The sequence below is a fragment of the Anomaloglossus baeobatrachus genome, chromosome 9 (assembly GCF_048569485.1).
Source record: "Anomaloglossus baeobatrachus isolate aAnoBae1 chromosome 9, aAnoBae1.hap1, whole genome shotgun sequence".
In the NCBI taxonomy this organism is placed as follows: Eukaryota; Metazoa; Chordata; class Amphibia; order Anura; family Aromobatidae; genus Anomaloglossus; species Anomaloglossus baeobatrachus.
This window is the reverse complement of record NC_134361.1, coordinates 130735866-130807954: the sequence shown is the minus strand read 5'-3', so window position 1 is coordinate 130807954 and position 72089 is coordinate 130735866. Positions and strand designations below refer to the sequence as shown.

Below are 72089 nucleotides of genomic sequence, written 5' to 3'. Positions count from 1 at the left end.
TTTATAATATAGCATTAGGAATTCCCCTATAGAGATTTGCCATGACGGGGCAGGGGGGCTCAAATCATTGATCAATCATTTGCAAAAAATCTCATTGAATTGTTACAGTAGGAACGAATTTGTGAATATTACACTTTTTATTTCTTCATTGTTGCATGCCATTCATAAGCAGTGCTGGCTCCCCTCCTTTTTTCCATCCAGGACTGTATGCAGGAGTTTTTTGCCCACCAAAAAAATGACGTGGGCTTTGCCATATTTTTGTATACTAACCAGGTACAGCAGGCAGGTGTGGCTGCCCCCAACCCCCAGCTGCCTATTTGTACCCGGCTGGGAACTAAAAATATAGCGAAGCCTTTTATTTAATTATTTCATGAATTTCATGAAATAATTAAAAAAAAAAAAAAAACGACATGGGCTTCGCCCCATTTTTGTGTCTAGCTAGGTACAGCTAGGCAGCCGGGGATTGGAATCCGCAGCACAGGTTAGCCCGAGCTTTCTGGGCCCCTCTGCTATGAATTGCAGTCCACAGCCGCCCCATAAAATGGCGCTTTCATAGAAGCGCCATCATCTGGCACTGTATCCAACTCTACAGCAGCCCTGAAGCCGGGTGGCTTGCTGGGTAATAATGAGTTAATACTAACTTTGTTTTACTAGCTAGTATTAAGCCAGAGATTCTTAATGTCAGGCAAGTTTGACCCGGCCATTAAGAATCTCCAATAAAGGGTTAAAAAAAAAAGACACCACACAGAGAAAAAATACTTTAATAGAAATAAATACACAGACACACTTAGAAACTCCTTGTTTATTACTCCCTCTCATCCCTCCATGATCCTGGTCTTCAGTCTTCTTTCTCCTTTAACCCATGCAGTTCTGCTACATCAGACAGCACTGCATTGGAGGAAGACACTGCTGCTCCCGCGCAGTCTAATCACTCAGTGAGTGAGCAGAGGCTGCGGGTTGTAAGCGGTGACGTCACCGCTGCCACCGTTGCTAAAGTAATCTGACAGGCAGGTTACTATAGCAACGGTGCTCCGATCACGTGATTCCCGGTGCCGCAATTCACTGGCTGTGGCAGCCAGTCCCTGCATGTGGGCTGACTCTGTAAAGAGCGCCGACATGCAGGAACGGGGAAGCCGACCATGTGCCAGAGCATCTTGCCGGTACACGGAGATGCTGGAATGAGCACTGCATACCGGAGAGCTACACTGACAAGACCTAGCATGACGTCTAGCCATGTGACCAGTCTGTAGCCAATGAGATAATAGACACGTGACTGGTCACATGCTATGACGAGGTCACGGAAGGTCCTATCATCAGTGCTGGTTACCGGGAGGGCGCAGCGATGATCGGATGGAAAAGCGGCGGGAGACAGAGTGCAGGACGCGTCGTGGGGACCTGTAAGTGTAATCGCAATGTTTATTAACTGTATGTGTACATGTTTAATGTGTTTTTATGTGTTTGCCTACCATTGTTTTCAATGGGGTTCGAAGGTGTTTGTCGAATGTTTGTCGAACGTTTGCCGAACTGAGCTGTCGTTCGACGACCCGAACCGAACTCAAACACTGGGGGGTGGCTCAACACTAGTAAGCAGTGGTAGCCAGAGACAGCAGGACCTATGAAAAGAATGTCTCTGCACAGTGTGAAGCGTGACCAAGAAATTGAGTATTTGAGTAAATTTTTGCACCCAGACTGTCATGAAAGTAGCACAGCAACTGGGAACAGAGGCTCCTAAACTGGCTCTCAGGCTAGGGGGCCCTAATTATTCCTTATCCCAGAGGTACTTCTGAAGGTGAAGAGGTCTGCACCGCCAGCGTAACATTGACTACTGATCAGCCGTAGGTCTAATACCCCATCACACCAAAACCAGGAGAGGGCCAGGACTGGAGTGGTAAATCCCACACAGAAAAGAAAAGAAAGAAAAAGAAAGACATACTCAAACAACAGGAGTATTTCCACAACACACGAGAATAGCATACAGCAGTTCACCAGTAGCTGGATAACCATGCACATAGGAGTGAATCGCAAAAGCTATTATTGGCATGGAGGAGAAGATTACATCATCTTTTAAAGGGCAGAGGTGGCCCTGATAGGTCTTTAGAAGCCCATTACACTAGAAATAATTTACAGGCCAGCAGAAATTAAGTCCTGCTAGGCTGATCATTACTAATCACACAACAAGTCGATGCCCGACTCTCAGTGAGCAACTCAAAAGAACCAGATGGTGTGCCAGACTTTGTAATGTGAACAGTGTCAAAAGGCATCACGCAACCTGAGGAGTTTAGAGCTGAACACCTTGTTACACTACCCCTCCCTCTACGAGAGGACTCAGGACCCTCTGGCCCAGGTCTCTCCAGAAAATATTGATGGAAAGCCCCAACTAGGTGATCCAGATTGACATTTGAATCTGGCACCCAAGTCCTCTCCTCAGGAACATAAAAGCACCAGTTGTCAAGCTGCCACCAGGGGGAGCCAGAGCTCTGCAACAGAATAAACTACATAGAGCAACGAGAACCAGGAAGTAAATACACAGCATTCTCATACACCGCCTCAAAGCACAGCTGAGAAGCAGAGCTGCAGGGCATGCAAGGAATAGTCAGGCAGGCTGGCTTAAACACTGTACGGGCAGAAGCAGGACCAGAGGAACGAGCAGAAGCGGAGTCAAAGTCAGGCCAAGGTCAGTACCGGGAAAAGCAACCAAGTGGGGAAATAGGAGAGGGCACAGAGGACAGGAGGGATGACCAGGGGACGAAACACAAACAAGGGCACGGGGGCACAGGAACAGACAGATCAGGATATCACTCACGGGACCAGCAATCACAGGCAAAGCAGAGCTAAGCTTATAGCCGGTGCTGGTTCATTGGAAATGTCAGCTTTTAAGGCATCCAGGGTCCGGAAGTGAGGCCCTAGAGAAGGCTCTGCCCCCTAGCCATGTGGACGGGAAAGCGAACCATGACACCAGTGCAACTGATGCTGTAGAGAACAATTAACTACCCAGGAATCAGCAATTTTAGACACTTTGAATTTCAAAGAACCATCCACCAAAACTGGGGGTGGAGGGGCAGAAATAGAGGTTCCTCAACCCACAAAATACTGGGAGTGCAGAAGGCACCATTCCATGGCCCAGGAGCTGGGGGTGGAGGGAAACTGTCGAAAGGAGATGCACAGAAGAAAACACCGGCCTCGACCTAAGTATCCGGGATTGGCTGAAGCCTATCACAGTGTAGCTGGGTGCTCCAACGGCAGTGTGCTTCCAGTGAGTAAAGAACTTGAACTGCAGCCTCTGTGTCATCCCGTTACTGCCGGCGCTTCCAACATCATGCCCCTGCGCCATAGACAACCGCTACCACTACTATCATCCTCCCTGGGAACTGAGCTTTGCCTGTGGAGAGCTGTATCACCTGAGTTGCGTTATCATCCGCCCCAGAGAAGAAGTCCCACAGCAGCAGCTAATTATTGACCACACACCACAGGTGGAATCAGGAACAACTACCGCCATCGTCCCTATCCCCAGCTTTATTGACATTGCTGGGGTCAGGGAGCCGGGTAAGGCCACAGCGGCGATCCAGGAGAAGCACTGCGGACCAGTGACGGGTAACCCCAGACCCCGTGGGCACGTCAAGGCAAATGTCCACAGTTAGCCAGATGCTTATACCTAGAACCCATGCTAAGCAAATATTGATGAAACTTTCTCCAAGTAGATGATAATGCTGAGCCCAACTGGTCCTCTTAATGTACCCGAGGAGATTGACATTTGAGAACATACAGAAATGAGGATGTTGACCATAAACAAAAAAGGAGGGAGACACACCAGAGGACTTATGACGATGGTTATTAATAGCAAACTCAGCTAGAGAGAGGAATGAGAACCCCTTCACCTAGTTATCTGAGACAAAAAATGCTAATACTGCTCCAGGTTCTGATTTATGTGCTGTTTGCCTATTAGAATGTGTATGTGTCGCACCTAGGAATATGGGGAACTCGGTTCTGGGCAGTGCGTGTCTTGGGAATGTCATTGGGGTGGCCGTTGCCTGGTTCCGTGCCCTGGGCCCTTTTTATAATGGGGGTGTATTTACAGGGGATTACAGCAATGTTCATACGTGATGCCATTTGCGGTGTTGCGGCTATAGATTTGGAGGCGCCGCTGCAGAATGTCACTACTGGTGTTAATTGCAGCCTGGAAGGCAGACCCTCCGCAAGCAGGCCCGAACTACAGAGAATGGATGATGTGACAGGTGTCTGAAGAAGGTAGTCCACACAGAGGGTTTAGTGCAACTGGTTTTTACTCACTGCTGGTTGATGGTAACAGGTTACCCGAGGCCGGCTGGATTCACCTCCAGGTCCCCTTCATCCCAGTGCCAGTTTAGTACTCTGGTACTGTAATGCCTGAGTGTAGCCACAGTCTCAGACTGGCTGTAAGGAGAGTCTAGAGTAAGGCTGCTCACAAAGCAGGACCCCAAGAACTCTGCAACCCTTTATCCTCTATACAGGGATGTGGAATTACACAGAGCCGCAGAGATCACTACCTGTGGCAGGCTGTAGTCCGTGGTCATCAGGCAGGGTCAAAAACCAGGAGATGCAAAACAGGAACAGAATCGGCAGGCAATGGTGTAGTGAGGAGACAAAGCAGAAGTCAAATCCGGAACTGGCAGCAAGGTACAAAAACGACAGGAGGGTAGTTAACAACAAGCAAAGGTCAGCGCACAGGAATCACAATACAAACAGCACATGAGCCATGAGTACAGAACTATCTGTGGCAGTAGTCATGTGACAGAAGGGGAAATAAGAAGGGTGTGGTGTCTTCCCATTGGCTGCTGCAGGTGAATGTTGGCAGCATCAGCTGGAAGACACGCCACCTACAGTCAGCCAGTGGTACTGCAGGTTCCAGGGAAACCCAGCCTAGTGGATGAGCGGAGCCTGTGCTCCGCAGAGCCACAGGCACCGACTCCTCTCCCATCACCAGCACTATCCATGGTGGGAACATGGCGTTGTCTGGCGATCGGAGCAGAAGTCGCAGGAGCGGAATCTGGTGGGGACGTGACATGTACCTTCTTCCCCTGCACCTGTCTCTGGTAAATGGGTCCCTGTGGCGCATAGCAACTGGGGTCCCCGTCCGGTGGTTTGTGCACTTCTGTCTGCCTGACGGTAGCGTGAACCCTGTGGAGTTGGAGTCTCTGGTCCTGTCCCCGATTCTCCCTTTGCTACTGAATCTTTGGATTTTAGAGTCAGCGAGGTCCTTGATGGTCCCCTCGCTGTGCAGGTGTTAACAGGTCGGCTTGAAGCTCTTTCCTGTCCTAGGGTCCTGTACCCCGTCGGTGCGTAGTTCCGGGAGTACTCCACCGGCAACTACTCTCCTGGGTACCAGGTTACTGTTAACCTGAGTCAGCACGTTCCTTCACGTCCACCTTCACTTTCTTACTCCAGACTGATTATTCTCCACAGTCTGCCCCTCTCACTTGGTCAACTAGTGGACTGGACTGGCTCCACCTCTAGGCGGCTATCCATTGGTCCTTGTGGGGATGCAGAACCTTGTAGCACCCTGATGGGTTCAGGGGCACTACAGATGGAACGCCGATGAATGAGATAATTTAATCCGTAGGCGAGAGCAGAATGCCTTCCAGAAATTAGCAATGAATTAAGTACCCCTATCAGTGACAATGTCAGAATATACTCCATGGAGTCTGACAATCTCACACATAAACACGTGAGCTAGTTAATGTCTTAGCATTCGGTAGAGATAGCAAGGCCATACAGTTAGGTCCAGAAATATTTGGACAGTGACATAATTTTCGCGAGTTGGGCTCTGCATGCCACCACATTGGATTTGAAATGAAACCTCTACAACAGAATTCAAGTGCAGATTGTAACATTTAATTTGAAGGTTTGAACAAAAATATCTGATAGAAATTGTAGGAATTGTACACATTTCTTTACAAACACTCCACATTTTAGGAGGTCAAAAGTAATTGGACAAATAAACCAAACCCAAAAAAAATGTTTTTATTTTCAATATTTTGTTGCGAATCCTTTGGAGGCAATCACTGCCTTAAGTCTGGAACCCATGGACATCACCAAACGCTGGGTTTCCTCCTTCTTAATGCTTTGCCAGGCCTTTACAGCCGCAGCCTTCAGGTCTTGCTTGTTTGTGGGTCTTTCCGTCTTAAGTCTGGATTTGAGCAAGTGAAATGCATGCTCAATTGGGTTAAGATCTGGTGATTGACTTGGCCATTGCAGAATGTTCCACTTTTTTGCACTCATGAACTCCTGGGTAGCTTTGGCTGTATGCTTGGGGTCATTGTCCATCTGTACTATGAAGCGCCGTCCGATCAACTTTGCGGCATATGGCTGAATCTGGGCTGAAAGTATATCCCGGTACACTTCAGAATTCATCCGGCTACTCTTGTCTGCTGTTATGTCATCAATAAACACAAGTGACCCAGTGCCATTGAAAGCCATGCATGCCCATGCCATCACGTTGCCTCCACCATGTTTTACAGAGCATGTGGTGTGCCTTGGATCATGTGCCGTTCCCTTTCTTCTCCAAACTTTTTTCTTTCCATAATTCTGGTACAGGTTGATCTTTGTCTCATCTGTCCATAGAATACTTTTCCAGAACTGAGCTGGCTTCATGAGGTGTTTTTCAGCAAATTTAACTCTGGCCTGTCTATTTTTGGAATTGATGAATGGTTTGCATCTAGATGTGAACCCTTTGTATTTACTTTCATGGAGTCTTCTCTTTACTGTTGACTTAGAGACAGATACACCTACTTTACTGAGAGTGTTCTGGACTTCAGTTGATGTTGTGAACGGGTTCTTCTTCACCAAAGAAAGTATGCGGCGATCATCCACCACTGTTGTCATCCGTGGACGCCCAGGCCTTTTTGAGTTCCCAAGCTCACCAGTCAATTCCTTTTTTCTCAGAATGTACCCGACTGTTGATTTTGCTACTCCAAGCATGTCTGCTATCTCTCTGATGGATTTTTTGTTTTTTTTCAGGCTCAGGATGTTCTGCTTCACCTCAATTGAGAGTTCCTTAGACCGCATGTTGTCTGGTCACAGCAACAGCTTCCAAATGCAAAACCACACACCTGTAATCAACCCCAGACCTTTTAACTACTTCATTGATTACTCATCTAATAAGAACTTTGAGGCCCAGTCGTCTGATCTCAGGGACCGATTTCGTGAGAGGGGCTATAGTGGCAGAAGCATCCGGGCCGGCTACAATCGGGCCAAGAGGACCCCCCGGCTACAGCTGCTCACTAATACCCCAAAAAAGAAGGAAGAACATAATAATGCGGTGAGATTCATTGGCACATATAACCAGGAATGGGAAACCATGCGGAATATTCTAAAAAAACATTGGCCGGTTCTGATGACAGATCCGGTATTAGCTGAAACACTTGCCCCGAATCCTTTGATGGTTTCCAGGAGAGCTAGGAACTTGAGGGACTTTTTGGTCCAGAGTCACTACATCCCTCCCAGAGTGAATCCATTCGGGTCCCGTGGACCTCCACAGGGTTGTTTTCCCTGTGGCCATTGTGTGGCCTGCAGCAGTATCCTTCGAACCAACATGTTCCATTCTTCGGATGGGACTAGAAACTATAATATCAAGCACTACATCACGTGTGGCACAACACACGTGGTGTATTTCGCCACATGCACGTGCCCCTTGACCTACGTGGGACTCACATCACGTGAGCTCCGCATTAGGGTCAGGGAGCACGTGAGGGATATTGCTGCGGCCAAAACAGAAGTGGAGCCGTCAACACTCAAGACACTGCCCAGGCATTTCAGATTTCACCATTCCTGTGATCCCTCCAAATTAAAAATAAGAGGAATCGATGTGATAACAGGAGGAGTCAGGGGTGGTGATCTCAAGAAGCGCCTGGCGCAGTGCGAGACTAAGTGGATCGTGACCCTGGATACATTGGTCCCAAAAGGATTAAACGAATCAGTGAGCTATGCTCCATTTTTGTGAAATTGATTCATATTTGACTATATTTCCTTCTCTCCTGTGGTTCCATTAATGCCTAATGACATCCAGCCTTGATACTGTTGTTTATCAGTATTTTTCATCAGTGGATTTCACCATCCCTCTCTTTTACCTGCATCTGGTTTTATCTATTTTATCTTCTTTTTAATTATTTTTATGTTTTTTACATTCTCTCCTGTATCCAGGCTTTTATAATATGAATATGCCCTATGTTTTGTTTATAGGACATAGAAATTAGAATTCCAACATCAAAACATCTGTGCAGCAACATTTTCCCGATCTACACATGAGACCTGAGAATGGATCTCCGATATGATGTACTTCTGTGATAATGATGTGATATTGCGGGATTGTTATGCTGCCAATGCGTTATATATATTGTTGTAGCTTTTTTCATGCATAACGGTCGTCTCGGCGCGTGCGCGCCATACCCTGGGTGATTCGCTCGGAGCTGCCGCCGTCTGAGCGTCGCGCGCATGCGCGGGAGCCATGGTGACGCGTCCCCGCTCCCGCGCATGCGCGAGCACGGCGTGACGGCTGGCATCTCGCGCGACTTCCTAGGTCACATGGCGCGCGCGCCGACAACGGGACTTCCGGGTTCGGCACTTACCGTACCGCTACTTAAAGCCTGGTGTCAGGGGGGAATGGCAGGAGATGCCTCTTCCCTGACGAAGATTTAACCAAATCGAAACGTACGTAGGCTGGCTCTTCTGAGGCTCCTTTCCCACGGATCCCCCACTCTAACTATTCCACCACCTTAAGTGTATGGTTCTAGGATCGCTATCCACACTCGGCCTGCGCAGGGGTCCCCTTGGGACCGGGGGTAATGTGCTCTTATGCAATACGAGTTTGGCCATAATTTGGCCTCAGGTCATGCCGTTCTATAGCAATTTACATGTCATGTTTTTGATATCCAACCCTGTCCCTAATCTTAGGCATTGCATGCGTGTCTGTGCCAAATGCCATTTTACACTACAGTAGCTTATCTGTGCACTCAATATGGTTTGCCTGACACGCAGTCTTTGCTTTTTCTTCCGTGACCCGCAGTGCATGACTACATGATTATGAACCAACATGATTGAGGCTGTTTGATTATTTATTGATTATTTACTTTATTGGGATTGTCCGTGCACTATATTTTATTAACATGTTTTAATGATGTCCCGGATGTTCATCCTCACTGTGTGTTTGAATAAACTTTTGTATTTTTTTGCACCTAAAAAAACTCTTGTCCTCTTGAATTGTTCATTGATTACAGGTTAACGAGGGAGACGCCTTCAGAGATTAATTGCAGCCCTTAGAGTCCCTTGTCCAATTACTTTTGGTCCCTTGAAAAAGAGGAGGCTATGCATTACAGAGCTATGATTCCTAAACCCTTTCTCCGATTTGGATGTGAAAACTCTCATATTGCAGCTGGGAGTGTGCACTTTCAGCCCATATTATATATATAATTGTATTTCTGAACATGTTTTTGTAAACAGCTAAAATAACAAAACTTGTGTCACTGTCCAAATATTTCTGGACCTAACTGTATATTGTGACATTTTGGAAAACCTGTCAACTATAACAAAAATAAAAATACAGCCAGAATAAAAAAGGAGATCTGTGATGAAATCCATGGAAATATCTGTCCAAGGTTTGCTAGGTACACTTAATAGCAGCAGGCACCTGGACAGATTAGAATGTGATGACTTGAACTGCACACAAGTGGTACAAACAGAAACATATGAGACCACATCCCTCCGGATTTTGGGCCACCAATAATGAGGCAACAGGAGATCCAGTATGCCCTTCATGTGGCGCCCCTAAGGCTTCAGTCACCACAGAGGTACTGCACTTCATCCAGAGGTGTGCTATTCTGGGTATGGAGGAGATCATCCACTGTGTGATGGTGGGATATTGTGGGTCATGTACCATTTTGTGTGGTTTCATGTTTTGGGCGTGGTGGGCTTTCTATTTGATGTATTGTTTATCCTATCTGCAGGGTTATAGCTTCTTGAAGCGCTTCTGTCCCTACGTGTGGGGGAGGGGGCCTGGAACCAACCTAAATTCTCAGCTTACCTGGGAAATTAGTCATTCTGGGTGAGACTTACAAGAGAGAAGAAGCAGGATTGAACTTCAGAGGGAAAAGCTGCGGCTCCTCAGAGAGACCTGGACATTTATCGCATTACTGGACTATATTCATGTTTCTTTACTATGTTTACCCTCTGTATGGTGGATTATGTTATTGATGATTTGATTTGCTTGGAATAAATGCTCTTTGGATTGTACAGCCATCTCTTGCTCTGTTGATTGTGTGATATGGGAGAAGGGCGGGTTTACACAAAACACAACACTCTCACTTAGCAACACCTCATCAGACATGGCAAGGACATATAAAACCCGAAGCCAGGCCGGGGGTGGAGTCTTAGGAGTGAGTACACACAGAGTACTGGAGTGTGAAGAAAGTCAGAAGGGAGTGGAAAGGAGCAGTGGAGGAGGAAAGACCTGTGGTCTGGAGCTGGCGCCGCTCGACCAAGGCACAAGAAAAAAGGGGTCCTATAGACCACAGGAAGTGCAACATCCTCCCGTGGCCTTGTTCCACATACAAACTTTGGGTGGAACAACTCTTGGCCGCAAATCGGGGACTGGCCACTAGGCTAGAGGAGAAGAACCTACGTACTCCACTAGTAAAACCAGCGGCTGAGGTGATTGCAAGCACTGAGGCCAAAACTGCATGTGAGTTCGCTGGAAAGTGACCACAAGGGACCAAGATATAGAGCTTCACACCACCCAATAGGGTCCACGGGCACCGGCCAGGGCTCTGTGTGTGAGGGCGCAAAGCAGGAGGGAGAAGCAAGCACAGAAAGATGACCAGGAAAGATACACTAAGAAAGGTGCACTGGACTCGACCTCCGAACTATCCTGGATCGGCTGGAGCCCATCACAATGAAACCCCAGCACTCCAAAAGCAGTCACTGGCATGTCGTGTTACCTGAAAACCTGGGTCGTGGAACTGAGAATGAGACAACGCGTCATCCACCCCATTGTTGACCCCCGATACAAGCTTTGCCACCACATGAATGTTCAACTGCAGACATCTGAGCACAAATGCCGCAAGTATGCTACTACAGGCCCAGATTTAGCAGACAAACTGTTAATCGAGTGCACCACTCCCTGATTGTAACAATGAAAGCAAACTTTTTGCCTGGAAAACTGCGGACCCCACAGCTCAACCGCCACAACAATTGGAAACAACTCCAGCAATGCAAAGTTTCTGACCAAGCCGTACTTACGCCACTCTTCTGGCCAGTCCCCCATGCACCAATGGCCCTGAAAAAATGCTCCAAATCTTACCGACCCAACTGCACCTGTATATAGCTGCAACGCTCCGTTAGGCACAACCTTGTCCAACCACAACGCACGGCCATTAAACTGTCGCAGGAAAACGTCCCACACCAGAAGATCCTCCTTGATCTCCCTTGTGACCCATACAAAATGAGCCGATGACTTCACACCTGCCATAGTCGTCACCAACTGCCTAGCAAAACACGTGCCCCATCGGCACGCAAAGTTCAGCTTCCCCAGCAAAGACTGCACCACTTTAAACTGCACCTTCTTTGCCGATATCACTGCCTCTACTGCTGCCCTTAAGTCCAAAACCTTCTCCTCCGGAAGCCTTCATTCCATAGCCGAAGAACCAATCTCTATCAATAAAAACACCGCATCACGGACGCCGGACCCTCCATTTTTTCCCGCACCAAAGGGATAACAAAGCAGTCTGTCACTTTCTGCAATGAAAACAACAATCCCGCACAAACCAGCGAACTCGCTGGCCTGATACAGAAGAAATTATCCAAATAATGAATGATAGATGTCAGCCTGGACACATCCCGCACAACCCACTCAACAAATGAACTAAACGCTTCTAAATATGAAAAGAAAGATCGAACAGCCCATCGGTAAACAGCGTTCAACATAATAATTCCCATTCCACCAACAACCCAATAAATGCTGACTATATGGGTGAACCGGCAACAACCTAAAAGCCACCTCCACATCCGCCTTCGCCATCAACGCTCCACGACAAGCAGCCTTAACTAAATCCAGAGCTCTGTCAAACGATACATAATACACCGCTGACAATTCCGGCGCAATGCCGTCGTTCACCGATGACCCTTACGGGTAAGATGAATGACGAATAAGCTGATATTTATTCGGCTCCTTTTTTGGCACCACCCCTAATGGAGAAACAACCAGATTGTGACATGGCGGAACCTCAAATGGCCCGCCCATCCTGTACAAATACAACTTGCTTACCCAATTTTTCACCCACAACATCCAGATGCTCCCTTGCAGAGCGCAAATTCCGGTAAGGCGGCAAAGACAAATCGACAACTGATGGGATGAGAAATTCATGGGAAAAACCAAACCACAAACGGGATGCCGCTTCATTATCCGGGTACCTACAGTGCCTACAAGTAGTATTCAACCCCCTGCAGATTTAACAGGTTTACACATTCGGAATTAACTTGGCATTGTGACATTTGGACAGTAGATCAGCCTGGAAGTGCGAAATGCACTGCAGCAAAAAAGAATGTTATTTCTTTTTTTTTTTTTTTTTTTTTAAATTGTGAAAAGTTTATTCAAAGGGTCATTTATTATTCAACCCCTCAAACCACAAGAATTCTGTTTGGTTCCCCTAAAGTATTAAGAAGTATTTCAGGCACTAAAGCCCACTTTACACGTTGCAATTAGTTGTACAATCGCATTTGCGATGTGACTCGCCCAGGTTGCATACGGGATCTATGAGATTTCACGTTGGTCGTTCATTTGCTGTCACACGAGCGTTAGTAGTCTATGTTAAATTGGTCAATTTTGTGTGCGATCCTTTAGATCATGTGTTCTGTGACGTATGCATTGAGCACCTTTTTTTTTTTTTTATTTATTGACTTGCCAAGCGTGTGTAATGTGTAGGGATGCGTTTTTACTATGTCATCTGCCATTCAGCTCTGCTACATGGCCGCTAACAGCAGACACAGACAGCCATGTAGCAGAGCTGAATGGCAGATGACAGCAGACACAGACAGAGCCGCACTGTCAGAATGAACTCGGGTGAACTTCACCCGACTTCATTGTCATGCTGCGGCTCTGTCTGTGTCGCACCCTGATTAGCGGTCACCAGTGAAGACTCACCGGTGACCGCTAATCTCCTGAGTAACTGAAGTTAGCAGCCCTCTCTCATACTCACCGATCCCCGATCCCCGGCTCTGCACGGCTTTCTCACTGCTCCGGCGGCTTTTACTGTTTTGAAAAAGCCGGCCGCCCATTAAACAATTTCGTATTCCCTGCTTTCCCCGCCCACCAGCGCCTATGATTGGTTACAGTGAGACACGCCCCCACTCTGAGTGACAGGTGTCACACTGCACCCAATCACAGCAGCCGGTGGGCGTGTCTATACTGTGTAGTGAAATAAATAATTAAATAATTAAAAAAAACGGCGTGCGGTTCCCCCCATTTTTAAAACCAGCCAGATAAAGCCATACGGCTGAAGGCTGGTATTCTCAGGATGGGGAGCTCCACATTATGGGGAGCCCCCCACCCTAACAATATCAGCCAACAGCCGCCCAGAATTGCCGCATACATTATATGCGACAGTTCTGGGACTGTACCCGGCTCTTCCCGATTTGCCCTGGTGCGTTGGCAAATCGGGGTAATAAGGAGTTATTGGCAGCCCATAGCTGCCAATAAGTCCTAGATTAATCATGTCAGGCGTCATTTCAGACAACAAAATCGTATGAGGGATGTCACACGTTACAATTGACTAGGTTCGTGCAACAAAACGCTCAATTCTAGAGAATGATACGATGTGTTTGCGATCAACGGTTTTGCGTTGAATCCTGATCGCATGTAGCTGTCACACGCAGATACCTCACAAACGATGCCGGATGTGCGTCACTTACAACTTGACCCCAACGACGGATTGTGAGATATATTGAAGCGTGTGTAGCGGGCTAAAGAACAATGAGCTTCACATGTTTGGATTAATTATCTCTTTTTCCAGCCTTTTCTGACTAATTAAGACCCTCCCCAAACTTGTGAACAGCACTTATACTTGGTCAACATGGGAAAGACAAAGGAGCATTCCAAGGCCATCAGAGACAAGATCGTGGAGGGTCACAAGGCTAACAAGGGGTACAAAACCCTTTCCAAGGAGTTCGGCCTACTGTTGGGAGCATCATCCGGAAGTGGAAGGCTTATGGAACTACTGTTAGCCTTCCACGCATGGACAGCCTTTGAAAGTTTCCACCCGTGCCGAGGCCAGGCTTGTCCGAAGAGTCAAGGCTAACCCAAGGACAACAAGGAAGGAGCTCTGGGAAGATCTCATGGCAGTGGGGACATTGGTTTCAGTCAATACCATAAGTAACGTACTCTACCGCAATGGTCTCCGTTCCAGACGAGCCTGTAAGTTACCTTTACTTTCAAAGCGTCATGTCAAGGCTCGTCTACAGTTTGCTCATGATCACTTGGAGGACTCTGAGACAGACTGGTTCAAGGTTCTCTGGTCTGATGAGACCAAGATCGAGATCTTTGGTGCCAACCACACACGTGACGTTTGGAGACTGGATGGCACTGCATGCGACCCCAAGAATACCATCCCTACAGTCAAGCATGGTGGTGGCAGCATCATGCTGTGGGGCTGTTTCTCAGCCAAGGGGCCTGGCCATCTGGTCCGCATCCATGGGAAGATGGATAGCACGGCCTTCCTGGAGATTTTGTCCAAGAACCTCCGCTCCTCCATCAAGGATCTTAAGATGGGTCGTCATTTCATCTTCCAACAAGACAACGACCCAAAGCACACAGCCAAGAAAACCAAGGCCTGGTTCAAGAGGGAAAAAATCAAGGTGTTGCAGTGGCCTAGTCAGTCTCCAGACCTTAACCCAATTGAAAACTTGTGGAAGGAGCTCAAGATTAAAGTCCACATGAGACACCAAAAGAACCTAGATAACTTGGAGAAGATCTGCATGGAGGAGTGGGCCAAGATAACTCCAGAGACCTGTGCCGGCCTGATCAGGTCTTATAAAAGACGATTATTAGCTGTAATTGCAAACAAGGGTTATTCCACAAAATATTAAACCTATGGGTTGAATAATAATTGACCCACACTTTTATGTTGAAAATTTTTTAAAATTTAACTGAGCAACATAACTTGTTGGTTTGTAAGATTTATGCATCTGTTAATAAATCCTGCTCTTGTTTGAAGTTTGCAGGCTCTAACTTATTTGCATCTTATCAAACCTGCTAAATCTGCAGGGGGTTGAATACTACTTGTAGGCACTGTATTTAAAAATGGCCTAATTGCCTCTATTTTAACTGCCGTCTTCCCTTTTTCCAACCCCATCCCCTGCCTTTCCTATCCCTTTTTTGAAACACCTGGCCAGACTATGTCCCACTCCAAAGCCTGAGCACTCAAGTTTAAAATGACAGACCGCTCCAAATTTACACTCTCCTTCATTATACTGCCAGCAAAAACAAAATCCCTTCTTCTGATTCGCCGAGACCCGGACTCCCAATCCCCCGGTTCCCCCCCGAAAGGGCTAACTAGGAGCCGCCATCAACCGCATCCATAAGCATATGTCCTTATGATCCCACCACATGCCTGCCCACAAAGCCTTCCTCTGCCTAAATTGCTCACCGTACCGCAGCCAAGCTAAACCACCGTACGTCCTATAAGCTTCCCCATCACATCCATGTAACCGAACAATGCTCCGGTTCCTTCTCTCCAATAACACTTGCCAAAATCGCAAAGACCTGCAGCCAATTTGCAAATGTATGAGGAATGAGCCTATAATGGTGTTTTAATTCCTCCTCCTTATCCTTCTTGGAATCACTTTGTTTGACCTTATCTAAATTAAAATTTCCCAGAAGCAGCAGAGAAAATATTTCCATATACTCCCCTTTCCAAATCTTATCTCTCATTCTTAAGGTGAGCCCCCAGCGGGTCCTCGAACCACACATACACTTCACTCTTAGCCCTGTCATCTAGATGTACCACCTCATCCTCATTTTCCTTCTCCTTCTCTTTTTCCTTCTCACCCACCTCTATCGTGTCACTCACCACTACCACCTCAAGCCCCCTCTCTCCGTTTGCCAACACAGCGCCATCCGCCGCCGCTCCTGTCCATGCCGTCGCCGGCGACCTCCCCTCGCCACCGCATTAGCCGCCACTAGACCCTGCAAGAGCCCCAGTAATTGGCTTAGAACTACCGTCCCTTCTTGCACTGCCGTATCCGCAGCCGCCCCCCCAAGATTACTAGCCTGCGCCACCGATGGCGCCAACACCGCCGAATCCACGGCTATCTCACCTAACCGCGACTCGGTGGATCCTGGAATAGGTGCCATGCCATCTTCTGCCATCTGCACGTCCGAATCTTCTCCTGAAGTTAACGCTCCCGCCTCTTCTTCGCTGGAACCATCCTCTGCTGCTCCAGGTTTAGAAGCCGCACCCGATGTGCCTCCACCACCACGGCCACTCTCCTGAGCTACCGTGTGGGCACTGCCATCCAAGACCTGCTTCTTCCTATGTGGCGACATCCCATGAGACCGTCCTGTCCCGTGGGCTGCCACCACGGACCTCATCCTCTTCTGGCTAGCTCTGCCCCTTTGCCAACCCCCAGGATTCCTTGTCGCCCTTCCTCTTGCCAGCCAACTCTGACCGAGAGCCGCCGCTGCCTCCTGCCTTCTGGGGCCGACACAAGCCTCCACCAGCTGAGTCCTCCCCCCCTGAGGTAGACCACTGCTGCCGGGCACTGCACTGCCGACCTGCATGACCTGGCAGAAGTCCCAGGGTTCCTGCCATCACCCCCTCTCACCGCCGCCTCCCGGGGGCCCGTCGCACCAGTCCTCCTCTTTCCTGCATTGGCGCCGGACTCCAGGCTGGCTGCAGACCCATGGCCCCCCGCCAACCGCGGGGGGTAGCGCTTGCCTCCGTCACCCACCGGGGCGCACTCCCGGCCACTGAACTACGGACTCAAGCCTGAGGCCCGGGATCAGAAGTAGGCATCGGGCTGGACACGCCCCCTTCTCGGCCACTGCAGCCTTGCCAGAGTTTCCTTCCGGCAGCCGGAGCAGGCCCTGGATGCTGCCACTGCCCGCCACGGAGGGTCCCTGGAGGGGCTCTCACTTCTCCTCCTCACCCCTCTCCACCCAGGGAATACCTGCGAGGGGGCCTAGACCGCCGCCCGCTGCTGGAAGGGAAGCAAGGGGATTGTGCCGACGGAGTAACTGTGACGCCCTGGCCTATCAGGTCATCACAGGATATTGTGCAATCTGCCCTTCTGCATAATATCCATCTCCTCCTTGGTTACGGGTCCCTGGCCTTTGGTGTTGCTAAGAACAAGCTAATTGAAATCCTAGAAACACTCTGCACCACACCCACCGGACACACCAATGGGTAGCCTGAAGGGAATAGGGCCACCCACTTAGGGGGTTGGTTAGGGATGGTCAGAAGTGTCATGAGCAAGCAGTTGTGCAGGGACTCTCGTGAGGAGAGGTCACAAGTCAGTTGGGGGAGGTCAAGAGCTAGGCTCCTTGTTACTACTAAGTGGCAGATGTTGGCTGGGCCTGGTAGGAGCTGGAACCCTGGTCGCAGGGGATCGTGTCAAGGGGCATGGAACTGCCAAGGAGGGTAGCCAGCGGCCTTGTGCCATCTCCGGGCAGGGGCCAGGGCACGACGGGGTACGTGGACCCTAGGCCGGGAAGTAGCTTCAAGCGTCCTGGTAATTCACCCAATGAGGACGAAGTCTTCAGGAATCGTTCTTCACCTGCTCCAAAATTGGGGTACTAGCGCAATGAGGGGTATAGGACTTTCCCAATACATAGTCCAGAAAATCCCAAGCGTGAACCCTGAGAGCAAGCTCACTCCGTTAGCCATACGGGTGAGCGGGACCCAACTAGTTCTATACTACAGGGGCCAACCAGTAAAGAAGGTGCCAAGGGAAAGGTCACAGGCTAACAAGCAACACCATCAAGCACAGGATCCAGACGTCTCCCTCCCTGCTGCAACGGTGCTCAGAATTTTGGTTGTCAATGTCAGCGTTATTGGGCTAAGTGAGTATGCAGTGACCCTTTCCTCCCCAACGGTATTCCCTTATTACCATCACCGAGCCCCAGGGAATTCCCTCTACCCACAGAGGGGTTAAACACCTAGCTGCCATCCCATCGCCACCGGGCGCTCCCAACAGCAGCGGTGGTACTCCACCTTACGACACATCGTGGGTGGCATCACAAACGCTAAACACAAAATCACCTGTAAATACCCCCCTTTTATTTCGAGTGGCCGCACAACCCCTCTTGGGTGCGGAGACCCCTCGAGCCACCGGGGATCCGGATCCGAGCAGTCTTGGCTGCTGACGCTGGGGCGGTACATAACCCTGATTTGGGACTGCACTGCCTGGGGCCCGTGCACCGCCATAGCCGTCCGAATCATCCTCTCCAGGTCCTGCAAATCTGCCATGCTGTCCGACCATCCATCCTGATTAATCCTCGTCCGGAAATCACAAACAGGAGGTAAGACAAACCCCTTCTCTTAACTATCCTCATCTACTTCCCCTCTTCCTCCTAGAACTTCTCCTTTCCACCAATCCCATCTTTCCTGCATCCTTCAAATCCAACAACTCCTGTCCCTATTAACCCCATAACTCCTTCCCTTCCCTCTAGTCATGTCGCCCCTCCACCCCATTGGTTCCATAGCTTTCTGTTCACTTTAAACCACAACTCTCTACTGCACAATTCATTCTCTTTCACAACTTTACATTCCAGGTAGTGGGCAACTATTTTCCAGCACGTTTCAGTTTTACTTAGCAGTAAGTGACACAGTTCAACTTCCCTCCAGGATGTGACATATCAACAGTAATTGGACCACGGAGTCACAGTGTAAAGCCGGCTTTACACGCTACGATATCGTTAATGAATTATCGCCGGGGTCACGTTGTTTGTGACGCACATCCGGCTTCATTAACGAGATCGCAGCATGTAACACTTAAGAGCGATCTTAAACGATCACAAAAGAGGGCAAAATCGTTTGCCGTGGAGAGGTCGTCCTGAAACAAAAAATCGTTTTCAGGATGTTAGCGATGTTATTGCTCGTTCCTGCGGCAGCACACATCGCTGTGTGTGACACCGCAGGAGCGAGGAACATCTCTTTACCTGCCTCCATCGGCAATACGGAAGGAAGGAGGTGGGCGGGATGTTTAGGTCCCGCTCATCTCCGCCCCTCTGCTTCTATTGGCCTCCTTAGGAAGGAGGCGGTTCGCCAGCCAGAGCGACGTCGCAGGTCAGGTAAGTGCGTGTGATGGGGGTAAGCGAGGTTGTGCGCGATGGGCAGCGATATGGCCGTGTCGCACAACCGACGGGGGCGGGTACGATCGCTTGCGATCTCGCTAGCGAGATCACAGCGTGTAAAGCCTGCTTAAGCCAGTCCAGCATTATAGCACATACCGTAATGGTTACCTTTCCAATGGGGAAATCGACACAGAATAAGAAGACAAAGGTAATAATGCATATCTCACTTCCATACAGACTACAAACTATACACAAAAAAAAGCATAGCCCTAGAAAACCCCTTTAAGTTTTAGTGATTTCTTTTTCCATCTGGACACATTAAGTCATGTACATAAATCGATAAAGCTCAGATTTCTATTTTTAATACATACTGTACATCCTATTCTCCTAATGGTAGATAACTGCATTTCCTATAATTAAGCATGTAGAAAATGGTATATACAGTAACATATAATGATATCACATAATAAGAAATCCAGCTGTGATATGTAAATGAATACCTTTCACAGAGACACAGACATTTTTCTGATCCTTTATGGACAGAAAATAAATTAGTGTTTCATAAACTTTTTTATGGAAAATAGGTTAAGTCTGTGGCATACCAGGAGAAACAAATCTGTATTATCTGTCACTAATATTTTGCCACATCTTGGGTGGTTTTAGAACGACCCTATGGGAGCCTGAGAAACTGTGTTTATTGCAGAAGTCCGGAGTGAATATTAGAAAGCAGGAGTGGACTGAAAAAATAATCACTGAAACCCTGCCAACGATTTGCAGGAGAACACAAGTCAGCACTTAACCTCTTTGAGGCTTTGGAGAGACCCTTTATACATGCAGGCCAACTCAATCAGTCCATTAGGCAGTCTATGGGACTTACTTAATAAACTCATGTTGTTTTACTACAGCAGGAAACAAAGACTTTCTGCTAAGACTGAGGAATTTCCTTAAGGTTTGTGTTCCAATTTCTTTTCTAAGTAATTCCTTACTTTAAAAACTTCATATTTTCTTTTTCTAATCGTGATCACTGAAAAAGGAGTTAATTGGCTAAGACCTATTTTTTCTTCTTTGTCCAGAAATTGTAGATTATAAACTATAAATGATTTCTAAGGAGGAGCTTGGGTCTAACCTATAGATCGACCTTTTATCCATCTATACCAGATCAGGATACAAAATTACAGAACAATTTGTAAAGGTAACGGAATATATTATTATTTCTTACTGTTTATGAGGTTGAATTTTCTCATAGACCATATTTATTCTCAAATGGTTCAAGACGGTCTTACAATACAGAGGAAAGCACCTATCCAAAAAAACTCTCTATCCCCTGTTCCAATGTGCTTTATCAAAAATTGCACAAAGAACAGCAGAGCTAAACTAGCAAGGTGACACCTGGAGTGGCATGAAACAGCAAAGCCAGACATGCTGGATGGCAAATGGAACAACTTGGAACAGTAGAGCTGGATGTGCAAGACAGCCTTTGGAATAATGTGGACTGGTGTTGCTGCACATCATCCTAATCCTTTGACCATGAAAGTGGTCTGGCATGAGGAAACAACACAACAAAAATGTTACACCAGGCCAGCTAATCAAAAAACAGATGTAATTGAGACAAGGCAAGTAGATGTACATCCGATCCCATAGAGTGTACAGAGACCACTGTCATGGCAGATGGAATTAGACATGTAAATATATTCTTACCAACTCTAGTGTAGACCAGTGGATCTGGATATGCAGGACAATACAAGGAACAGTGTGAAACAGTGGAAATGGATAAGTTTGACGACACGTGGAGCAGTAGGTATGATGGCTGGCATGTGGAACACCTTAGTACTGTGGAGTCTGATATGCAGTTACTTTAAAGCAGTTGAACTGGGGATGTAGATAAACACCTTTGGGAGCTGAGTTGTATCTAAAATCAGACACCTTGGTATTGAAAATATCAGTATGCAAACAGTATCCTGGAACAGTAGTGCCATGTAGGCAGACAGGCACCTTACTATACACCTTACAAAACTGTGCATGAATCCTGCAGCTTGGAAGATTAGCTCTGTAAGCAGTCAGGCACCTTGGCACAATGGTGCAGATAGTGCAGACCACACTTGGAGCTGTGGTGCTGTGTATGTGGTTAGCCACTTTGGCATTGCAGAGATAAGTATGTGGACTAACGAGCGGAGTTGTGTCTGTTAGGAGACACACTTAGTTAAGACTGAGCAGAGCTCAGCAATAGCAAATCTGAGTTTGTCAGATGACTACAATGGGTAACTCCACATGAGTGGGATTATAATCTGGATACGCAGTTGGCATGCAACCACTTGAGCCGGCCTTTAAAAAAAGTGACATGGGGTATCATGGTAACCTGACAACCATGGGACATGTGAGTAATAAAAGTTAAAAGAAAATCCCTCACATACATTTACTTACAATTATACTAACCAAGACTACACTCAAAACATAATCACACATTCTATATGACAGGGGGCACATGCTAGGAAGACGCCGATCTTCATCCAGTCTCATCTCCCCACTTTTCCCAGTCTGTGGTCGGTCTTGGGATCGGCAATAATTGCCTGAACGGCTACAATGGCCTCGTTGATCTTGGTCTGAAGTTCTCGCAGTTCTTCAACGTGAAGTAATCGCAGGATTCGGGCAGCGTCGTTCAAAACGGCATCTCCAGTGTCAAATCCCAGTGTGTGTTTTTCCAGCGCCACCGGAAGACCCTCTTTGGAGCTGTTGGACTTGGCCACGGCTTCGGCAGACAATCGCTCCTGGACGAGAATCCTAATGGCTTTCAGCATCACCAGGTAGTCGTCGTGCCTCTGGATCTGTAGGAGGTTTGCCAAAGCCATCACACCGGCTTTAAAGTCTGGATTGTTAACGTCCAGGTTTATCAGGGGCTCGGCCGGCTTCTGCACCCCAGCATTCACAGGTTTGGCATTCTGGTACTTAGCAGCATTGTCTCCGTACTCCAGGCGCACGGCCAGGCCCAGCAGCCAGTCTATGGCCTCCTGGCGCTCTTCTACCTTGAAGGGACACGTGACGTCTTTTAAATACTTCTCGTACTGTTTGGGCCATTCCCCGCTGTGAATATTTCGCAGATTTCCCTAAATCTATAAACTAAAAATTGTCCTGGTTACTTTAATTAGGTGTCAATGTATGTGAGAGTTTTTCTCTTGATTTACGTTACTAATCTGTTTTGTCGATACCATAAAATGGGGCTAATTCATCTGTGGTGTGGCTAACCTTCATACTTTTAATTGACATTTAACTTATTAAGCAATTTTCGAATCCACAAGGAAAAGATGTTTCCAGTGATACAGATGCTTTCAGTGTCAAGACAGGGTCAGCAGTGTTATAAGGTAATATCATAGCACTGCTAATATTACTCCTGTGTCACATAGAAGGAAAGCCCTTTCAATGAAAACAAAGAAACATAGTTGTTTCATTATGGAAGGACAATCTTCTGAGGGGACATTATGGGGGAACAGTGTGGGGTAACAGTATGCAAACTAAATGTATAGGCACAATAAGAGGGGAATATTGATATTATAAGGGGAAAGTATGAGGCAAGAAAGTGTGAGATGACTATGGGGAAGTATGAGAGAACAGTATGGTGGGCAAAAGCGAACAGTATGATTGAAAAGTGTGGGGGGGTTAGTATCCCGGGAAGTGCAAAGAAACAGTATGAAGGGAAGTGTGAGAGTACAGTAGAAGGGGTGACAGTGTGAAAGTCAGTATAAAGAATGGACCCAGTATAGAAAGGGAACAGCATGTTGAGAGACTCTTAGGATAGGGATAGTATGGCAGTTATACTTAATCAGGTTGGACAGTGAGGGAGTTATAGCTAATAATGGCAAACAGTGTGTTGGTTATAGCTAGTAAGGGCGGGCAGTGATAATAATAGTTCATAAGGGTAGACAGTAAGTTGGTAATATTTTATAGGAAAGGACAGTGTTGTTGTTATAGTGCTGGTTTCATGTACAGATGCTGATTTTGGTGCTGTAATCATGTACTGATGTGGTTCTAGTAATGCTTTCCTGTACTGACGTTGGTTCTAGTAATGTATTCCTGTACTGATGGTAGTGGTTGTGCTGTATTTCTGTGCTGTTAGTAGTTCTGATGATTTATTTCTCTATTGTGAATGGTTCTGGTGATGTATTTGTACAGTGTCCTGCTATTAGGTCTGATCATGTGCACATCTACCAATCAATAATTTGTCAAATAATGTGATACAAGACTATGTCATTAGAGTTTTGTACAGTTTGACAAGTTAAGGATTACTTCATCTATGTTTATACTAGAAGCACTCTGAAGTTCTGCTTGCCAGTTCTAACTCATCACTTGACCAATCATATGCTATTTTCATTACTTCAGTCACATATCAACTAGCTTCTCTTCCAGGTTGTCAAACAGAATTTATACCTAAGGGTGCAGGAAAACTTATTCAGATTTTTGAGGGGATTATCCAACAAAATTTGAACAAAAAAATCTATGTGTAAATTTGCCATTAGGGTACCGAATTGTGCATTGATTCACCTTAATGCACTTCCAGATTAATTTGGATATAATTTCAATGTTTTATTTCTCAGTGCAGGCACATCAGATACTACAAAGTGGTATATTTTATTATTATACTCAAATCAATATAGCCAGTAATTTTAGCAGTAAAATCGTCCTGATCAGTTTCTTTTGTGTTTTTGATGTAGTTTACATGTTTTCACCCTTGGAAGAAAGGACAATATCAAGATAGGTGAGGTAGGTAGAAAGATAGGTAGGGAACTTGTAGCCTAGATATCCTTTAATTTCAAGAAATGGGGAATCCAATAATTTTAGAGAATGGAGAATGACTACAACAGGCGCACGTTAGTTTTTACTATTTAGCGACATAACATGATTATTTCTCCTTTCTTAATTTCCTGCTTTACTCAGTATAAGAATCTCTGGCAAATAAAGATGGCAGTGGTTTGTGCTCGCTGCACACAGTGATGATGTCATGTCTCAAAGACTATGTGAATTTCCAAATCTGGAAGTTCATTTAGAGGAGAAATGCCGTCAGGCAACCTGTTGCTGCTTTTTGTGTATAACAAGGGACTAACATTGAACAGGTTTTTATAGCGTTGTATGTCTCATGTAGCCATGCACCACAGCTGGAAGTGTAAGCACCAAAGGAGCTAAACTGTCTTTTCTTCCTTTATTTTTTAATTGCTTACATGTGAAGATCTCTGCTATAAAAAGAAGCAAAAAACAAAAGAGCTTTGAGTTGTGATAGACATTAAACTAGTAACACAAGATGTCTACATTTGATATTCTGCAGATAATTGTGTGATATTTTTAATAATAAGCAGGAAGTATCTTTAATTATGAAGAACAGTTCCAAGACCGTTGACTTATGTCCATGTCTAGAGTAATGTATGCTTTTACGGTTTCTCGGAAGCTGAAAGTAGTAAAATAAAACAATAGAACAATGTAAAGGATGAGAAATTAGTCTGTTGAAGTGATAGACATACCATATGTGCAACCTGTGCATTACAAAGATTAAGTAGGCAAAGGATACCATTGCTATCTTACAAAAATTAATAAACCAGCAGTAAACAATGATTGAGATGGTTTAAAGCAGGAATATCAAACTTGACTCGGTAAATGGGCCGAACATCGTAACAAAATTAAATTTGGGAGGGGCAGATTCTTTGTGGAACAAAGTGACATTTTTAGTGATACCATATTTTTTTCTATACATATTTGGATCACTTTTTTGTACATGTTTAGCTCGTTTCTATTTTTAAATGGCATTCATCATATGGGTTACGATACGGTCTTATAGCTTTGGTCAACTCATTACAGATGCGGTAATAACAAACATATTTTTTTATTTTTTTTTAGCATATATATATATATATATATATATATATATAAAAAGCATTGTTAATGGTAAAAAAGTAAAGTATGCTTTACTTTGTATATTTTTTTTTACATTTTGTTGTTCCCTGCTTGTGAGTAGTTGGCACCATATAGTAATTTTAGACACCATCCTGTAGTAATATGTCCACTATTGTCCCCACCCTGTAATAATGTGCCCCATTCTGTAGTAATGTGCTCCATCCTTGTCCCCATCCTGTGGTAATGTCCCCATTCTGTGGTATAGTCTTGTGTAATAATGTCCTTGTTCCCATCCTGTGGTAATGTGCCCCATCCTGGTCCCCATGCTGTAGTAATGTGCCTCATCCTGTAGTATTGTGCCCATACTTGTCCCCATCATGCAGTAATGTGCCCCATCCTTTTCCCCATCCTGTAGTAATGGGCCCATTTTGGTCCCCATTCTATAGTAATGTGCCCATCCTTGTCCCTATTCTCTAATAATGTGCTCATTCTTGTCCCCCATCCTGATGGCTTCTCTGGTGTTTCTGATCTACAAATGGTTTGTCGTTTTGGGTACACGTCACTCTCTTAGGCCTCTGCCACACTCACGTGTAAAAAACGTACGTTTGGTGTAGTCCGTTTTTTGTGTCCGTGTTCCGTATTTGCAGTCCGTTTTTCCCCTCCGTGTGGTGTCCGTATGCATATCGTGTGTCATACGTGTGTACGTGTGTGCGTTTTCCTGTGCGTGAAATACGTCAGTGTGTGTTCCGTGTGCAGTCCGTTTTTTGTGCATGTTTCACATGTTTCACACATTGAGATAATGGTGATTACTTGGAATTAAATGACACATAGGTGTATGTGATTAGGACATAAATATAAGTTAACTATAAACTCTTTCCTGCTTGTATTATGCCTTGGAGCACCTAGGTGTTGAGACAAAATTGTGGCAATGCCATTATCCACGGAGGCCTTAGTGTTTTTATGTTGGATTATATCTCGTCGTTTTGGTGTTAGACGGCACATGTTGCATTATGATAATGTAAGAAGAACCAGATTGTGGGTGCATCCACTAATGATGATGCGGCCTATGCATGGTCATTTCCATACTTTATTTTTTGAGTTACGGAATTTCCCAGATAAGTTTTTTTCATACTGCCGGTTGTCAGTTGAGAGTTTTGATTACTTACTAAATATTTTACGACCTCATTTGCAACATCAGGACACTTGGATGCGGCTTTCCATTTCCCCAGAGGAGAGATTTATGGTGACTCTGAGGTAATATATTTGTTATTTTTTTAATTTGTGTAAATGTGTTATTTTTCACAGTGAAATGTGTAATTGATCTTTATTGATGTCATCTCATTTTTGAGTCAATGTTTGTGTTTTCTTATGATTGTTTTAATTTTAAAAAAAATAGTGTTAATTGTAAATCATTCTTTGTCTTGTTTTCATAGATTCTTGGCGACTGGTCAATCTTTTAGTGCTTTACATTTTGATTTTTTGTTGGGTCGATCAACCATTGCCGTTATAGTACGTCACACATGCGACATGATATGGCAACATTTAAAAGAACAAATGATGCCTCAGCCAAACAGAGAAGATTGGTTGAAAATCTCTAAGGGCTTCAAGGACTCTGTTGACTTTCCTAACTGCATAGGAGCTTTGGATGGCAAGCATTTCAGAGTTAAAAAGCCACCAAACTCTGGGTCACGTTATTTCAATTTTCATAAGTTTTTTTCCGTTGTTATTTTGGCATTGGTTGACACAGAATACCGATTTATTTATGCAGACATTGGGGCCTATGGTAGTGCCTCAGATGCCCGTATTTTCCGTTCATCAAGATTAGCCCAACGCCTGCAAGAAAATTCATTATTGATCCCCCCTCCAGTTGCCCTACCTGGTACATCTGGACCGTTGGCACCATATGTGATGGTAGCAGATGCAGGATTTGCATTATCCAAACATGTTATGCGACCATATCCAAGGAGATCCATTGATGACAGGAAACAGTACTTTAATAATCGGCTAACTAAAGCAAGACGTTATGTGGAGTGTGCATTTGGTATTTTAGCTAACAAATGGCGCATTTATCAGACAACGATTCAGTTGCAGCCAACCTTTGTCACATCTGTACTCAAGGCTACCATTGTGCTTCACAATTACTGTCGGATACATGAAGGAGGAACTTATGTGGATGATGAATTTCAGATAAACCATGTTGTTAATCCCACAGGTGAACCTATGTCCCATAATTCCGTGACATCTGGTTTACAAATTAGAAATTTATTTACTGATTACTTTAATTGTTTTGATGATACTAATAATAGTGATGATTGTTAAGATTGTGATGGTTTTTTGTTGATAACAATATAAATTTATTTTATTATAGGAACTTGGTTAATTTTTCTCAACATCTCAGAGCTTAAATCAAACAAGTATTAAAGGGCAAATGCGTTAATCATAAACTGACATTTCTGTTAGCAACATGGTTTTCTGAATGTTGTATGTATGTGTATGTACATTTCTGTGTTACTATCATGTTTTAGGAAACTTATTTCTAACTTACAACATTAATAATGTTAATCGTCTATTGAAAAAATGCAATATTATTAATAAATATCAAAAATAAACATGTTTCTTTTCTTCCAAAACATAATCTTTTATTAAGAATAAGCATATCAATCCATAAATTAAGGATGTTAGTTTTTCACATCCACATTAAAAATGTACATATTGTTCATTTTGTGTTAAATTTTTCTAAATGTAAATTTAAATGCTAATCTTCATAACATACAAAATATACTTTACATACAAGAGTCATTGTAAGGAAAATGTGTGCATTGCTTACAATGTTGAAAAATGTCGGCCAATTAAGTTGCTATCATGTTGGACATTGACATAGACCAAAAAATTGTAAGCTGTGTTTTCAGAATATTAGAACTAATCTAACCATCAAATTGGTTGGGTAAAAATGTGTTAATACATTTCCAAACATAAAGGCCATAAAACATATATGTGATCCGTCACTAAGTATAATCACACATGTTTTTAAAATCTTTTCAACTCTGAGTTTGCACATTTTTGGAAATCCCTCTTTTTTAACATTTTGACACATTCATCAGATTTGTTGTTTGATTGTTAAGATTAACAAAAATGTGCATCACAAGTCAACAAGATCTTCTAGTGAAGTAACCTGAGTGTTGCTGAGTATGTTGTTTTGTGTGGCCTCAGAAATGGTATTTTCAGGAATGGAAACAGTTGTTTGCTGAACAACATTCCTATTACTAGCTACAGTAGTGTGTGGAACAGTCTGTTGCATGCTGGTTTGTCCCAACACATTGCCTGTGGTTGAGTACACCTGTGGATCTACATGGGTAATTGGGTATTGTGTGTGTGTATGTTGTTGACCTTGAGGATAGTTGACTGATGTTTGTAAGTGTGGTGTAGGTAACATAGTTGAGATTGGATAATGAGGCATCATGAATGATTGTGGGTATGTTGAACCTGGAAACAAATTAGGTAAACCACCAATATTTGTGGGTTGAGTAAAGTAACTAGTCGTTTGAGTTGGTTGTAAATTCATATAGTTCAAGGGTTGCTGAGAGGTAGCACTTTGTACTGTGCTTAAGGCACCAGTATTGGTTGCAACATACCCTTGTCTAATTGGTGTTGGGAATAACGTACTTGAAGCAATTGAAGGTTGTCCAGATTGTTGTAATAGTGGATTATTGACTATTACAGTTGCCATTGTTGTTTGTGTTGAAATTGTATTTTGATTGTCTGTTGTGTTTGGGACTGTATGTTGTTGCATAATGGTACGCCAATTTTCTATGGCCTCATACACTCTCACTGGTTCCTGTTCTGCCTGACTAGCTGACAGTAGGGTCAGCATAGCAGCTCTTACACGTTCCTGCCTATCTGAAGGAATTTTGGTTAAGCTAGTTGATAAAGAGCGACAAAAACGCTCGGCATCTGTTTCTGGAATTAAAGTGTTCATTATGTGAATAATGCGTGTGTCAATTATTTCCGGTAAGGATCTCATTTCCTCAGGTCTGCGGATTCTTCTTGCACGTAGAGGTTGTGGTGCAAAACGTGGAAGTACATTTGTTTGTGTTGCTTGTGTAGCTGGTGTGGTTGTTTGTTGCGTTGATGAGCCTTGGGTGTTGGTTTGTGCACTCTCTGTCCCACCCTCATGTGATTCAGTTGCTGCATCTTGTTGAGTCTCAGGAATTTCAATGTCTTCTCTGGCAGGTTCTTGTTCTGATGCTGAGGTGGCTGTAGCAGAGGGACCTGCTGTTGGTTCATCATCTGATTCGTCAAGATTATCCTCCGTTCTATAAGAAATGAAAATACATATTACAATCTTAACATTTATCTTTGTCCAATTTTCTTCAGGGGTTTTTTTTGTTTTTTTTTTATAAAAAAAACTTACTGTGTAACTTCTAAGATGGGTGCTAGGAAGCTTATTTGTTCATAGTAGACATATCTGCGTTTGCGGCCTTGGCTGGATGAGGATGGCATAGGGTTGTACTCCCTTCGGTACTGATCACGGGCTGAACGCCAACGCCTTTTTACCAAGTCAACTGTGGAAAATTAACAAATATGTCACTTGCAACATTCTCCATAAATCTGCACACATTAATTTAAATAATGTTTGCGAAATTTAATATACAATTTAACACAATTATGTTGGTCAAATACTTAGGATGAAATATAATTTATTTAGATATTCTTCATTCAAAAACATGTTTAGACATTCACACATTACCAAATAATATTTCTGAATAATTATATTTAAAGTAATTGTCATCTATATTTAAATTATAATTAGGTGTTTTTGCTATGACATTTGGCTACAAATTACTCGAAATATTATTTGATACATGTAGGTAATGATATTGACATGTCATTTTAAACTTTTTTTTTTTTTAAAAAAAAAAAAAAAAAAAATTTTCAAGTGTGATACTAAATTTAGACTAATACAACAGGGAATTTTAAAACACATGACAGTTTAATCAGTTAATTACGTAAATTCATGAAGAATTCCAAGTCAGATTACAAATTTAAGTATACTTCGATTTTTGACACTGATGACAGTTTGGTGAGACTATGAAAAAAGTGTACAGGAACTCAATATATTGAGTAGTACATACACCAAATCTTCTCATAGGATTTTACACTAAAAGACAACATAACTATGCCAAAACAATCACAGTTTGAAAGTATGAAGAAATCCAAATATAGATATTAAATAAATAACAATAAAAAAATACAACAACTTACCATATTTAGCACGCTTTGCAGGAGAACATCTAGACCATGCATTATTGGGGTACACTTCCTCAGCTACTTGATTCCAATGGCGATCAACTGTCAGTCGGTCATGGTAACCATCTACACGTGTATCCCATAATGGTGGGTGAGTCTCGACAGCTGTTATAAGTTTTTCCGTGTCCACCCGTGGTGCCATTATTATATTTCGAAGACGAAAGTTTGCTCAAAATAGATCTTGCAATACACAGAACTACAACTTCTTGCTTGCTCACTCCTTCTGCAAATGCACAGTTAGTTTTGTGCAAAAAAATATGTTAGCTACGCCACCTGAAAGTATTTCAGAGTGTAACTAACTTTCAAATTAAAACACGGACACGGACCACACGGATAGCATACGGAGGCCATCCGTATCACGTACGTGTAAACACGGACCCATAGGATTTAATGGATCCGTGAGGACGTGATGCCGGTGGAAAACGGACATGTCAGCGCTTTTTCGACACGCACAAACGTACGCACGGAACGGACACACGCTCCGTGCGCAAACACTGACGTGAGGCTTTTTAGATTAAAAATAGTATGTCAACATCAGCACGTGTCTCCGGTACGTGCAAAAAATGCCAAAAACGTACCGGAGGCACGGATGTGTGGCACAGGCCTTAGACAAATTGCTACTTGATAGATGTTTTACTGCACAGCCCTCATATCACATTGATACATATGCCTATGAACAGACACTACTCTCTAGGATGTCCACTCCCTGACTGCCTGTGCACATCCAGCAAATTGTGTTATTGTAAACTATTTGACATTGTATGATTAGCACTTGCACTTTATTGGATGTCTATTTTTACACCAATACAGTTATGGTTTTTCTGACCGTCCAAGTCAGTGTGTTTTTCATGTTGTTTTTTTTGTATTATTATGGTACTTGTATCCCTTTACCAAGTTTGAAAGCTTTCTAAATTTTGCTGCTAGGTAACAGACATTTGATGATGTAATTGACCATCATACACTGGCTCTTCCCTTTCGTGTATGTGGATTCTATCTCTTACCCTGATCGCATATGTTGTATTTAAATAAACATACTTGTTTAATGGACTTTTGAGTTGGCTTTTCCTTTTCTCTCCTCTTTTGTTGTCAATATACCGATTTGTGCTTTAGGCCATAATATCCATAATTTATGTGTATTTGTAGGAGGATGACTGATGCTCTGTGTGATGCCCTGGACTATCCAGGTCGTCCCAGGTAGACACAACAACACTACACACCCCCTTCTCAGTTAGGTAACAGCAGTCAAACTATAACCCTTGTCACCACCTTCCAGGTTTAATGTCCACACCAGGGGGGGTGGAGCCAGGCAGTTGGCTCCACCCCCTGAGGAATTCACAGGCCTGGAGGCGGGAAAATAGGAGTTGAAGTCTAGCTCAGGCTCTGGAAGGGTCAAGTTCAAGTCCAGAAGCAGACCTGTGCTCAGGCCTGCCAAAGACTACTCCTTTGGCTGGGTTGGAGCCCAGTCACCATTGGCAAGGAGGCAGACGGTAGTGGCCGCCTGCAGGAGACCGGGAATACGACCAGTGGAACAGTAAGGGACCGGGACAGGGTAGTGGCCCGCCGGAACCGAACCGAGGAGCCAACTGGATACCGGAGCACCAGGCAGGGTACTCAGACCCCGAATTAGGCTAGAAGCCACCACCATAGTCAAATTAACTGATTGCGGTCTGGACCTCAGGGGTTCATTCCCACCTAAGTCTCGATTGAAGGCAACAGCCCAACCATTCCAGATAAGTGCCACCGCCAAGGGCCAGAGATCCAAAGGGCCAGCGTCTGTGGGCAAACGGGCTCCTACGACAGATACACCTATCAGGTCGTCACAGGGTATTGTGCAATCTGCATTTCTGCATGGTATCCACCCTCCTTGGTTATGGATCCTGGTCCTTTGGTGTTGCTAACAGCTTAGCCAATCAAAATCCTAGGAACACTTCCCACTTTAACCTACCAGACACATCATTGGGGGGCCTGAAGGGAATAGGGCTGCCCACATAAGGGGTTGGTGAGGGGAAAGTGAGGAAAGTGACAGGTGAGTTGAGTTGAGACAGTGGACTTGAGCAGAGGTGGAGAAGTGACTCTCTGAGAGGGAGAGGTCACGGAGGAGAGCTCCTGTGTACTAGCTGGCAGACGTTGGTCTGGGCCTGGTAGAAGCTGGAACCCAGGTCGCAGGGGACAGTGTCAAGGGGCATGGACTGCCGAGGAGGGCGGCCGGCGGCCTTGAGCTATCACCGGTCAGGGGCCAGGGCACGACAGGCGTATATGGACCCTAGGCCGGGAAGTAGCTTCACGCGTTACAGTAATTTAACCGACGGGGGTGAAGACTTCAAGTGTCATCCCCAACCCGCTCCAAAATCGGGGTACTAGCGCACCGATGGGATAGGACTTTCCCACTACAGTCCAAAGAAATCCTACATGTGAACCCTGAGAGCAAGCTCACTCCGTTAGCCATACGGGTGAGCAGGACCCGAAGAGTTTTATACCCACAGGTCCAACAGAGACGAAAGTGCCAAGGACTGGGCCACAGGCTAACAGCAACACCAAGGGCACGGATCCAGGCGTGCTCTCTACAGGCTACAGTGGTGCTCAGAATTCTGGTTTTCAAGCTGTCGTTGTAGTTATTCCAGGACTGAGTGAGTACATTGAAAACCCCTGTTCCTATCCCCAACAGCACCCAAATACCATCCTATCATCAATGGGCCCCGGGACACAAACCCTCTACCCATGGAGGAGTTAAAAATCAGGCTGCCACACCATCGTGACCGGGCTCCCCAATGGCAGCGGTGGTCCATCACATTACCACGCACCGTGGGTTGCGTCACGAACTTTCCAAAAAAACCCTGTACATATTACTCCCTTTTTAATCGAGTGGCCGCGCGACCCCTGGGTCCGGAGACCCCTCAAGCCACCGCAGATCCGGATTCGAGCAGCGGCCCGGCTGCTGGCATGGGGCCGGTACATATGGGAGTGCACATCCCTCCAAGGTGAGCTCAACTACATTTCTATTGGCACTCTCCTTCCCCAAGATGTACTACACGTGGAGCTCTTTCCTCCTTTCTCTCTTGTAAAATTGAAACTTTAGCTCATGGAAACCAATCCCAGCTCAGCTAACAATACATATTATGTTTTTCTGCAATGAAAGATGTGCTGTGATTCGTCTAATTTAATTTCATAAATCTCCCTCATAGTTTTTATAAATAAATCACAGCATATCTTTTATTACAAGACATGTTCAGAGCTGACCTTCCAATTTCATAGATACTTTTGACATTTCAACCATTTTATATTACATGAAAATGTGGCTTTATAGTCATTACTAGAGATGAGCGAACCGGACGCGGTTCAGCTCGAGTTCGGTTCGCCGAATGGAGGTATCATTCGAGTTCGGTTCGGCAAACCGGTTCGGCGAACCACTCGAACCGCATAGGAAACAATGGGAGGCAATCACAAACACATAAAAACACCTAGAAAACACCCTCAAAGGTGTTCAAAAGGTGACAAACAACTCACAACGCAACACAAACACATGGGAAAGTGACAAGGACATATACTCATGCGAAAACAAAAGAGCTGCACCAGGAAAAAGAGGAGGAGACACAGATATAGGCATGGCATGCCCTTCTAAAATCATGTAAAACACTGCAAGGTTACTCCAAGCGGAGTCTCCCTTTTTTCCAAAAATTGGGCACCACACACACCCACCCCTTCAGTGGCAGCACTTGTGCCCCAGTTGTACACTTCACAGCTAGATTTGCATCAAGCACATTCAAAAATACGCCATACTTAACCATCCCCAGGATGACCCCGGGGTAGGTAGAAAAGTCTTTGCTGAACCATGACTTGTTCATCTTGGCTCCTTTTAAAAAACACAGCAAGCAAGGGTTACTCCAAGCGGAGTCTCCCTTTTTTCCAAAAACACAGCAAGCAAGGATTACTCCAAGCGGAGTCTCCCTTTTTTCCAAAAATTGGGCCCCACACACACCCACCCCTTCAGTGGCTGCACTTGTGCCCCAGTTGTACACTTCACAGGTAGATTTGCATCAAACACATTCAAAAATACGCCATCCTTAACCGTCCCCAGGATGACACCGGGGTAGGTAGCTAAGTCTTTCCTGATCCCAGCTCTGTTCATCTTGGATCATTTTTAAAAACACTGTAAGCAAGTGTGGCGCCCTGGACAAGCCAGGACGTCACAGGTACTACAACAACACACCCCACACCCCGGCTAGGCACATCAAGGTCAAACACAAATCCTTGTTGCCTCCCTCCAGGGGCTGATGTCCACACCAGGGGGTGGGCCAGGCGGTTGGCCCCACCCACCGAGGAGTTCACAGTCCTGGAGGTGGGAAAAGGAGTCAGATTAGTTTGGAGAGTGAAGTGGTTGTAGAGGAGACTGACCGTGTCCGGGTGCGTGGCCCGGGCACATACAGCAAGGTTGGCAGACGGTGGTGACCGTCTGCAGGAGAGGCTAATTGAAGTGAACCGTAAGGACCGGGGACGGGCGGTGGCCCGCCGGTACCGGATTGGGGAGCGAAGAGAAGCCAGCACCATTCGGCAGGGCCTACGGACCCCGACCAGGCTAGGAGTCGCCGTAAAACCGGTCAAATCCGTTAGCGAAGGGAACCTCCGGGGTTTCCCAGCAGTCAAGACCCGATTGAAGGCAACAGCTCAAACCGTGAAGGGAAATACAGTCAGCGCCAAGGCTACAGTTCCCAGGGCCAGAGCCTGCGGGCAGAAGGGGCTCCCTCAGCATCCATCCAAGCTGGGAAGCGGGTTACCGGTGGGAAGCCATTGGAACCCTGAACACAACACAGGTGCAGGGAAAGGCAGTCACCGCCAACCTACCGGGGGAACTACCGCAGCCGTCTGTGGGACCCGTCCATCCAGCCGTTTGTTTTACCAGAGACTTTGCATTCATCATTGGCTGAGTGAGTACCACCGTGCCGTGCGGCACCACGCTGCCCCCGCGACCCTGCACCTCACCAGGCCCCGTAACTTGCCTGCCATCCCTAACCCTCACCGGAACGACCAACCCCCCCTACCCACGGAGGAGAGAAACAACATCCAAGCTGCTCCCTGTCATCGCTAAATTACCAACAAGCAAAACCCCTATTATTATGGATATATAAATTTATTCAATACACCACATCTAAGAACAAGTGCAAATTTAAAATACATTAATGCATATATTATGGTTGGTGGAGGGTTAACGGGCTTTTCCCTGTACTCCCCCTTCCTACCCGTGGGGGTTGGCACCCTATGACGTCACGCTAAAGGTGCCCCCACTCTGCGTCGACTGGCCCTGTTGAAACCCTATACTTCACATTGGTTTGTGCTGCTATTCTGAATGAGGGGCTCTTTCAGGTTGAAGTGATTCCCATTCATACCCCAATAGTGAGATATTGTGGATCTATCTTTAGTCAACAATAACTCTAGTTAGTAATTCCAGTGTATACAACAAACAGTTAATTTTAAACCAGGGTCTGGGACACAGTCCAGGGTTCATGCATCAATTCCAAATTTTTTTTCCCATCAAATGGATAGATCGCCAAAAATAGCCCGTCCTTATCATTGCCCGATGCGTTTCCCCTCCAGGATTTGAACTCAAAGGAGGTTCTTCAGGGGCTTGTCCAGATTGGAATCACATAGATGGTAAATAGTTATGAGCGAGCATGCTTGTAACTACTCGGTACTCGCACGAGTATCGCTGTACTCGGGCTGCTCGGCGGGGACCGAGTAATCTCGCGATACTCGTGCTGTACTCGTGGTCTTCATTTCTGCATGTTGGCGCTCTTTTGAGAGCCAGCCCTCATGCAGGGATTGGCTGGCAGACCACTGCAATGCCACAGCCCTGTTAGTTGTGGAATTGCAGTGATTGGCCGGCCTGCACAGCGTGACCGAGCCTTTATACCGGCCGGCGCGCTGTGCTCTGCTCACAACTATCCAGACAGTCAGTGCAGGGAGAGTGTCGCTGATTCAGGGAAAGCTTTGCGGCCCTTTATAGTTAGTTCCGGAGCAGGGCTGCAAACAGTGTGACCAGAAGTCCTTCTCAGGACTATTCTAGTTGTATACAGGCAGGCAGGGTATAGCCAGGTCGGAGTACAGTAGCAGAGTCCTTCTCAGGACTATTGTTGCTATATACAGGCAGGGTATAGCCAGGTCGGAATACAGGCTAGTGACCAGAAGAGTCCTTGTCAGGAGTATTGTAGCAGTATACAGGCAGGCAGGCAGGCAGGGTATATAGCCATTCCTAGAGGTGACCGTATACCAGCCTTCATCATATCTGGGGCTGGTGTACACAGTCTAAAACAGTCCAGATAGTGTCAGACTTCTCAGTAATTGTCGCTCCTAAAAACCAGTTAGGTTCTTATTGCGTCCGTGCTTGCATTTAAAAACAGCACGTGTGTGTCTGTCGGTGGCAGCGTACAGGTGCGCGTTTTGCACAAACTATTATATAACGCACAAGTCTAGTGTATAATACACGTCAGTCAGCAGTGTCTGATAGTGTCAGACTTCTCAGTAATTGTCGCTCCTAAAAACCAGTTAGGTTCTTATTGCGTCCGTGCTTGCATTTAAAAACAGCACGTGTGTGTCTGTCGGTGGCAGCGTACAGGTGCGCGTTTTGCACAAACTATTATATAACGCACAAGTCTAGTGTATAATACACGTCAGTCAGCAGTGTCTGATAGTGTCAGACTTCTCAGTAATTGTCGCTCCTAAAAACCAGTTAGGTTCTTATTGCGTCCGTGCTTGCATTTAAAAACAGCACGTGTGTGTCTGTCGGTGGCAGCGTACAGGTGCGCGTTTTGCACAAACTATTATATAACGCACAAGTCTAGTATATAATACACGTCAGTCAGCAGTGTCTGATAGTGTCAGACTTCTCAGTAATTGTCGCTCCTAAAAACCAGTTAGGTTCTTATTGCGTCCGTGCTTGCATTTAAAAACAGCACGTGTGTGTCTGTCGGTGGCAGCGTACAGGTGCGCGTTTTGCACAAACTATTATATAACGCACAAGTCTAGTGTATAATACACGTCAGTCAGCAGTGTCTGATAGTGTCAGACTTCTCAGTAATTGTCGCTCCTAAAAACCAGTTAGGTTCTTATTGCGTCCGTGCTTGCATTTAAAAACAGCACGTGTGTGTCTGTCGGTGGCAGCGTACAGGTGCGCGTTTTGCACAAACTATTATATAACGCACAAGTCTAGTGTATAATACAAGTCAGTCAGCAGTGTCTGATAGTGTCAGACTTCTCAGTAATTGTCGCTCCTAAAAACCAGTTAGGTTCTTATTGCGTCCGTGCTTGCATTTAAAAACAGCACGTGTGTGTCTGTCGGTGGCAGCGTACAGGTGCGCGTTTTGCACAAACTATTATATAACGCACAAGTCTAGTGTATAATACACGTCAGTCAGCAGTGTCTGATAGTGTCAGACTTCTCAGTAATTGTCGCTCCTAAAAACCAGTTAGGTTCTTATTGCGTCCGTGCTTGCATTTAAAAACAGCACGTGTGTGTCTGTCGGTGGCAGCATCAGGCTCCATATTGTCCCTGGATAGAGACGTGCATGATGGCCTGTAAACATGAAGTGCCCATTGTAAGGAAGTGGGTCTATTGTAGTATAGCCCTTAGGCAGGGCAGCCAAAAATTTGGAGGCTCCACATTGTCCCTGGATAGAGATGTGCATGAGGGCCTCAAAACATTGTTCCCATTGCAAAGGAGCGGGTCTCCTGTCGTAGTAATGCCCATTCAGAAAGAATGGGCGAAAAAATTTACCACTGGGGGTATACCTGAAACAACGGCTTAACTATTGTAACGGTCACCATGATGGCGCATGAGGAGAAGGAGGAGCAGTCCAGCGATTAGCCAAAGTCCAGAAGTGTGTTACCATGGGTGAGTGGAGGTACATGGCAAATTCCCGTTACAAACTTTAAATTCCGCTGTCATTTGCTGTTGGTGTGTGGTGAAGTCTGGCCAAATCCAACCCTTGTTCATCTTGATCAGAGTCAGCCTGTCAGCATTTACAGTTGACAGGTTGGTGCGTTTATCTGTAATGATTCCACCTGCGGCACTAAAAACACGCTCTGACAAAACGCTAGCGGCAGGGCAGGCCAGGACTTCCAAGGCGTAGAGACTAAGAGCCAATTCATGCCACGTGTCCAGCTTGGATACACATTAATTGTAAGGCACAGAGGAATGTCGGAGTACAGTTGTTTGATCTGCAAGGTACTCCTTGAGCATCTGGCCAAACTTAGGATTTCTTGTGGCACTACCCCTCACCTCAGGGGCTGTGGTATGTGAGGGGCTGAGAAAACTGTCCCACATCTTAAAGACTGTTCCCCTACCTCTGGCGGATTGGACTTGTGCCCCTCTCGGCTGTACGCCTTGGTTGTCCACTGATTCCTGACCTATGCCGCTAGCGTTTTGTGAGGGGAATGCTTTGCCTACTTCCGTGACTATGGCCTTCTGGAACTGCTGCATTTTGCCTGACCTCTTCGCCTCGGGAATAAGAGACATAAAGTTCTCCTTTTAGCGTGGGTCTAACAGTGTTACCAACCAGTAATGATTGTCGGCCAAGATGTTCTTAACGCGAGGGTCACGAGACAGGCAGCTTACCATAAAGTCAGCCATGTGTGCCAGACTCTTAACAGCCATCACTTCAGTATCCTGACCAACACGATGACTGAACATGCTGTCCTCCTCCTCCTCCTCCTCATCATCTACCCTGTCCTCTGGCCAGCCACGCTGAACCGAGGATATGACTGCATGTCATATCCTCAATTTGGCCAGAGAGTTGCTTCATGTCTTCATCCTCCTCCTCGTCATAGTCCTCCACTGCACGTTGTGATGAGACGAGGCTGGGCTGTGTGTTATCACCCACACCCACTACTGTTTCTTTCTCAAACTCATCGCGCTCCGCCTGCAATGCATCATGGTTGTTTTTTGAGCAGAGACCATTTTAGAAGGCAGAGAAGCGGTATGGTGACGCTAATAATGTCGTCATCGCCGCTCACCATCTTGGTGGAGTCCTCAAAGTTTTGGCGGATGGTGCATAGGTCGGACATCCATCTCCACTCCTCAGGTGTTATGTGTGGAGTTTGACCCATTTCCCGACGGCTTAGGTGATGCAGGTACTCAACAACTGCCCTCTTCTGCTCACATATCCTGACCAACTTGTGCAGAGTTGAATTCCAACGCGTGGGGACATCACACACCAGTCTGTGTGCCGGAAGATGCAAACGGCGTCTTAAGCCGGCAAGGCCGGCTGAAGCAGTAGGTGACTTTCGAAAATGTGCAGACAGGCGGCGAACTTTTACCAGCAGATCAGACAGCTCTGAGTATGACTTTAGAAACCGCTGAACCACGAGGTTGAGCACATGGGCCACGCATGGAACATGTGTCAGTTGGCCTCGCCTCAAAGCTGCCACCAGGTTCCGGCCATTGTCACACACGACCTTTCCTGGCTTTAGGTTCAGAGTTGTGAGCCAGTGATCTGCCTTCTGTTTCAGAGCTGTCCACACCTCTTCTGCATTGTGGGGTTTGTTGTCACCTATGCAGATTAGCTTCAGCACTGCCTGTTGCCGCTTCGCCGAGGCAGTGCTGCAGTGCTTCTGTGTCGCCCTGGACAAGCCAGGAGCCACAGAGCACAACACTTAAACAAACACCCCACACTCCCTGCAGGCATATCATAGTCAAAACACAAAATCCTTGTTGCCTTCCCCAGGGGCTGTTGTCCACACCAGGGTGTGGAGCCAGGCGGTTGGTCTCCACCCACCGAGGAGGAGGGAAAACACAGGCAGTGAGAGTTAAGCTAAGGAAGTGGAAGGAGGAAAGTAGTAGAGAGGAGAAAAGTGACAGCAAAGAGCCTGAAGTTGGTCCGGGTGTGTGGCCCGGACAGGACAGCAAGGTTGGCAGGATGTGGTGACCATCTGCAGTGGAGGCCGATTGGAGTCTGCCGTAAGGACCGTGGACGGGTGGTGACCCGGCCGTACCGGACCGGTATACAAAGAGAAGCCAGCACCATTGGCAGAGGACTTTCGGATCCCGGCAAGGCTTGGTGTCGCCGTGAATTTGCCAAATCCGTTAGTGAAGGGGACCTCAGGGTTTCCAAACAGCCAAGTCCAGATAGAAGGCAACCGTCCAACCGTGAAGGGGAGACACCGCCACCGCCAAGGGCAACCGTCTCCCAGGGCCAGCGCCTGTGGGCAAAAGGGGCTCCTCCGGCCCATATCCAGGTCGGGGAGCGGGTTACCGTTGGGAAACCATCACTACCAACACTTAACTTAGGTGCAGGGAGAGACAGTCATCACTAACCTGCAGGGAGGAACAACCGCAGCCGTCCGAGTGACCCGTCCATCCAGCCACTTGTTTTACCGTGAACTGTGTCATCATCATTGGGCTGAGTGAGTACTTCCGTGCCGTGCGGCACAGCGCTGCCCCTGCGACCCTGCACCTCATCAGGCCCCGCAACCCGCCTGTCATCCATCTCTACCCCATCACCAGGCCCCGGGACAACCAACCCCCCTACCCACGGAGGGGAGAAATAACAACAAAGCTGCTCCCTGTCACAGGCTCCCGGGATCCCCGTCCAGAGCAGCGGTGGTGTCCACACAATCACCACAACCGTGGGTGGCGTCACGGACAATATCCCCAAAACCCAAACCACCCCTTTTCACTCACGGGCGAGTAGCGCCGCTCGAGTCCCCGGGATCCGGCCATCGCTCGACCCAACGAGCAGCAGCAGCCGTAGAGCAGCGTCAGCCGGACCCGAGCAGTGGGAGAGCGCACCGTCCCCTCCTCCGCCCGCGACACTTCCAGCTTGGGACTGGTGTGGAGGGTAAAGTGGATCAGGATGCGCAGGAGGAGGAGGAGGCTGAGGAGCATGACATTCCGGAGCTGTAGAGTGTGTGTGAAACCCTGACTGAGGTAGGGCCTGCAAAACTTGGTGTGTGAAGGACGTGTTCCGTCCCTCGCTCAGACTGGGTCCCAGCTTGCACAATATTAACCCAGTGTGACGTCAACGAGATGTAGCGGCCTTGCCCACATGCACTTGTCCACGTGTCTGTGGTTAGGTGGACTTTGGCTGAAACAGCGTTGTTCAGGGCACGTGTGATGTTTTGTGACACGTGGTTATGCAATGCGGGGACGGCACACCGGGAGAAATAGTGGCGGCTGTGGACCGAGTAACGTGGGACAGCTGCCACCATCAGGTCGCGGAATGCTTCTGTCTCAAGCAGCCTAAAAGGCAACATTTCCAGCGCAAGCAGTCGCGAAATGTTAGCATTTAGAACTGTGGCATGTGGGGTGTTGGCAGTGTATTTGCGCCTGCGTTCAAAGGTTTGCTGAATGGATAACTGAACGCTGCGCTGGGACAAGGACGTGCTTGATGATGGTGTTCTTTCTGCGTAGGCAACTGCAGGTGCAGGAGTGGAGGAGGCTTGTTCGCAGGCAGCATGGACAGGGGATTGGCTCGCATGCACAACCAGCGAAGACGTAGCAGTGACATCAGCAAGCACTGCTCCTGGACTCTGTTGTACTTCCCACAAAGTCGGGTGCTTGGCTGACATGTGCCTGATCATGCTGGTGGTGGTCAGGCTGCTAGTTTTGGTACCCCTGCTGATGCTGGCATGGCAGGTGTTGCAAATGGCCTTTTTAGAATCATCTGGAGCCAACTTAAAAAACTGCCAGTGTCAGAGTTCCGGGTTTTCCAGTTTTCTTTTGAAAGAGCTTGCCCTTTGTTAACATGGAGTTTTCTGTTCTGTTGCCCTACTTCCTGTCCATCTGTTTAAAAGCCGCCCCTAAAGCTTAGTCCAGTGCCTGAGTATACTGCTTCCTGTGTGCTCCTGCCCTGCAGCTTTTGGTTCCTGATTGTTATTCGGATCCTCTTGGAAAACAACCGACACCGACTCTGGACTTCATCTGGTATCATCTAGCTGTGCTCGGACTCCGTTTGCCGTCTTTGGTCGGCACTTCTGCCCGGTTCCTTCCGTTTAATACCACTCTGGACTCACATCACGTACGGACATTTTTGGACTTACCTATTGCCCTTTTGTGTCCCGGCTGCTGCGCATTTAGGGCTTCTGGGGTGATTGCCAGACAGTCCCTGTATAGGGGTTCGCTCTTGGTGGTCTCCCTGGGGGAGTCCGGTGCGCGGTCCCGGGAATTCCCTTTCGCTCCGTCCCTGGAAGGTATTTCCTGTATTTATGTTCTACTGTGTTTTTGTTCCGTTTATGTACATATTTGCTGGTTGCATATTATAAACGTCTTGCACCAAGAACTCGTCTCTGGTTGTCATTGCCCTAACGCAATCGAAATCCTCAATACATACAATAGTATTACAGCCAGACTCGGGAAGACCTAATATTTGTACAGGCACCTTGTGTCGTGTTGTTCCGGGGAACAGTTGCCTGACGTCTGCCTGGGGCCACCACTCTGCTTCTTACTGCCTGTTGGGATGCTACGCCTCCCTCCCCCTGTGCACTGCTGTCCTCGCTCTGCATATCCTCCTGCCAGGTTGGGTCAGTTACTGGATCATCCACCACGTCGTCTTCCTCTTCCGCACCCTGCTCCTCCTCCTGACTTCCTGACAATTGTGTCTCATCATCGTCCACCCCTTGTTGAGACACGTTGCCAACTTCGTGAGAACGTGGCTGCTCAAATATTTGGGCATCTGTACATACAATCTCTTCATGGCCCACTTCAACAGGAGCTGGCGAGAGGCCAGAATTTGTGAATGGAAACGTGAACGAACAGCTCTTCCGAGTGTCCAAGTGTGGGATCAGTAATGTCCGTGGACGTGTACTCGGCCTGGTGGTAGGAAGGAGGATCAGGTTCTGAAATGTGCGGTGCAGTATCACGGCTACTGACACTTGACCGTGTGGAAGACAGAGTGTTTGTGGTGGTGCCAATCTGACTGGAAGCATTATCCGCTATCCAACTAACAACCTGTTGACACTGGTCTTGGTTCAAGAGCGGTGTACTGCAGCGGTCCCCAAGAATTTGGGACAGGACGTGCGAGCGACTAGATGTGGCCCTTTGTTGTGGCGAAATTAGAGCTTGCACACAACCTCGGTCTCTGCCTGCACCACCATCACGTCCACTTCCTTGTTCGTTGACAACGCCCTTGCGCATTTTGCAATGCTGTGCTGATGTGTATTCACTAGACTTGTGCGTTATATCCAAGTTTTTGCAAAACTCACACAAATGCAGCGGAAAGCTGCCACCAACAGGCACACACGTGCGGTTTTTAAATGCAAGCACGGAGGCACTAAGAACCTAACAGGTCTCTATCCAGGGACAACGTGGAGCCTCCCAATTTTTGGCTGCCCTGCCTAAGGGCTATACTACAATAGACCCACTTCCTTCCAATGGGCACTTCAGGTTTACAGGCCCTCATGCACGTCTCTATCCAGGGACAACGTGGAGCCTCCCAATTTTTGGCTGCCCTGCCTAAGGGCTATACTACAATAGACCCACTTCCTTACAATGGGCACTTCAGGTTTACAGGCCATCATGCACGTCTCTATCCAGGGACAACGTGGAGCCTCCCAATTTTTGGCTGCCCTGCCTAAGGGCTATACTACAATAGACCCACTTCCTTACAATGGGCACTTCAGGTTTACAGGCCATCATGCACGTCTCTATCCAGGGACAATGTGGAGCCTCCCAATTTTTGGCTGCCCTGCCTAAGGGCTATACTACAATAGACCCACTTCCTTACAATGGGCACTTCAGGTTTACAGGCCATCATGCACGTCTCTATCCAGGGACAATGTGGAGCCTCCCAATTTTTGGCTGCCCTGCCTAAGGGCTATACTACAATAGACCCACTTCCTTACAATGGGCACTTCAGGTTTACAGGCCCTCATGCACGTCTGTATGCAGGGGCATTGGTGAACCTCACAATTTTGGACTGCCCTGGCAAAGGAAAATACTACAAAGACTCACTTCCTCAAAATGGGCACATTAGACTCAAGAGGCCTTCATGTACGTCTCTTCTCAGGGACATCGGAGTGCCACACAATGTTTTCACGTAAAATCTTTCATGTATTAATCTCAAAAAGTAACATACACCAGCTCTATCTCACTATTGGGTATGTGCCCTTAACATTTCCGCCATGAAAAATCATTTTGGGGTCATTTTGGAAGGTTTTCTGGTGAGTCCGTAAAAATGGCGTAAAACGCAGACAAAATTGTTCACAGCTGTGACTTTTCAGTGATAAATACTTCAAGGGGTCTTCCCCATGCTGTTGCCATGTCATTTGAGCACTCTTCTGAGACTTTTGTGACATTTTTAGGGTTTCTCCATGCTGCCGGGGGGTCATTTCACAAAAATACTCGGGTCTCCCATAGGATAACATTGGGCTCGTTGCTCGGGCCTAGTACACGAGTATCTTGGGAGGCTCGGCCCGAGCTTCGAGCACCCGAGCTTTTTAGTACTCGCTCATCACTAATGGTAAACTGTAACAACAATTTGTCTAAAATTAATCAAAAAACCTATTCATCATACCACCAGCCCTATACATAGACAGTCTCTACTTACTAAGTATCCCATTAGTCAAGGAATACATCGATCCTTAAATGAGGGATCCTCTTATTGCTGAAAAATATATAGATAAATGTAGACATTTCATTCCAAAATCACCTATAGTTCCAACATTTTTCACCCACAGTTGTACTCACTTGCAGATAGGATTGCATAGATGAAATAAGATATCTGTCTATGAGCCACCACTGGATAGACGCTTGTTTGCGCTAATCACCCACAGGGTATATTTTCTCTCCAATGTGGAATAACTGCAATATATATATATATGTAGGAAAGAGTATCAGTCTCTCCACAATCACAAAGATGGAATAATTTCCCATAGAAGGGTAGTACTTACTGTTGGGTGAAGCAGCCACAGGTATGCTAGATGTTCAGCTGGGAGTGCTAGTAGTGCACGCCTGCTGGATATGGCCACCCATGGGGTTTAAATATCCCTCCAGAAACCCATAATTTCCGGTTCCTCGTGTGGGAGTATTGATTGTCACTCCTCTCAACCAATCAGGCTGTACTATTCTCATGAGGTCACTTCCGGTTACCATATCCAGTTTTCCGAGTTAGATGCGACACGTCACTTCCGTTTTAAACTTTACATATTGTTTTATATGAAATGGAGTGTAATATTTCTAAGTAATCTATTCTACCGGTTATTCGGGATGTGTACCACACGTAACTATCTGTATTGTTTATCTCCTCTATGTTAGTATGTAACGCCGGATAGCGATACGTCACTTCCGGTCCTGATCGTTTCTAATAAAGTTTATTGTACTCATGCGTCTCTTCCTATTTCTATGGTAACCGCTGTTTTATATATGGGGCGGAATTCTTTAGAAGATTCCAATGGGCCATATTAGGCAGGGTCTACCTATTCTACATTCTGTTATCGCTCCCGGGATCCCCGTGCAGAGCAGCGGTGGTGTCACAACCTCACCACAACCGTGGGTGGCGTCACAAACAATATCCCTAAACCAAACCCCCCCCCTTTCACTCACGGGCAAGGAGCGCCGCTCGAGTCCCCGGGATCCGGCCCACCGCTCGAGCCACCGACCGAGCGAGCAGCAGCAGCAGCCGGACCCGAGCAGTGGGTGAGCGCAGTGTCCCCTCCTCCGCCCGCGAAACAAGGGTTACTCCAAGCGGAGTCTCCCTTTTTTCCAAAAATTGGGCCCCACACACACCCACCCCTTCAATGGCAGCAATTTTGCCCCAGTTGTATACTTCACAGGTAGATTTTCATCAAGCACATTCAAAAATACGCCATCCTTAACCGTCCCCAGGATGACACCGGGGTAGGTAGCTAAGTCTTTCCTGATCCCAGCTCTGTTGATCTTTGATCATTTTTAAAAACAATGTAAGCAAGGGTTACTCCAAGCAGAGTCTCCCTTTTTTCCAAAAATTGGGCCACACACACACACACACACCCCTTCAGTGGCAGCACTTGTGCCCCAGTTGTACACTTCACAGCTAGATTTGCATCAAGCACATTCAAAAATACGCCATACTTAACCGTCCCCAGGATGACCCCGGGGTAGGTAGAAAAGTCTTTGCTGAACCATGACTTGTTTATCTTGGCTCCTTTTAAAAAACACAGCAAGCAAGGGTTACTCCAAGCTAAGTCTCCCTTATTTCCAAAAATTGGGCCCCACACACACCCACCCCTTCAGTGGCAGCACTTGTGCCCCAATTGTACACTTCACAGGTAGATTTGCATCAGGCACATTCAAAAATACGCCATCCTTAACTGTCCCCAGGATAACACCGGGGTAGGTAGCTAAGTCTTTAATGATCCCAGCTCTGTTCATCTTAGATCATATTTAAAAACACTGTAAGCAAGGGTTACTCCAAGCGGAGTCTCCCTTTTTTCCGAAAATTGGGCCACACACACACCCACCCCTTCAGTGGCATCACTTGTGCCCCAGTTATACACTTCACAGGTAGATTTGCATCAAGCACATTCAAAAATACGCCATCCTTAACCGTCCCCAGGATGACACCGGGGTAGGTAGCTAAGTCTTTCCTGATCCCAGCTCTGTTCATCTTGGAACATTTTTAAAAACACTGTAAGCAAGGGATACTCCAAGCGGAGTCTCCCTTTTTTCCAAAAATTGGGCCCCACACACACCCACCCCTTCAGTGGCAGCACTTGTGCCCCAGTTGTACACTCACAGGTAGATTTGCATCAAGCACATTCAAAAATACGCCATTCTTATCCGTCCCCAGGATGACACCGGGTTAGGTAGCAAAGTTTTTCCTGATCCCAGCTCTGTTCATCTTGGATCATTTTTAAAAACACTGTAAGCAAGGGTTACTCCAAGCAGAGTCTCCCTTTTTTCCAAAAATTGGGCCCCACACACACCCACCCCTTCAGTGTCAGCACTTGTGCCCCAGTTGTACAATTCACAGGTAGATTTGCATCAAGCACATTCAAAATCCAAAAGCATTTACTCTCCCCAGGATGACACAGGGGTGGTAAATTCCTTGTGGATTCATGATTTGTTTATTTTGATGAACGTTAGTCTGTCCACATTGTCACTGGACAGACGCGTGCGCTTATCTGTCAGCACACACCCAGCAGCACTGAAGACACATTCAGAGACAACGCTGGCAGCTGAACATGACAAAATCTCCAAGGCGTAAGAGGAGAGCTCTGGCCATTTTTGAAGAATGAAGCCCAAAATGAGGAAGGCTCCATTTGCAAAGTAATGGCATCGATGTTCATTTGGAGATACTCCTGTATCATCCTCTCCAACTGTTGACTATGTGTCAGAGTTGTTGTCTCTGATGGCCTTGCAAAGGATGGTCTAAAAAAATTATGAAAAGATTCAATAAAATTGCTGTTACCAGCACCAGATACGGTGCTACTGGTACAGGTAGACTGTTGAAGATGACGAGACTGTCCCATGTTTGTCAAGTTACAACTGGGAGATTCACTCCCTGCACCACGGTTGTTTGGTGGAAAAACCGAGCTAAGATCGAGTAACAGCTTCTGCTGATACTCCTGCATATGTGAGTCCCTTTCTATGGCTGGAATTATGTCACAAAATTTGGACTTGTACCGGGGATCTAATAGTGTGGCAAGCCAGTAGTCATCATCACTTCTAATTTTGACAATACGAGGGTCATGTTGGAGGTAGTGCAGCAAGAAGGCGCTCATGTGTCTTGCGCAGCCATGCGGACCAAGTCCACGCTGTAATTGTGGCATAGAGGTGCTAACCGTTCTTTCTTCCTCTGTCATCTCCCCCCAACCTCTTTCAACAGAGATTTGACCAAGGTCTCCCTTATCCGCTGAGTCTTCCATGTCCATGGACAGTTCGTCCTCCATTTCTTCGTGTTCTCCTGCACCTTCCTCAACATTTCGCCTGCTACTATGCGCCCTTGTTGATCCCTGTCCCCCATGGTCCCATGCCTGCCGCGTTGGTGATGATGAACGTCTAGACCTTGGTGATGTTGTTGTCTCTTGCTCATATGAATCCTCCTGTAGTTCCTCCCCTTCCTTTTGTCCCACCCCCTGACTCTGAATAGTCTTTAGCGTGTGCTCCAGCATGTAAATGAGTGGAATTGTCATGCTGATAATGGCATTGTCAGCGCTAAACATATTCGTCGCCATGTCGAAACTGTGCAGAAGGGTGCATAGGACCTTGATCTGAGACCACTCCATCAGGGTGATCTGCCTCACCTCTGCATCTCGTTGGCCCAGGCTATATGTCATGACGTATTGCACCAGGGCTCGACGGTGCTGCTACAGTCACTGTAACATGTGGAGAGTCGAATTACAGCGTGTCGGCACATCGCATTTCAGGCGATGAACCAGCAAGCCGAAAGACTTCTGGAGCGATGCAAGTCGCTCAGCAGCGATGGTTGAACGGCGGAAGTGAGCAGAGAGTTTTCGTGCCCTGTTCAGAAGGCCATCTAGGCCGGGGTAGTGTGTTAAAAATTGCTGGACAACAAGGTTCAACATGTGAGCCATACAAGGCACGTGTGTCACCTTGCCCAGGCGAAGTGCCGCACCCAGTTTTGCAGCATTGTCGCACACGGCCTTGCCTGGCAGCAAGTTGAGTGGAGACAACCATTTATTAAACTCAGTCTCCAGAGCTGCCCACAACTCAGCCGCTGTGTGACTCTTATTTCCAAGACATTTCAAGCTAAAGACCGCCTGATGCCATTGCACTCTGCAGCCAGCATAGTAATGAGGGGTGCGTGATTCCTTCTGCGCAGTTAGAACGCTGGTGGCCTGACCAGGCAGGCTTGGGGCGGAGCTGGAGGACCCAGACGAGGTGGAGGAGGCAGAAGCAGTGGCGGAATTTGGACAGACAGAGGATTGACACACAAGTCGTGGGGACAGCAAGACTTGTGCAGCAGACCATTCACCATCTATCACCTTAGTTACCCAGTGCCCAGTCAGTGACATGTAACGTCCCTGTCGATGCTTACTGGTCCAAGTATCGGTGGTGAAATGAACCCGTTCACACACAGAGTTTCCCAAGGAAGCGGTGATGTTGTGTGTGACATGCTGGTGTAGCGCAGGCACACCTTTCTTAGAGAAGTAGTGGCGACTGGGCATCTGGTACTGGGGCACAGCGACAGACATAAGGTCTCTAAAATCCTGTGTGTCCACCAGGCGGAAGGGCAGCATTTTGGTAGCCAAGAGCTTACAGAGGGATAAAGTCAACCTCTTAGCTTTGTCATGGGTGGCAGGAAATGGCCTTTTATTTGTCCACATCTGAGGGACAGAGAGCTGGCTGCTGTGTGTAGACGGTGTTGAGTAGGGTGTCCCAGGAAAAATGCAGGTTTGTGAGGAAAGTGCAGGCATAGACATGATGTTGCCTTCATCCAACGTTGGTGCTATCGATGTCTGAGAGAGCTGTACACACGCACTTGTTTTCCCTTCCAAACCAACTGGCGACCTACCAAGCAAACTGCCTGTTGCGGTTACAGTGGTGGAAGTTGTGGGTGGAAAACCAGGTGTGACAGCTGTCCCCACAGTCCTAGAAGATGAAGAGCGCGCGGATGCACTGGAAGGGGCAGGCGGTGGATGGTTCGCTCCGCTAGGCCGCATTGCAGCATGGTGAGCTTCCCACTGGGGCATATGATATTTATTCATGTGACGATTCATGGAAGACGTTGTCAAACTGCTGAGGTTTTGCCCCCTACTAACAGAATCATGACAAATTTTACAGATCACATAATTTGGGCGATGTTTTGTTTTGTCAAAAAAGGACCAGGCTAGGCAAGGCTTAGAGGGCATGTGACCTGCTGATCCACCCCGACTAGTGCTCAGAGGCACAGTGGTGGCTGAGGATGCAGTTGTAGACGTGCTACCAGTACTCCGACTTTGTCCAGGAAGGCGCAAGGTAACTTCGTCATCAGTTGCATCCTCCTCCACCATCTCTGTTGACCTCCTCGAGTGACTGACTGTGGGTTGACAGTAGGTGGGATCTAGAACTTCTTCATCAATTGTTGTGTTTGCACTCCCCTCACCCTCAGACCAAGCCTCTTCTTGCCCTGAACGAATTTTTAAGTTGTCATTCCAATCTGGTATCTGCGTCTCATCGTCATCAGTATGTTCCTCATTGTCTATTACAACAGGTGTTACAGTTTGTGAATAAGGGTCAAAATTATGCTCAGAAACTTGTTCATCACGGCCTGAATCTGAGTCACAAAGGTTCTGGGCATCACTGCAGACCATTTCCTGGTCTGTACTCACTGTAGCTTGGGAGCAGACCTCTGATTCCCAGGCTATAGTGTTACTGAACTGCTCTGCAGACTAAGTCATCTCAACTTCACCATACTGTGCAGGGCGGATGGAGACTTCAGAGCTGGAAGAAAGCAAGTGTGATTGGGATGACAACTCAGAGGACTGGTGTTTTTTGGATGCGGTAGTTGAGGTGGCGGAGAGGGCACTTGTTGGACCACTTGAGATCCATTCAAGCATTTTCTTTTTTTGGCCATCATCTACCTTTATTCCAGTTGTTCGTGTCCATAAAAAAGGGAGCACATCGGATTGTCCACGGTAAGTAGTAGACATCTTACTTTTGCTGGAAGATGGTCTATCTTCAGCAGATGTTAATGGAGCTTTGCCACCTTCCCCACAGACAAACCCTTTTTTTCCTTTTCCAACACGCCTCTTCTCCTTTCCAACAGCATCTGTCATTTTGCCACTCATTTTGATTGCAACAAGATTGTGCACTTAAAATGTGGTAGTAAAAATTGAGAGGTGGTGTAGATTGCAGCGGTGGTCTATCTTTATTAACAGCAGAATAAACAACAATAACTATCCCTGACAATGCAACTACGGCCCTTTAACTGGCAGCATAGTTTGCTAGTATAATGGCTTAGTAACAATGAGCTTGAGTGTGCAATGCAGGGGTGCTGCAAATAGATTTGCACTAGTGGAACACTAATGGAAGTCCAACAGCCACTTTTAGTATGCCACTAAGTTTACTCAGTGTTTGCTAGTATAATGGCTTAGTAACAATGAGTTTGAGTGTGCAATGCAGAGGTGCTGCAAATAGATTTGCACTAGTGGGACACTAATGGAAGTCCAACAGCCACTTTTAGGATGCCACTAAGTTTACTCAGTGTTTGCTAGTATAATGGCTTAGTAACAATGAGTTTGAGTGTTCAATGTAGTGGTGCTGCAAATAGCTTTGCACCAGTGGGACACTAATGGAAGTCCAACAGCCACTTTTAGGATGCCACTAAGTTTACTTAGTGTTTGCTAGTATAATGGCTTAGTAACAATGATTTTGAGTGTGCAATGCAGAGGTGCTGCAAATAGATTTGCACTAGTTGGACACTAATGGAAGTCCAACTGCCACTTTTAGGATGCCACTAAGTTTACTCAGTGTTTGCTAGTATAATGGCTTAGTAACAATGAGCTTGAGTGTGCAAGGGGCAGGAGGGTACAGTGGCAGGGTTGTGGGTCTGTGTAGAGGAAAGGAAGCCTCACTTTCTATTCCTCCTAATGGTGAAATGCAGCGAGGAAGTCCCTGACCTTAGCTACACAGACGCTGTTATCTTCTGTAGCTGTCAAAATCTGTTTCCACGGACCTGACTGTCACCTATGGCTCTGAGCCTCCTGTTATTAGCCCTTACAAGGGCTAATAGAAACTTCTATCCCTATTCTGTATAGCGCTGTGTGTAGAGCATACACAGTAGTATCGGAGACAGGAGCTACGCCAGCGGTGACTGACACCCAGACGCAGAAGAGATAATGGCGTCCGGATGGGCAGATTCCCGTTTTTATAATGCAGGAACATGTGACATGGACATCCTAACACACATGCCGTTGCTTCTCTGACTAAAAGTCCTCTTAGCTGTGTGTGTCTGGGATTGGCTGACATGCTGGCCCACCCCACTACACGCGCGCGCTTAGGGATGGAAGACAAGGGAAAAAAAAAAAATGGCGATCGCCATTATCTCAGCAGCACTGATCTGAACGCGCAGTCTCCGCACACTATGCGCTGAAATTTCATAATAGTGTGAGTCACAGAGTGACTTACACTATTACAGCGGAAAGCCAGCTAGTAATTAGCTTGGCTTTTTGCTGCTAGAACCGTTCTCGAACGTAACTAGAACTATCGAGCTTTAGCAAAAAGCTCGAGTTCTAGTTCGATCTAGAACAGCCCCCAAAATCACTCAAACCGCGAACTGGAGAACCATGAACCGCGAACCGCGCTCAACTCTAGTCATTACTGTTATTTTTAACTGTATGCTTCATTCAATCCTGTCTCTCCTACATGAGTAAAGATTAGTTTATCCTGCTCACTGTATTGTTCTGTACTTTACGATTGCCTTTGTTAGTTTTGCAGGAACTTTCCTTCTACTTTGTAAAACATACAAAACAAGTTGCTTTACAAAATACACTTACTCCAAACTCATTTACACCCCACCAGCAGTTTAGAATTTCATTGAAATATTAATGTAATTAAATCTGGACCATTACATAGTTTGACATCACAGCTGCTTATTGTGTTATGGTCTGTTTGGTATAGGAAAGATTGTTGGTGCCTTGCAAACATAAGATGTGGACAGTCTCCGAGTCCGTGAACAGGAATGTATTGAATTAATTTATTGTTTATTACTGTTTATATGGTGAACATATCTATTAGTCATTACACAGATGTTTTACAAAGGCTACAAAAATGCAACTTTGGCTCTTTTTGTTTATTATTCTATTCAATTATTTTTATTAATTCCGTAAAACACGTGTGTTAGTGTAGTGTAAGTGTGATAATATCTTCACTGATCGTTATCTTCTCCGGTATCCAGCACCGTTTCAGTCCTGTACTGAGTGATGAGATGGTGATTTCGTCTCGATATAGAGTATAAACAGTTTGTGGAAGAAATCGTACTGACACGTGCCCTTTAATTGCAAACTTTATTAGGTTACCACTACCATCTGCTTACTTCATAACATGGGAATAATCCTTTAATAAATAATAATTAATAATTGTATTCATTTATATAGCGCTATTAATTCCACAAAACTTTACATACATTGGCAACACTGTCCCCATTGGGGCTCACAATCTAGAGTCCCTATCTGTATGTCTTTGGAGTGTGGGAGGAAACCGGAGAACCCGGAGGAAACCCACGCATACACGGGGAGAACATACAAACTCCTTGCAGATGGTGTCCTTGGTGGGATTTGAACCCAGGACCCCAGCGCTGCAAGACTGCAGTTACTGAGCCACCGTGCCGCCCTTTAATCCTTTAATCCCTTCCCAACATATGTACAGTATGTTGTACTGATACATCATATGTCGGGTCCCGGCGTATGGATTAGGCTGAGGAGTTGAGCTTGCATGATGCAGAGAGATGTGGCAGTCACTGCTATTTAACTATTTAAATGCCACGGTCAATCGCTGATGCATCATTTAAATGGCACGACCAATGGAGTGTGCATTCTTCCATCAGTTGCCACTTGTGACACAATTGTCCAATCGTCATGGCAGCAGGGTGTCTGTTCAAAGGGGTTATTCAGGAATTTTATTACTTTATGCATGGGGCTAAGAACTAACAGGCAGATAGTTGCTAACTACATGCCTACTCTGCACGGGGACCATCTTACCTTCTCATCAACATCATCTTCTGTTTCGGTCGGCCCAGTCAACAGGGGTCACTGCAGACATCATGCTGATTGGCAGTGTGCTCCACACAGTTAGGCCAGTCAAAAGTTATGAGCACAAGATGGCGCCACAGGATTGAAGCATTGTCCAAAAATGATGAAAATACCACAGGGTAAATATAAGACAGGGCGCAGAGTACTTGCGTTTAAAGCACCTTTCCAGCGCTGAAAAAACCCCCCACTGGAGTGGTGCTTTAAGCTGCATATGACTGTTATCCTTGTCTCATAGGCTGGACTTCATGAAAGAACATGATCAGTCTATATAATGCAATGTAATTCAATTGCAGTTCTTAGAACAAGCAATCAGATGATCACTGCTTCAAGTCTCCTAAGGGCGACTAAAATATAAAGGAAAACAAAAGTTTTAATAAAAGTAAACATCTGAATTTCCCACTTTTTAACCCCAATAAAAATAAAAAATGTCAAATGAAATATATATGACATCACTGTATCCATAGATTTATCAAAATATGAAATGAATTAATGCATCAGCAAAAATATCATAAAGATTTAAATAATTGGGTTTGCTGTTAGCTGCAACTCCACCAAACACAATAAAAAACAATCAAAAGCATGTATCTAGCCCAAAAGGATATTAAGTAAAACATCAACTCGATACACAAAATAATAAGCCCTTACACAGATCCATCGGCAGAAGGTGAACATGGTGAAGCAAACTTTTATTTTTAAATGGCTTTCCATTCATATGATTTTGATGACCTCGTCTATAAAAAGATCATCACTGTCTGATCATATACAAGTGCGTCTCAATAAATGAGAATATCATCAAAAAATTAATTTATTTCAGTAATTCAATACAAAAAGGGAAACACATATATTAAATAGAGTCATTATACACAGAGTGATCTATTTGAAGTGTTTATTTCTGTTAATGTTGATGATTATGGCTTACAGCCAATGAAAACCCAAAAGTCATTATCTCAGAAAATTAGAAAAATTACTACAAAACACCTGCAAAGCATTTAATATGATTAAAATTGTTTAAAATGGTCCCTTAGTCTGATTCAGTAGGCTGCACAATCATGGAGAAGACTGCTGATTTGACAGATGTCCAGAAGGCAGTTATTGACACACTCCACAAGTAGGGTAAGCCACAAAAGGTCATTGCTAAAGAAACTGGCTGTTCACAGAATGCTGTATCCAAGCATATTAATAGAAAGTTGAGTGGAAGGAAAAAGTGTGGTGGAAAAAGGTATACAAGCAACTGGGTTAACTGCAGCATTGATTTGATTGTTAAGAAAAGGCCATTCAAAATTTTGGGGGATATTCACAAGGAGTGGACTTCTGCTGGAGTCAGTGCTTCAAGAGCCCCCACACACAGACGTATCCAGGACACAGGCTATAAGTGTTGCATTACTTGTGTCAAGCCCCTCATGACCAATAGAAAATGGCAGAAGCATCTTACCTGGGCCAAGGAGAAAAAAGAACTGGTCTGTTGCTCAGTGGTCCAAGATGCTGTTTTCAGATGAAAGTAAATTTTGCATTTCATTTAGAAATCAAGGTCCCAGAGTCTGGAGGAAGAGTGGCGAGGCCACAATCCAAGCTGCTTGAGGTCTAGTGTGAAGTTTCCACAATAAGTAATGGTTTGGGGAGCCATGTCATCTGCTGGTGTAGGTCCACTGTGTTTTATCAAGACCAAAGTCAATGCAGCCATCTACCAGGAAATTTTAGAGCACTTCATGCTTCCCTCTGCCGACAAGCTTTTTGGAGATGGAAATGTCATTTTCCAGCGGGACTTGTCACCTGTCCACACTGCCAAAAGTACCAATACCTGGTTTAATAACCACAGTATCACTGTGCTTGATTGGCCAGCAAACTCGCCGGACCTAAACCCCATAGAGAATCTATGGGGTATTATCAAGAGGAAGATGAGATACACCAGACCCAACAATACAGACACGCTGAAGGCTGCTATCAAAGCAACCTGGGCTTCCATAACACCTCAGCAGTGCCAGATGCAAAAGGAGCCCCGATCAAGTATTGAGGCATTTACTGTTCAGACCTTTCAGTAGGTGCCAACATTTCTGAGTTTAAAATAATTTTTTCAGTTGGTCTTATATAATATTCTAATTTTCTGAGATAATGACTTTTGGGTTTTTATTGGCTGTAAGCCATAATCATCAACATTAACAGAAATAAATACTTGCAATAGATCACTCTGTTTGTAATGATAATGACTCTTTATAATATATATGTTTCACTTTTTGTATTGAATTACTGAAATTAATTAACTTTTTGATGATATTATAATTTATTGAGATGCCCCTGTAGATCTAACATACTGCACCCCCAGCAATCATTTTTTTTTAGCTCTAGCAGTAACTGAATAAAACTATTGACCAGAGTTGCACTACTAGGGTCTGTTTTCACAAGAGGTGAGGAGGGTCTCTGTGGTTGGACTCAAACAAATTATAGATTGGTTCTCCATTGTTGTGTTGGACCAACTCCTTCAGTGTTCACTATATACAGTAGTTCAATAATAACATGATGAGGTGTAGTAAGGTGGAAGGTTAGAATTGGGTTGACTACTTTTGAAAAAAATTAGGCCTTAAAAAGACCATCTTATTTTATACATCACATTATTCAAGCAGCATTGGATGGTTTTTACCGACGAACACAGACAGAAGATGCCCCTGTTAGAATATGGGCTTTTTTTCAGTACACTAACTCATTATAAGGCACGATCCCACCTTCTTTGGAGGTAGAAATGGCACCCTTATCTCCTGGGGCCCCTGTACAGAGGCACAGGCTGCACCAATGGTATGTCCGCCCTGATGGTATTGTTATGATTGAACAGATGATAACAGAACAAAAACTTTCTCCATTGTACAAATAGGCATTGATTTAATCTATGCATTCATCTAGTCTTGCCAGCAAGAAGCAGTCGGGTGACCTCCGTGCCACTCTCCAAACGTTGTTATACTGCTTAGGAAATCTAGATCTTCAACTTAAATGAATTGTATTGATACTGTCAGATATCCAGGTTGAAAAATAAGTACAAGTGAGGAATATTCAGTGAGTCATCAAGTTCATAGAATGAGATCAAATAATTGTAAATCAGATATAAATGAATCTATTAAATAGAAAAATGATGAGGCATGAAACAGTGCCCCCATATGGAGACAGCCAGAAAAGCAGGCAATGCAAACATTGCTCCGCTCACTGATGAAGTGTTGTGTCATTGCTCCAGGGAATAACTCATCGAGCTATCCGCAGATGGAATTTTTCTGTAGGATGAGCTTGTTTGATGACTCTCAGAGCAAAGAGACAAGTCTAATATATAAATGAAAGTCACAATACTACTTGCTATGACACCAGGGAACAACGGATGAGAGGAAAAGACAGATGAGAGGCAGAAATGGAAAGTGAAAAAGAGTGATGGGCTGAATAGCAAACAGAGTCAGGGGAAAGTATAGCTTAGAAGATGAAGGGCAGAGGCAGGGAGTACTAGAACATGAATCAGGCTGGTTCCTGCAATATAGGTGGATATTCCGAAATGACGCCCGATTATTTTCTCCTTATTAATCATGTGTTCCTGTCTGTGTAGCCTGATCTACACATTCTCTGAATATGAATCATTTCTGTTCTCTGCTATCACAATACATTAATCCGCAGCTTACAGGAGTCTTCGGGCTGTACCGTCCAGTGCCAGAAATTAGTGTAATGGTTTATTGCAGCATGTTGGATGAAAGCTTTGCTGAGGCTGATTCCTGTCCAGCTAATGCATATTCCATGTGTTTATTCTGGTGTGTAAATCCTGGACAACAAAAGCAAAATGCAAAATTAAAAAACACATCTGAAATAGTGACTCATTTTGAATTGTTTTAAAAAAAGCTATCAAAACATTGTATTTCTTACTACATTTTTTAAACAATTAGCAACCAATATTATTCTTAGGCAATTATGTTGATAAATGCTCAGTGTTTTAATATATAGACTGTATATTAGCATATACAACTATATGCCAACATTTTTTTTTACGCAGTGCTTCCTTGTGGGCTGGTGACAGTGGCCTAATTTGAGTTGTGTCCCTTGCATAGCTACTAGAGGGCGGAACAAATGGGGTGTTCACAATGGACACACTCACTCGGTGTAGCCAACCCTGAGTGACCACTCACTTTTAACTGTATTGGCCTGCTGATATAATGAAACCATGGTCTCCCAACCATATCGCACTCCATTCTGTGGTTTGCAAGTCACTTTATTCTTTTTACCTACAGAATAACAGGAACGTGAAAAAGAACATCAGTGTCCTGGCACACGTGTCATGATGACATCCCCACGTAGCACTACCTGCACCAAGAAATTGACTGTATAGGCGGTCTTGCAGGGATCCAGTGTTTGGGGAAACTATAATTTGTTGTGTTTTTTATGTTTTCTTTATGAAACAGTACTTGTAGGGGGGCTGGGTGAGCATTATTATTTGTGTGATAGGGACTACTAGGGTGCTATTGCGCTGCCCCGGTGACGACCTGGGTGCTCGGATCCGGGATGGTCGTGGCTCAAGGGGTCCGGACCCGAGCTTCTGCAAGCACTCAAACTGGAAAAGGGGTTTATTTACAGGGGAAGTGCGGTAATGAGAATACCGCCACTGCTGCAATGAGGGCTAGGGCAGATGGTGGAGAGCAGCAAGGTGACAGTCCCTCCGCAGGTAGGGAAGCCCCGGAGCTCAAGTGATGATGAGGGATGGAAGGGCCAAGTGCAGGGGCAGGTGTACTCACTGCAGTGGTTGAGGCGTTGGATAGTTGGAGATGAAAAGATACGCACACCGTTCTTGAACAAGTTTCTGTGCACAGCTGCTGCTGCCTGGAGCACGTCCAGGTCCCTGGTACCACCAGTGTCACTAGTAGTCCAGAACTTGCCTCCGTGCACTGTTTGTGTCTGTGTTTGTCCCTATAGCTTGAATCTGTAAGGGCCAGTTCTTCAGTCTTGGGTGAAGTCTTGCTTTTAAGGGCTGACACTGGGGACCTCAGTGGGTTGCTTTATTTGGAAAACTCTGTCCCCCGCGTTGTGCTGATGCCCTCAGTCTCTGAGCTGTAGGAAGGTCCCTGAAGGCCCCCTTCTTCTGCAGGTTAATTGCCAGGACATTGAATCGGCTCCTGCCCTAGGGTCCTGTACCCCGTCGTGCTAGGTACCAGTCAGCTCTGTTGGTCCTTCTCTGATGCCTGTAGTCCCTGTTAAACCACGTCTGTCACACTCTAGACCGACGTCCCTGAGCCCGGTCATCAACTCCTCTGGTCCCGGACCGCTATCTGCGACCCAACTCTTGTATTCCTAGCTCCCTGAGAGCGAACACTCCAGCTGTTCTCCCTTTGACAGCTGTTGCTCGACTGCCTCGTTCCCTCCCACTCATCAGCCTCTGACCCATAGGTGGGTGGCCCTGTTCCACCTAGACCAACCCACTGTGGTGTCTGACAGGTCATGGTGTGAGGTGTTGGTGGGGTTTGTGGTGCTGGTGGAGGTGACACCGGTTTCTGGGAACCTGGAACCATAGGGAGTAGGTCCTGCAGCCTGCGGAAAAAGGATTCAGTTCCCTGATGTATTCAGGGGCGCTACATTTCCCCTTGGTTAAACGTAGCTCGTCCGCGAGCTACAGTGCACACAGAGGTTTTTTTTATTGTAACCGGAAAGCAAAAGGTAACATGTTAGAAGATTCTTCCCATGCAGGGGAGGCATTCACTTAAATGTTATAGCATCCCACACCCTTCAAACCACCACCCAAAAAGATCCTGAACCTCAGAATCCTCTAAGGAGGCAGACCACCGGTCCTTTTGGCGACCAGGTCTGTCCATCTCTATCCCAGACCTTTCCTCCAATCTTCCTCTCCTGAGGATGGTGGAAGCAGTCTTTCAGGGATGTTGAGACACTCCAAAGTGACAACTGGTGCAACTATTTACAACACAGTTTGTGACTGCTACCAATCCTGCAATCATGGTCCATAATTAAAGCTAGACAAATAAAGCAGGGTCCATGCAGCTTTGCAAAAATATATATATAACTTTTCAAGGCATTATACGAGACACATTAACATATGTACATTACAAATACTATTTACAGACATATTTATACTTTAAAGTTAATGTACATTGTTCTCTGAATCTAAGTGGGGGCTGACCAAAATTGCTGCGCGTTGATCTCCTCAACTCCTGACTTTCTTCTAGCCCTTGTGGTGTGATGACATCTATTACAGGTGCCCCACTACTGGTGGTGGGTACTACAGATAACGGTCTACGTGTTCATGGCATGGCAAAGGTATGGGTGCTACTCTAGATCTGGGAATGGGTGAAATGTCTGCAGGCCTTTCCTGGTCTTGTTCTTCCACTGGTTGTGGGAATGTTATTATGGGCACAATCACTGCTCCGTTGTACATAGGTCAATCTTTTGGAAAATCACGTAGGATAGTATAGATTGTTTTCTTTCTCTTCTCAATTGCTTGAGGTTGAGGTTGAACTTCATCTTGGACTCTTAAGGGTTCTGGGCACTTCTTCAAGTGATCTCTGTAAATTGCAGATGTAGTCTTTCCTTGATCCTTGCTGATAATACAAGTCTTCTGATTGTCAAAGTTTGAGGGTTGTACTACATAGTTTTCTTTTTCCCATTGGTCATCCAACTTGTGTAACTTTCTTTTTCTTTTTAATACTACTTCTCCTGGTGAAAAGGGGGTAGCTTTTGCTTGTCTGTTGAAGTTCTTTTTTTGTTTCTCTCTGCTTTGACTCAGATTCTCTTCAACATACTCTTGGATTTGCTTGTATTGAATTTGGCGTTTTGAATCCCAATCTGCATCTGGTGAACAAGTTTCAGGCATTTCAAATTCCATCTCTAAGTCTACTGGTAGTCCTCCAGGTCTTGCTGTCATGAGATAAGCAGGTGTACATTTGGTGGAGCTCATGGGAATATTATTGTACATATCAACGAGATCTGGCAGTTTTTCAGTCACTAGTTCCGCTCTTCGAAGGGTAGAGTTTTCAGCAGATTGATGACTAGATGGTTCACCTTTTCACACATCCCATTTGTTTGTGCATGGTAGGTTGTAGTACGTATCTTCTTGCATCCGTATAATTTGCAAAATTCTTTGAAGATTTCTGCTTCAAAAGTGGGACCTTGATCTGTTAAGACGTGATCTGGATAACCATGTGGTCTACAGAAATGTACTTGAAAAGCTTTTGCTGCGGTGCTAGCAGTTAGATCTTTGACAGGTACCACCACCAGGAATCTTGAATAGTGATCCACCATGGTAAGTGCGTAGGTGTAACCATTCCTGCTTGGTGTGAGCTTGACGTGGTCTAAGGCGACAATTTCTAAAGGCTGTTTGGTGAATATTGGTTGTAGTGGTGCTCTCTGACTGGTGCTATCTTTTCTTCTTAATGCACAAGGACCACAGTTCCTACACCATGCTTCAATGGTGTCTCTCATTCCAGCCCAATAGAAACGATTTCTCAGAAACACCTCCAACTTCTTCCAACCAAAGTGTCCAGCTCTGTCATAATATGCTTCTAAGACCACCGGCATATACACTTTAGGTATCACTATCTGACATACTCTCTCATGCGTCTTGAGATTAATGAGACATCTGCACAACTTGCCTTGATGGAGATACAGTCGACTTCTTTCTTTCAACACCTTCTGAGCTTCTTCTGGAGTGTCTGGTTCAAGATGTGAATCAGCTTAGGATATTAATGCCTTGATTAGTATCATAGTATGATAGTATCATAGTTTTTAAGGTTGAAGGGAGACTCTAAAGCGGGCTTTGCACGTTGCGACATCGCAAGCCGATGCTGCGATGTTGCACGCGATAGTCCCCGCCCCCGTCGCAGGTACGATATCTTGTGATAGCTGGCGTAGCGAAAATTATCGCTACGCCAGCTTCACGCGCACTTACCTGCCCTGCGACCGTCACTCTGGCCGGCGACCCGCCTCCTTCCTAAGGGGGCGGGTCGTGCGGCATCATAGCGACGTCACACGGCAGGCAGCCAATAGCGGCGGAGCAGCAGAGATGAGCAGGATGTATACATCCCGCCCACCTCCTTCCTTCCGTATAGCCGCCGGTGGCAGGTAAGGTAATGTTCCTCGCTCCTGCGGCTTTACGCACAGCGATGAGTGCTGCCGCAGGAACGAGGAACAACATCGTACCTGTCGCGGCAGCGTAATTATGAAAAAGTCGGAGCCTGCACCGATGATACGATAACGCCGCTTTTGCGCTCGTTAATCGTATCATCTAGGATTTACACACAACGATGTCGAAAGTGACGCCGGATGTGCGTCACTTTTGATTTGACCCCACCGACATCGCACGTGCGATGTTGCAACGTGCAAAGCCGCCCTAAGTCCATCTACTTCAACCCGTAGCCTAACATGTTGATCCAGAGGAAGGCAAAAAATAAAATGTGGCAAACAAGCGCCAATAGGGAAAAAAATTCCTTCGTGACTCCACATATGGCAATCAGACTAGTTCCATGGATCAACACCCTGTCATAAAATCTAATATACATAACTGGTAATATTAAATTTTTCAAGAAAGGCATCCAGGCTCTGCTTTAATGTTAGTAGTGAATCACTCATTACAACATCATGCGGCAGAGAGTTCCATAGTCTCACTGCTCGTACAGTAAAGAATCCTCGTCTGTGATTATGACTAAACCTTCTTTCCTCAAGACGTAGCGGATGCCCCCATGTTCCAGTCGCAGGCCTAGGTGTAAAAAGATCTTTGGAAAGGTCTCTGTACTGTCCCCTCATATATTTATACGTTGTGATTAGATCCCCCCTAAGCCTTCGTTTTTCCAAACTAAATAACCCCAAGTTTAATAACCTGTCTTGGTATTGCAGCCCACCCATTCCTCTAATAATCTTGGTCGCTCTTCTCTGCACCCTCTCCAGTTCAGCTATGTCCTTCTTATATATCGGTGACCAGAATTGTACACAGTATTCTAAGTGCGGTCGCACTAGTGACTTGTACAGAGGTAGAACTATATTTTTTTCATGAACACTTATACCTCTTTTAATACATCCCATTATTTTATTAGCCCTGGCAGTAGTTGCCTGACACTGTCCACTAAAGTGAAGTTTACCATCCACCCATACACCCAAGTCTTTTTCTGTGTCTGTTTTACCCAGTGTTCTACAATTAAGTACATAATTATAAATTATATTTCCTCTACCCAAGTGCATGACCTTACATTTATCTACATTAAACTTCAATTGCCACTTCTCAGCCCAATCCTCCAATTTACATAAATCTCCCTGTAATATAAAATTATCCTCCTCTGTATTGATTACCCTGCAGAGTTTAGTATCATCTGCAAATATTGAAATTCTACTCCGCATGCCCCCAACAAGGTCATTAATAAATATGTTGAAAAGAAGCGGGCCGAATACTGACCCCTGTGGTACCCCACTATGAACTGAGACCCAGTCCGAGTACGTACCATTAATAACCAACCTTTGTTTCCTATCACGGAGCCAGTTTATAACCCAGTTACACATATTTTCCCCTATCCCCATTATTCTCATTTTATGTACCAACCTTTTGTGTGGCATCGTATCAAAAGCTTTTGAAAAGTCCATATACACAACATCCACTGCATTTCCCTGGTCCAGGCTTGAACTTACCTCTTCATAGAAGCTGATCAAATTAGTTTGACAGGATCGATCCCTCATAAACCCATGTTGATACTCTGTCATAAGGTTATTTTTCTTGAGATACTCCAGTATAGCATCTCTCAAGAAACCCTCAAGGATTTTACCAACCATTGAGGTTAAACTTACCGGCCTATATTTTCCCGGCTCAGTTTTTGTCCCCTTTTTGAATATTGGCACCACATTTGCTATGCGCCAGTCCTGCGGTACCGACCCTGTTATTAAGGAATCTGAGAAGGTTAAAAATAAAGATCTATCTATCACAGAACTCAATTCCTGTAGTACTCTGGGGTGTATGCCATCCGGGCCCGGAGATTTGTCAACCTTAGTGATTTCGAGGTGGCGGTGTACTTCCTGCTGGGTTAATCAGGTAATACTCAAGGGTGAATTTATGGTATCACTGGTCATGTCATCTGCCATGGCATTTTCTTGTATAAAAACCGTAGAAAAAAAGTCATTCAGCAGGTTGGCTTTACCCTCATCCCCCTCCACCATTTTACCAAGACTATTTTTAAGGGGGCCAACACTATCGCTTTTCAGTTTTTTACTGTTTATGTAGTTAAAGAGTATTTTAGGATTATTTTTACTTTCTCTCACAATGAGTCTCTGTCTCAAACTTAGCTAACTTAATTTGCTTTTTACATATTTTATTTAATTTTCTATAATTATATAATGCCTCATCCCTACCTACCCTCTTTAATTATTTTAAGGCTTTTTGTTTTTCTTTTATTGCTTCCCTTACAGCTCTATTTAGCCATAGCGATTTCCTCCTATTTCTAGCATGTTTGCTCCTATAGGGTATATTTTCTGCACAAGCCCTATTCAGGATGCTCATAAAAGTCTCCCATTTGCTTTGTGTACTTTTATTACTTAGTACATCATCCCAGTTTATTGCACTAAGATCATCTCCCAACCATTTAAAATTTGCTTTCCAGAAGTTTAGTGTCCTTGTAGCCCCTCTACTATACATCTTACTAAAGACTACATGAAAACTTATTATTTTGTGATCACTATTCCCCAAGTAACCCCCAACTTGTATATTTGATATGCGGTCTGGCCTATTGGTTAGTACAAGGTCTAGTAGTGCTCCCCCTCTTGTGGGGTCCTGTACCATTTGTGAAAGGTAACTATCTTTCATTGTTATCAAAAATCTATTTCCTTTGCTGGAACTGCAAGTTTCTGTTCCCCAATTTATATCAGGATAGTTAAAGTCCTCCATATTAATTACCTCTCTGAGACTCGCTGCTTTTTAAATTTGCTTTATGAGGAGATTCTCTACCTCTTCCATAATATTCGGCGTCTTATAAACACACCCCTATCAGTATTTTATTATTCATTCTCCCCCCCCTTATCTCCACCCATAGGGACTCTACATTCTCAGTACCCTCACATATGTTGTCACGCAGGATGGGTTTTAAGGATGATTTTACATATAGACACACACCTCCCCCTCGCTTATCTGTACGGTCATTCCTGAATAGGCTATAACCCTGTAAATGAACAGCCCAGTCATAGCTCTCATCCAGCCATGTCTCTGATATCCCCACTATATCATATTTTTTTTCAATAATATTAATTCTAATTCCTCCACCTTATTTGTGAGGCTTCGGGCATTAGTGTACATGCACGTTACGTATGACTCCGTACCTCTATTCATGCTTACTGTATTAACTGTCCTAAACCTTCCCCCTGTACCACCCCCAATTTCATTACTTGTGCCCTGGTCACTATCTGCACTACATTCCCCTTCTATAAAGTGAATACCCTCGCCCCCCTTTCCTAGTTTAAACACTCCTCCAACCTTCTAGCCATCTTCTGCCCCAGCACAGCTGCACCCTCCTCATTAAGATGCAGCCCATCCCTAGCATAGAATCTGTAGCCAACTGAAAAGTCGTCCCAATTCTCCAGGAACCCAAAACCCTCTTTCCTACACCAATTCCTGAGCCACCTGTTAACCTCTCCCTGATCTCCCTTTGCCTCTCTGGTGTGGCTCGTGGCACAGGTAGTATTTCTGAAAATACCACCTTGGAGGTCCTTGCTTTAAGCTTACAACCTAATTCCCTGAAATCATCTTTAAGGACCTTCAACCTACCTCTAACTTTGTCATTTGTTCCAATGTGTACAATGAACGCTTGGTCCTCCCCAGCCCCTCCCAGTAATCTGTCAACCCTATCAGCGATGTGCCGAACTCGAGCGCCAGGAAGACAACACACTGTTCGGCGATCCCTGTCTTTGTGACAGATTGCCCTATCTGTCCCCCTAATAATTGAGTCCCCCACTACCAGTACCTGTCTTGCCTGCCCTGCACTCCTATTCCCCCCCTTACTGGAGCAGACACTCCTCTGGCATTCAGAGGTCATGCCTTGCTTCAGCAATGCTACCCCTGTAATGACATCCCCCTCATCTGCCAAGTTTGCAAACCTATTGGGGTGCCGCTCCCTACTACGATCCTCCCCCACATCTGACCCAGCAAGCTGCTGCTCAGTGAGCAGCAAACTCCTTTTCATATTGCTAATGCATCTCAGAGTTGCCAGCTGCTCATTTAGATCCAGTATCTGGGCTTCCAAATGTGCAACTTGCGCACATCTCGAACAACAGTATGCACCCTCGAACGGCTTTTCAAGGACTGCATACATGAGACAAGATGTACACTGGATCGCATTAGCAATAATGGAGCACATTTTCTAATGGAGATAGCACTAAATAAATGTTAAGTAATAAAACAACTAAATACAAACAATTCTACTCACACTTACTTTTGCTCACACTTTGTTCACTCACGCTCACAATGAAGAAGACGGGAAAAAAATTCTAGCCTAGCGGCGCACGGTTTTCATTAGTCTTCCTTCCGGCTGTAACAGTCAAAACCCGGTTCTCCTTGAGCTCGCGGTGACTCTTCACTTATCCCAGAAGGCACTGGGAATATGCAAATTATCCTCGCAGGACTCCTCCCCTAGTTTTCTTATTTCTGGATTAATTTAATTGCAGGATCATTATCTTGCACTTCTTGCCAACCATGATGTTGTAACGGATTGAAGGCTGCTTCTTGTTGATTACTGTGAGATCGAGGCTTCGCTATGTTAGCATGGCGATGGAAAGCGGGCAACTCAATCTCCTCCAAGTTGTCTTTATCTTTCCCATCATCAGGTAAATGGGGCATTCTGGACAATGCATCTGCATTGGTGTTCTTGCGACCAGCTCTATACTTTATGGTGAAGTCATAGTTCGCCAGCCGTGCTACCCAACGTTGCTTCAGTGCTCCAAACTTCGCTGTGTCCAGGTGAGTCAAGGGGTTATTATCTGTGTACACTGTGAATTTTGCAGAAGCTAAGTAGTGTTTAAACTCTCCATCACGGCCTAGAGAAGTGCCAAGAACTGCAGCTTGAAAGAACTGTAATTCTCAGGATTCCTTTCTGTTGGATGGAGCTTCCTGCTTGCATATGCAATCACCTTCTCCTTGCCATTCTGCACTTAGGACAAGACAGCTCCAAATCCCACGTTGCTGGCGTCGGTGTACAGCACAAAAGGAAGGTTGTAGTCAGGATATGCCAGAATTTCATCTCTTGTCAAGGATCTGTCTGAAGGAATTTTCTTGTTCCTCACCCTATGTGAATGGAGGACAAGAAGTCTTGGCGTGGTTTGTTTGGCTGACTAGGAGATCTTGCAAGGGGGCTGCCATCTTGGTGTAGCCTTTCACAAACCTTCGGTAGTATCCCATCAGTTCCAGGATCTGACGTACCTCTTTGACAATATTGGGCCTTTTCCAGTTCTGGATAGTCGTGATCTTCTTGGGATCTGGAGCCACGCCCTCGGCACTAACTATATGCCCCAGGTACTGGACCTTAGATTTCAGTAGGTGACACTTACATGGTTTTAACTTCATCCCATACTTGGATAGGGCTTTGAATACTTCCGCCAGATGTTCTAGATGCTCTTAGTATGTTTTGGAATATATGATTACATCGTCCAGGTAACGCAGGACAGTTTTGAAGTTGCAGTGGCCCAAGCAGCCTTCCATGAGTCTCTGGAACGTTCCCAGTGCATTGCACAACCCAAATGGCATGCTGTTGAACTCGCATAATCCCATCGGGGTAGCAAAGGCAGTCTTCTCACGGTCTTCTTCAGTAACGGACACTTGCCAATAGCCACTGGTAAGATCAAGGATAGAGAAGTAATTTGCAGATTTCAATGCAGCCAGTGACTCTTCAACCCGGGTTAGTGGATAGGCATCCTTGTGTGTGATTTTATTGATTTGCCTGTAGTCCATGCACATCCTCATATTGCCGTCTTTCATCTTAACCACAACCAGTGGAGCTGACCAGTGGCGTCAACTATCACGGATGACCCCGGCCTCCTTCATGTTTTTCAGCATATCCTTGGCACATTGGTAATGAGCAGGTGGTATAGGCCTGTACCTTTCTTTAATGGGTGGATGAGCACCTGTGGGTATGTGATGTTGCATCCCTCTCACCCTCCCAAAGTCTAGTGGATGTTTGCTAAAGACTTGCTCGTACTCCTATACTACTCTGTAGACCCCTTGTTTCTGATGTAGAGGCGTGGAGTCAGTACCTATATGTAACTCCTGACAGCATTTCTCTGGCTGACTTTGGGAATTATCACGGTCTGACTGATCTGCTGTGATTGAGGATTCTACTGCCTGGATGGAATCTTCATTTACAGTGAACAATTTGGCAATAGTGGCATAACTGGGCAATTTAACCTCCTCCCTGCAGTTCAACACTTGCACGGGCACCCTGCCCTTACAGACATCAACTATCCCTCTGGCCATCAAGACTGTGTCTAGTGTTCTGAGGGCAGGGACTCCACCACTGCCTGATAATCCTGTCCACGGGAGCCTACAGCTGCTCTGCACCATATCTTCATTTCACTCCGTGGGGGCACTACAAGTGGTGCTGCATCCATCACCCGTACACTGCCAAATTTCCCCACCAGACAAATTTACCTGTTGTCGCTGCAGGAGGACCCGGATTTCTCGTTGCAGGACCCTCTGTCGCCCTGCTCCCACAGTTTCGGAGAGCTGTTGGAGTAAAAACAACACTTCGCCCATACAGTTTTCAATGACATTTGCTGCCAAAATCATTTTAGGGTTTCGGTCACTAAGGTCGTTTTTAACTACAATGAGTCCTTGACGTTCTAACTCCACCCGGCCCACCTTAATGGTCACCTCCTTAAACCCGATTTGAGTCACTGGCAACCCATTGACGGCATACATGGTAATGTCGGAATCCGGCGGGGTGAGTTCAGCATCTGACCAAAACTTTTTATACAGTACATGGGGTATAGTTGTTACCTGGGAGCCGGTGTCAAGGAGTGCAGAGGTCGGGATCCCATCCAGAGTGATGGAGATGATTAGCCTTCCTCCCACATACCGCTCCCGCCAATCCACTAGGCCTTGTTGGTCTATTCCTGGGGATTTGCCCTTGGCTTCATGGGTTGCCCGTTTAAAGGACAGTGCCAGGCATAATGGCCAGTCTTGTTACATTTATAACAAACAAGTTGTCCATTCCAGTCGCTGTTCTTTCCTCTGTACATCAAGGTCCTTCCTTTCATCCAGGGGACATCCTCTGGGCAGTTGGCATGCTGGATCTTCTCCACTGGCTTGGTCTTTGGCTGTAGCTGCATTACCTTTAGGATCCTGGTGACATCGTTGCTCAGCTGCTGGACCTGTGAAGACAAATCACTGGGACCACCCGAAGGCACTGCCGGGGATCTTGGCTCTGGCAGTGCTAAGGCAGGAGGCTCAACCTGTAGAGGAGAGGTGTCGACTTGTCAGGACAGTGGAAGAAAGTCAGTAGCCTCTGGAGATAGCAGAGCTTTATTGGCCAGGTCCTTTAAAATGGCAAACTCCAGTGTAGGATGCTCCAGGGCCACACCAGTTGCTGCTTGCGGTCTTCCACTGACTCCAGGCCTTGCAGGAACTGTTCGACAAGCATCCTATTCCCCTCCTGCTCACTGATGGTGTTAGCCAGTTTCAAAGTCCGCATCACCGCTTGCAATCTTAAAGCATAGTCTCTAATACTGTCCTGGGGGCGCTGTTTGCAATGGTAAAATTTCATCGTGAGCTCTGCCTCAGTGCGGGTCTCAAAAGCATCTTTTAGTTTTTCAAAGATGGTGGTTACCGAGACCAAGTCCTGATCTGTCCAAGTCTCCACCTCCAGCTCAGCTGCGCCTGTTAACTGATTGAGTACCACAGACACTCGCTGCCGGCCGGTCATCGCGTACATATCCAGGATAGTGCAGATCTTCCTTTTGAATCCCTGCCAGGCATCAGATCGGCCATCATACTGAGGCAGTCAGGCGGCACCAGGCACATAAGGTAAGGTGATCTGCATTATTGGCGCGGCTACTTCAGCCTTGGGCGCTACCGCTCAAGCGACCGGAGCGGCTCCCGCTGCGTCCGCATTACCTTGATCTGGCGGAAGAAGTGCTACTACGCTCCCATCATCCGGTGCCGACATCTTTCTGCTCCCCCTTAGTTTTTGTCACCCACCTCCGGGAACAGGGGCTCACTGGGACTTCCCGGTCCGACCACAACCGGTTTCCGTCCGCGCTCTAAGATGAGGGATGGTGCTTTGTTCCGCGCTCTTTGTGGGGATGATGGCGCAGTTGTTGTTTTTTTAGGCGCCAAAATGTCGGCAAAGCAAATAAATATCCACAGTTGAAATTTAAACAGTTCTGGAAGGCGCACGTCACCCGGGTTAGCGGGTCCAGTATGGATCCTGTTCGTGACGTCAGAAGATTTGAGGTGTGCCGCCCTGGTGATGACCGGGGTGCTCGGATCCGGGATAGTCATGGCTCAAGGGGTTCGTACCTGGGCTCGGCGGGCACTCAAACTGGAAAAGGAGATTATTTGCAGGGGAAGTGTTCGTGACCCCACCTGCGGGGTGCGGTAATGAGAGTACCGCCGCTGCTGCAATGAGGGTCAGGGCAGATGGTAAAGAGCAGCAAGGTGACAGCCCTTCCGCAGGTAGGGAAGGCCCCGAAGCTCGAGTGATGATGAGGGATGGAAGGTCAGAGTGCAGGGGCAGGTGTACTCACTGTGGTGGTTGAGGCGTTGGATAAGTGGACATGAAACAAGACACACACCATTCTTGAACAAGTTTCTGTACACAGCTGCTGCTGCTGCCTGAAGCCCGTCCAGGTCCCCGGTACCACCGGTGTCACTAGTAGTCCAGAACTTGCCTCCGTGCCCTGTTTGTGTCTGTGTGGGTCCCTATAGCTTTAAGCTGTAAGGGCCAGTTCTTCAGTCTTGGGTAAAGTCTTGCTCCTGAGGGCTGACACTTGGGACTTCAGTAGATTGCTTTATTTGGAAAACCTTTTCCCCCGCTCTCAGTCTCTGAGCTTTAGGAAGGTCCCTGAAGGCCCCTTTCCTCTGCATGTTAATTGCCAGGACGTTGAATCGGCTCCTTACTTAGGGTCCTGTACCCCATCGTGCTTGGTACTGGTCAGCTCTGTTGGTCCCTCTCTGATGCTTGCAATCCCTCTTAGACCGCGTCTGTTGCACCCCAGACCGACGTCCCTGAGCCCGGTCATCGACTCCTCTGGTCCTGGACCACTGTCTGCGACCCAACTCTTGTCTTCCTAGCTCACCGGAAGCTAACACTCCAGCCCCTCTCCCTTTGAGAGCTGTTACTCCACTGCCTCGGTCCCTCCCACCCATCTGCCTGACCCCTAGGTGGGTGGCCCTATTCTGGCTAGACCAACCCATTGGTGTGTCTGACAGGTCTTGGTGTGAGGTGTTGGTTGGGGTTTGTAGTGCTGGTGGAGGTGACACCTGTTTCTGGGAAGCCTACCACACACAGTATGATGGCCCACACAGCCACCTACACACAGTATGATTCCACCACAACCTAAACAAACAGTAGTGTGATGGCCTCCACAAACAAAAACACACAGTGTGATTGCTCCACAGCCATCCCCATACACGATGATATCCCTAAAGCCTACAGAACAGTAATTTGATGGCCCTGACAATCCTCACACACAGTATGATTGCCTCCACATCTACCTACTCACAGAACAATGCCGCATATCCCCCACAAACAGTAGTATGATGACCCCCACAGCCACCCATACATTTTGTGCTTTCATGGCAATGAAGCAGTCATATTGAGTGTAGGCGATTGTGGGGGGGGGGGATATTATACTTTGTGTATGCGGCTGTGGTAACCATAATACTGTCTGAGGTGTGGTGAGGCTGTGTGATCATCATAATGTGAGGTGCTGAGGGGGCCATCAAATATTGTAATGTGGGCTATGG

At 46.1% G+C, this 72089-nt stretch overlaps 1 protein-coding gene across 1 annotated transcript; it reads right to left on the bottom strand.

The window, feature by feature from the left end:
- Positions 1 to 21772: 21772 nt before the first annotated feature.
- On the bottom strand, positions 21773 to 61082 carry LOC142251843 (RNA transcription, translation and transport factor protein-like). The gene is made up of 2 exons (XM_075324891.1): positions 60819 to 61082; positions 21773 to 22413 (listed from the first exon to the last, which is right to left on the bottom strand). Exons 1-2 carry the CDS (start codon positions 61080 to 61082, stop codon positions 21826 to 21828), a joined length of 852 nt encoding a protein of 283 aa, XP_075181006.1. The 3' UTR covers positions 21773 to 21825.
- Positions 61083 to 72089: the final 11007 nt, after the last annotated feature.

Coding starts and splice junctions, on each gene's coding strand:
- LOC142251843 (XM_075324891.1), bottom strand. CDS start 61,082: ATGTACAATAATATTCCCATGAGCTCCACCAAATGTACACCTGCTTAT. Junction 22,414..60,818: donor CCCCCTTTTCACCAGGAGAA/GTAGTATTAAAA, acceptor TTATAGATTTAG/GGAAATCTGCGAAATATTCA.